Source organism: Telopea speciosissima, chromosome 11 (assembly GCF_018873765.1).
Source record: "Telopea speciosissima isolate NSW1024214 ecotype Mountain lineage chromosome 11, Tspe_v1, whole genome shotgun sequence".
In the NCBI taxonomy this organism is placed as follows: Eukaryota; Viridiplantae; Streptophyta; class Magnoliopsida; order Proteales; family Proteaceae; genus Telopea; species Telopea speciosissima.
Window position 1 is genome coordinate 35,077,924 of NC_057926.1, and position 72,089 is coordinate 35,150,012.

Consider the following 72,089-nt stretch of genomic DNA (forward strand, 5'->3'; position numbering starts at 1 on the left):
AAGATGCTAGGAATGTGAGTCAACTTACTCTTAGGGTCACCAACTGAAGTAGAAGCTCTGGAGGCCTTACGACCCCTACTAGGGGCGAAACCTCCAGAAACCTCCTCCTCCCCATCACTAGCAACTGGGGAAGGCAAAGAAGAAGAAGTATCTGCGGGGGATGATGACCCCGAAGAAGACTCCTCAGCGGATCCAACCACGACCGTAGTTAGATCAGAGTCGTCCGATGATGACATGGATAAACAATGAAGCAGATGGGCTACTTACTTAGCACAACGGTCTCCCAAAGCCAAGTAACCCATGCGGAGAGAGGGAGGCCAACCTGTGTCCATCAATGCAGATCCAAAAAAAAAAAAAAAAAAGAAGAAGAAGGAAGAACAGCACGTACCAAGCACAGCCCAAGACATGGTCAGGGGCGCCGATCGAGTACAGGCGTGGACGCAGACCATGGACAGACACAGGCTCAGATTGAGGACGCCAATTGAAGCAGGGGCACGAACCCAAGTCAAGTGCGGATCGTCGTAGGGGCGCCGATCGAAGTCACATGGGTGCGAACCCCAAGTCTAGCGTGGATCACCTCAGGGGCACCGATCGAAGTCACAGGGGCACGGACCCAAAGTCGGGTGCGGCTCGCTAGTAGGGCGCCAATCGAAGTCGCAGGCACGGACCGCCTAGGTGCGAATTGGCTAGACACGGACTGCCTGGGCGCAGACTATAGATGAACACTGATCAAACGTCGATCGAACTAGACATAAGTCGGGCACGTCGATTTTGAACAACAGGTGAGCATAGACCAAGGCAAACTAGGCACACGAATGCAAGTACAAGGCAAAGACATAGCACAATGAGCAAGACACAGGTCGAGCACCAAGCCACGCACGCCAAAGCAAGCCAAGTTCCAAGGCAAGGGTAGTAGCCAAGAGGTGCCAAGCAAGCAAATGAAGGACACTACTCCTCCTTGTGACCCAAGAACAAACACATGGGGGGCACAATGAATAGTGACCAAACTCAAAGTCCAAGTAAAAGTAGAAGAAGTAAAAAGCAAAATGTGGAAAAGCAAGACAGAGAAGAAGAGAAAAATGAAGAGGAAAAAGTGAAAAGAGAAGAAAGGACTAAGAGTATATATATCTACAACAAGGAGAAGAGAAAAAGACAAAGAAGATGGGAGAGGAGAGGTTTGAACCCACAACCTCTCTCTCACCAAGCAATTCACAAGCACATCCTCAGAGAAGAGATTATTCATAGGGAACCCCCTAATCGGTACGAGAATGCAGAGGATACTCTCTTGAGCACTCCGTTCCAAGAGAGTGGGGGGCAAATGATGAACCCAAATTCACACCAGCCAATCAGAGGTCGCCACGTGTCATGGCCCAAAGAAGGGGGCCAAGACAGAGCCAGCGAAGAACCAACCGCAGGCGCCGATCACAAGCACCCACGGGCGCGAACCCCCTTGGGTGCGCCACCCTTGGGCGCCAATCCCATCGGGCGTGGTCTCCTTCGAACACGGCGATCACCACCATCAACAAGACACAGACCGACATCACCAAGGACTCTAGGCCACTGCCTATCAAGTCACGTAGTTTGAATGGGCTCATATACTAAGAACCTCCTCTACCACGAAGGTAGGACTATCCACCACGGATACTAAGTCTATCATGACACTACGTCTCTCAGGAAGACAAATACCAAGTCTATCGTGACACCACGTTTCACGGGAAGATAACCAGTCAAGGAGGAGCCCTGCTACTCAGGGACTCTATCACCTACAACGGACACTCTATAACAACTGGGACTCTCCACACTGCCATACTCTACTATAAAAGGCAAGGTACTCAGCCCCATCAAGGGACATCTTAACTCATCTTGAATACTACTATTCATCTATTTGCTCAGAGAGATCTAACTTAGGCATCGGAGAGTCCTAGGCCAGAACCACACCGGTTCTCTTTTGTCACCCAGGGTCTTTTGCAGGTTACGGCACTCGAAGGACCACTGAGTGATTTCTTGACACAACAATGACTAAAGAGTTCACCTTGGTAATAGGAAAATTTTCTCCAAATAGGGTAGAGTTTTCCTTCATATACGGTGAAAAGAGAATCTCTTAATCCATAGGTTTGGGTGGTTAGATGGGACTTTTGGAAAAGTGTCAAAGGCATTTTGGACTTCATACAATAGAGGTTGAGAGATTAATCAACGGTGTCAAATGAGACGGTTCTGGGTATTTAGGGCGGTTCCTTATCGGTTCCAATCTCAAAGGGGTCAATCCCAGAACCATCATGTATAACGATCTCAAAACTAGTATTTAGTCCCCTTTAGTAATGAGATGTTCCAATTTTGGCTCGTTAACGGGTCTAGACACTCAGTCTCAAACACTCAAATATAAGTATTTCTTTATAATTACAACATAACCCGGTTCTGTTCCTTAACAAATTATGGCCCTCAAAATCTCAAACACTCAAATATAAGTGTTTCTTTGACACACAATCCTATTCTTTGTAATAACAACATAATTTTTTTATTAATTATGACTATTAAGTATTAGCTAACCTTAAATAAGTAAAGGGAAAAAGATCTCTGTCCGGGAGTGTGGCCTACGCCAGCACTCCCATGAGTCTATCTCTCTCCTCCCTATGTGAAAAGACACCTCAACCACCTTGTTTTAAGGAGGAGAGAGATAGACTCATGGGAGTGCTGGCGTAGACCACACTCCCGTACAGAAAACTGCTTCCCATAAGTAAATAAGCATCTTAAACAAGTTCTTGTGGTTCCGGTTCCGGCTCAAGATGGTTCCTTATTGATCTTTTGGTTCTAGACATATTGGGCACCTGTCCTAGAACCATCCTGTCCCATTTAAGAATCAGTCCCAAAATTAGTTCCCAAAATCATCTCATTTAATAATGGGGCGGGTCGGTGTACTTGGACGGTTCCCGACTTCAATCCCAAATTGACACCATTTTAGTACCAGGTTTTTTTGAAAGACGAGTCAAGTAAAAAAGCTAGTTTTCCAAGAGACTTGGACCAAAAAAATAAAACTATGATTTTATGAAAGGGGGAGAAAGATGTGAACCAAGAGACTTGGACCCACATGGGCTTTAACACTCCACACTCTACAAAATGCACTAAGTCTTTTTTGTTTTATATATGGGCACTAGGCCCATTTGTTACTTAAGCCTTTGTTGGTAGTAGAATGATTTATTTTTTTTATTTTTTTTTTTTAATTATTTTTTTTGGTGGGGGGGGGGGGGGGTGGGGGGCGGGTATGAAAATAATAGAATGAGAATGCTTTATCTAGAATGTGTTGTAAGGTCTTATCAAGCTATCAACCGCTAGCTGAGAATCCAACAACACCAATACGTTGAAGACGAAGATAGGGAGGGAGTCATATTTTTAGCGAAAGAATGTGTTGGATGAAGAAGAAGAACATTGATGACAAAAGCCTTGTGAACATGGTTCGTAATCTCGGATCAAATCGGTCGGTATCAGTCGGATCAGATCGGTATCGATTGTGACCGATCCCGAGATATGACTGATCCTGTTAAGGTATTGTGAATCGGTATCATAACAGGATAACCATTTCGGATTGGGTGATCCGATCCAATACGTATGACTTAAAACCCTTTTTTCCTTCGTTCTTTGAGTCTTTAAATCGCGATTCACAGATTTGGCAGCCTAAAATCCGGGAGAAAAAATGGAAATCTTACCATTTTGACTAGGGAATTGATTAAAGAAATATTTAATTCCATTTAAACATTTACCTTCTTAAGGTAATTAGGGTTTAAAACCCAGATTTTCTAATTTTTCTTCTTCCTAAGTTTTTCACACTATGATTTAGATTATTGGGAGCCTTAAATCTGCACGATAGAAGGGAGGGATCTTATCATGTTTTTTCACTAAGAATTAAAACGTGGAGTTTTTTTAGCTAATGGCGGTAGTAGATGAGGTTAAGGAGAGAAATCCGTGAACTAAAAGGGAGCGATCTTATCATGTTTTTCACTAGGAATTAAACGTGGAGCTTTTTTAGCTAATGGCGGTAGTGGATGAGGTTGAGGAGGCAGACAAGGTAAGCTCAACATAAAAATAGGGATTAGATAAGTTCAAATTAGGGATTAAACATGATTAGCATGTTTTCACTTTTCTTTTTTTTTTTTCTTAATATTTTTCTGGCCGATTTTAGGACCTTTCCAACAAAACCGAGTTTTTTGCAAATTTTGAATGACCCTGACCAATTTTAATCAATCCGAATCGGTATCAGATCGATTTTGGCCTTGACCGATCTAGGGATTAAGAACCTTGCTTGTGAAGGCTTTCTTCACTGTTAAAGTTGGAAGGTTGCTTTGTTGGTAAGTCTATGAAAATCATACCATCCATTCCTAGGATCAAATCCCACCATTAACACAGTTTCTAATATCTAGTGCCTCACTCACTGAGCTAACGTTTTTTTCTGTTATAAAATCTCTAATATCTAACAACTAATCTAAAAATTGGGAAAAGGGAAAAATAAATGAAACTAAATTTTAAATCCTTGTGAGTTCTCACTATAGCTTGTAAGGTACAAGTGAGGAGAGAGGGTTAAAAGTTCTCTTGTAGGAGTGACCACCTAGATGAGGGTCTAGGATCCGAAATGATTTTGTATGTAGCATATATAGTTGAGCATCATGTATGTAAAATTGCAAATCTAGTCGACTAGTCATGATTTAGGTATCTAGGCCAAAAAGCAATAAAGCATGCATGGAATTAATATAGACATGATGTACATTATTTTAATGAAGCTAGAAAGGATGAATTGTCACGCCCCCAGAAAGCCTAGACCTAGTGGGGCCCATGACACCGGATCTAGTTGGAGTCGGTGCAAGTTAATTTAACATTCACCATAAAACATGTAATATGTATGGATCATAAACATTCTTAGAGCCTAAAGCTTTGCTACCATCATAGGTAATCTATCAAAAGATCCATAACGTACATAATATCCATTAGAGTTCAGCGGAAACATTCATGGGTTAGGGGCATCAAAATTGAAAAAATTAAACCATTCAACCATTCATAAATCCCCAATACTCACCTATCAGGTAGTAACATTGTTGACATATATCCTCAATATTTATAGACATCCTTTAAAATATAACATAAGACATTGTTCAAAACAAAAGTCTAAACATCTATAACATTGACCTTAACTAAACTTCAATTCAAATAATAGAAAGGTCTTCTTCAGTCTAAGTGATCCTGTTCGATCACAATTCCCTTCCCTTTATCCTTAACTCCTTACTCTGTAAAAATATTTAACAATAATGGGATGAGCTTTACAGCCCAGTGAGCAAGATAAACAATTATGCAGAACTATACATATACATAATCCATAACCATTCTTAGGACAACATACATCATGCATCATTTTCATCTTTTTTTAAATCATTCATATGTTACCCAATTCCATTCTCAACCTTAGTCTCAACTTCTTTTGGGTGTGGTATCCTTTCATACTGAATCATGTCTTAGCTAAAATCTTAATGCCTCTCATAGCATTTGAGTCAAGTCATGTCTTGGCCTTAGCCTCAACTTCTCACATAACATTTGTGTTGAGTCATGTCTTGGCCTTAGCCTCAATGCCTCTTATGATACCATTTATACCATCCCGAGTCGTCAATTGACTTACGGCTTCAAATGACTTTCTTTCCTTTACGCTTAGACATTTATTGTGTACTAAAAGTACCATTTTATAAACCATTCTTAACATCTTGAACATGTACATGATACATAGGAAGCCTATCATAATTGCATGTACAATAAGAATACATAACATTTATTCCATTCCTTTGTCCATTTATAATCCCATGTAATCATGCATTCATTCATCCATTCACATTATAGACATGGAAAAAATAAACATTATATCATCATCAATCATATCTTTGCATTTAGATTCTCACTCATGGTCCATCAATCATACATTCTTGTCATTGTAACCAATCACTATACACATAATACATAATTATAATATCTTTTCATATTGAGCCTTCATACTCACATTCTAACAAGCATCCTTTATATCTATCATGTGTGCATAGTTCATAATTAGCATAAACATTAGTTAACATTCATTCCAATCACCATTCATACATGCATAGCCTATTAGCTACATGTCCTAACATAATTAAGTATCGTTACTCACCTTTCAAACGTTTTTCAATCTTCTAACTTTTAGTTAACTTCGAATGGCCCTACGGGTCACCCAAATACCGAGTTATTACGTGATTTTTAGTGCCCAAAGACTGACCAATGGGGACAACTAAATCATATAAAAACATCTTAATAATATCCATTTTTTACCCCTAACGGTCGACCGGTGGTTCCAAAAGCGCATTCGGTCAATGCCCGATAGACCACTAGACAGACCAGCAGGCTTTGGTTGACTTGTAGATCATACCGATCGATCGGTTCCTGAAAAACCTGCTCGCAAAGGTCGAGAAACCATGGGAAATTATCCAAAGCTTGTGGATTTTATCCCCAAACCTCCATGCACAAATTTTAATAAATAAACCCATGAAAACATGCATCCTAAGCAACCTAGAATGCTCAAATTAACTCATGTATGATCAATTAAAGAAACCAATTCAAATTATACCGTCTTCCTCAATGAAAACCTCAAAACCTAGGGTTCTTTACTTGAATCCTCAATCAAAACATGAAATCTCCTTAATCCATTACAGTTCTAGCTTCAACACAACCTAAATAAGATATTCAAACCATTAATAGAATGAATCCTCGCGTGGTTGCAAAATCAAATCACTTCCATAACCTTTATCTTAAGAAATACCTTAAAAACCTCCCAAAAATGGGATTAACTCTTCTTGGATTGCAATACCTATCAAATACAACAAATAACCCTCTTAATTAAGTTATTCTAACAACAATCTAAGAAACCAAATCATACTTTAGCTACCATGGTAAAACCAAAGAAAATTAAGGTTCTATTAACTCAAAATCCCTTGAATGAGTTCACCTCCTCAATCGTTTGCTCTAATCCTTCATTAATCACATACATCTTCAATCATAAGTCTTCATTCCATCATCTTCAAGCCATTTTCTTACTCTTCTCACTCTCTAACCCTAATTTAGTAAAGTGGAGAAGAAACCTTGTTATGAGAATAAGCTTCTCCATAAAGAAATACTTATAATCAGTGACGAACTTGTAAATACTTGGGTTTCTTAAGAGAATACCCATAAAACCAATCCAATAATCCTTACCGTAAATCCCTCAACCAATAGTGAATCACTATGGGATATATACTTAGGGTCTTTCCTACTATGCCCTTAGTTCTCTAGCCTAATAATGAATTAGACCAAAATCACTTAAAATAAACCAAGACAGAGCCATGATGAATCAACATCAAACCATAATCATAAGTGAACCCAAAATTAGGGCTGTAAATGGAGCCAAAAATCCGAATCCGATCCAAGTTCAAATCCGTTTAGGAGGTTCCGAATTCGGAATTTTGGTTTCCGAAAATATCTGAATCCGTCCAAAAGCTAATCAGATTCAGAGTCGGATAGTTTTATTTCGGATCGGATAATAATCGGATAATTTGTTAGGCGATTGTAAAATATGATTATTTAATATTTTTTATAAAAACATATGAATATTACTATATTACCCCTATTATTAGTACTTTTATAGGGTTATTTTGGTAATATGAATCCTAACTCTTAACCTAAAACGGCCTAAACCCTAATCAACTAATTCTTATTCCCTTATTCCCCCTTTCACTCTCAACTCTCAAGTCTCAACGCCTCAAGCCCTCAGCGGCGCTGACACTTTGCACTCAAGCCTCAAGCTTCAAGGTTGCTCAAGGCCTCAACTCTCACTCTCGATTCTTGACTATCAGCGGCACTGGCAACGACACGCGCATAACCCTCTCGACTCTTGACTCTCACCGGCAACAACAGGTTCTATCTTTTGAGCGTGTTAAATTAGTTCTTCGCCTCATTTGCTGGTACAGTTGGGTCTGATTAGTTCTCTGAGCTTGTGAACCTTTAAGCCGAGTAAGAACGAGACACATTTCAATCACTGAATTCAGGTATTTACATTCTTAAAAACTTTCTTCCACTAAAAAATTGCATGGAAATTTTTGAATTTTCTTACATGAGGGCCCAGAAGGAGACGAAGAGCACCCATCATCTCTCTCTCTCTCATCATTTATGTCTTTACATAAAGAACATCACATCAGAGGCTGTCAGAACTCCTCATTTCCTCCTCCTCCTTTGTCATGGCAAAAGCAGAAGAAGAAGAGAGTGAAACTGTTTCCCACATGATGCTAACCATCCACCTACCTTTTCTTAATAGTTAGGAAACCACTACCCACTCTTTTATCCTAAACTCACTCATAGCCAGTTCACTCCTACTATTATCTCCAAAATCCTACATGGCCAATCCCACCAAACACTGTATCTTCATTTATCTCAAATACTTCTTTCTATTATTCCCCACTTAATTGCCCTGAATCTTCAAAACTCAACCTCCCACAATTACGCAAACCCCATATGCATGAATATCACCAACCCAACCCGACCCGGCTTCACCAATTTAGATTTGAGAGGGACAACTGTGAAAAAGCTCCTGAATCCTGATAATGTCCAATGTAGTTAATGGAGGTTTTTTTATTTATTAGGTTTGTAATACTATTTGTTTATGGTCTTTATTTCTGTGCTCACTAATAAATCTTTACTATTGCACGGGTAATTCTTCTGATGCAGAAATGTTTCTTGCCTTTTGCTCATTGTATTGGATTTGTGTTGTTCGAGGTCTATTTCATTTTTTACTGACCACCATGGAATCACCCTATCTTGTGATCTCCATGCAATTGAATAGATTATATAGCGGATTGTGTACTGCAAAAAAACCGTTTGAAAATTTTAGCCATTCTGTATGGCTAAGCTCTGATCAGTATGGAATCTATGTTGTTATCTTTTGCTTACTGATGCTATTAATTGCTATTTTAATCCTAATCTCAACACATGTATCATTCTTTCTTGATTACTTGTTATGATGCTCATTTCAATTACAGGCGAATCCTACTTTTTTTTATTGAAAGTTGAAACTCTGTGGGGTTGTTCTTCTCCCCTAAGTACTTTACTAGTACAAAGAATTAGAATTGCTTAGGTGAACAATCTTGATTCAAGCTGACATACCTACTATTTGTCCTTAATTTTTTTGATTCTCCTGTTAAAGTTGCATGCATTCTGTTTCATTCTGTTTTAACTTTTTCCTTTTCCTAGGAATTTTGACATACATATCATGTTTTATATAGGCTTATGATATCTATTGGTGCCATTCAATTTTGGTTGTCTTCTCTTTTTCCTATTGTAGAAAGTTGTGATATTGAGATGCTAATCAACTGCTTTTAGTCTCGATTTTTAAAGCTATGAAGATAATTTCTTGTATCTTGAAAAGTTTGTTAGTTCTCTTTCTCCCCCCCCCCCTCTCTCTTTTCTTTTAGTTTGGTGTTTTGGTCTCGTATTTCTTCAACGTGATGGTTGCCTTTTTCCTTTGTTATAAGTATAAATCCATGTGAGAGACATGAATTTCCTCTATAGATCCTAAGTGTATCCTGATTAATTTTTCTCTCTTCCCTCATTTGTTTTTAGATTGAACAATCTTGATTCAAGACTGATTTTTTGGAAGACTTGAGCTAGGAGCAAGGATTGGAAGGGCCCAAGAAAGTGGGAGTGGGTTTCTCTAAGAGGTAAGTTACCTTCCTTATCAAATTTCTAATCAAATTTCTAAAATTAATTTTGTGGGTTAATGTTGGTTTTGAACATATATTTGGTTGAATATTTCTATTTTAGGGTTTTAGTTTTGTAATTATGTTCTAATATGTATATTTGTAGTAGATACTTGACAATGCTACTATTTTTTTTAAATGTTTGTTGACACTTGATAATTGTCTAACTGTAGAGATTAGAAATGAATGATCTTCGTTGTAGTATTGCATCAGTTACTACACTTGGTAGTGGTGTCGCTCCATCTAATACTAATGATAAGAGGAGTGAGGATGTCCTTTTAAATGAGGAGACGAGTCCAAATAAAGAGAATGAGAAATGGGGGGGAAAGTAATCGTGTGGATGTAGCACAAACACAAAGCTCACAACCCAAACGTAGAAAAACTACATCAGTAGCTTGGAATGACTTTGATAGGGTTGTTCATGATAGAAACAAGGTGAAGGCTACATGTAAGCATTATGGAAGAGTCTTTAATGGTTTGAGTATTTTGGGGACATCTCACTCAAGTAGCCATAAAAAAACTTGTAGTAAAAAGACCCATAAAGATGTTGGTCAACAACTTTTTTCACTAACAAATAGTACTACAAGTGAGTCTTTTAAGTTGGGAAATTATAAGTATGATCCTGAGCTCATCCGAAAGCATTTTACTAAGATGATTGCTAAGCATGCTTATCTATTCAGCATGGTTGAGCGTGAATATTTTCAGATATTTGTAAAAAGTTTAAATCCCATGTTCAAGTTTTATTCAAGGAATACAGTGAAAAAAGATGTTATGGGGTCTTTGAAGAAAAGAAGGGAAAATTATATAAGGAGTTTGACAAGTTGTCTTCTATTGTTAGTTTCACTATAGATTTATGGACAGCAGAACACCAAAATCTTGGTTATTGTGTTTTGACGTGTCACTATATTGATGACAAATGAAACTTACATAAGAAGATCCTTTCTTATAAGAAGCTTCCAACAACCCCTTATACTAGAGAGGCTATTAGTGAGCACATAAAGGCTCAACTGTTAAGTTGAAATCTTGACAAGAAGGTTTGCTCCATTGCAGTGGATAATGCATCCACAAATGATATTATGATAAAATATCTGAAGGAGTGGATTAGTCGAAAAGGAGCATTGATAAGGAATGGAGAGTTGTTTCATGTGCGATGTTGTGCACATATTATAAATCTTATTGTTCAAGATGGATTGGTAGATATTAGAGATGCACTGATAAAGATTCGACACATGGTTAAAAGAATAAATGCATCACCATCAAGATTTGAGAAATGGAATAATACTTTGTCTCAATGCAGATTATCTGATAAAAAAGTCTCTTTGGATCTTCAAACTCGATGGAATTCCACTTATGAAATGCTTCATAATGCTTTAGAGATGAAAATAGCATTTGAACGTCTGGCAAAATTGGATAACAATTTCAATACTTTGCCAACAGAAGAGAAATGTGAGAAGTGCCAAAAAATTGAACAGTGTTTAGAAGTATTTTATGATGCCACCGTGCACATGTTGGGCTGCAAGTATCTTATTGCAAACCTCTACTTTAAAGATGTGTGTGATATTCTTTCAAATATACGTGGATAGGAAAAGAGCAAAGATGATTGTATTAGTTCTATGGCCATCACCATGAGATTAAAATATGAGAAGTATTGGAAGGGTTTTAATTTGTTTATGGCGCTCGGGGCTATTCTTGATCCTCGCTACAAGATGACACTCATTAGATTTTGCATGCGTAAGATTTGGGGCAATTATGATGCTGGACATTATATTTCACAGATCAAATTTGATGTGACAGACCTCTATGCTAAGTATGTAAATAAGTATGGTAGTTCTTGTATCCAATATGTTGGAGATATCTTTGAAAATGTTGATAATTGTAAAGAATTTTGTGACGGAATTTCTAAGAGAAAAAAAATATATAATGATGATTTCAAGAAATATGTAGCTGGAGAGTGCAGTAGTTTAATGCAACCCCCAAAGTCTGAATTGGATCAATACCTAGAAGAAAGTTTATTTCTCGATGTGGACAATGATTCTTACTTTGATATTTTACATTAGTGGACAACTAATGGCCCCAAGTTTCCAATCCTTTCTAGAATGGCTCGTGATATCTTGGTAGTTCCAGCTTCATCAGTTGTTTCAGAATCTGTCTTTAGTGTTGGAGGTAGATATATTACTGAATCCCGCTCATCGTTACTTTCGGAAGTTGATGAAGTTTTTATTGCTTAAGAGACTGGTTGCCATCATTTAAAGCTGGTAAGTATTTACAAAGTTAATAATTTTATCTATTCTGATATTTATAATGTACATAGTAAAAACTTATTGTTTTCTTACTAATTTGGGTAATTTCTATTATGTTTAATGAATCAGATTTCACTGTGGATGTATGAGCATGACTACCAGTAGGGGTGTCAATTCTAGGCCCGGCCCGCCAAGCCCGACCGAGTTTGCCCGGTTAAAGCCTGGCTCGCCCTAGCCCGATTACTAAACGTGTCGTCCCGGTGTGGGGTCCTAGCCCGTCGGGCGTCCGACCAGACCGATCTATTCTAGGACCGACCTATAACCCCCTGGTTACAGCCCAACCCAACCCGACCCTTTAACTTATAAACTTCCCCTCCCCTTCCCTCCAAGCTTCCTTTTTTATTGTTTGTTTCTTTGGTGGTCTTTGACATTTATTAGTTAGATGTGCTTCTATTTTAGTTGGGATAACCTTTATTTGATTTTGAGTTGAGGTGTACCGTGACTGTCCAATGATGTGATGGTTTGAACTTAAAATTCTAGTTGCATGTCAATTAGTAAGCACACACCGTTTAGAGACCGTTTAGAGTTAAATGGGTCATTAGCCCGTTTTAGACCCGATTTAGGCCCGTTTAGCCCGAATAAGGCTGTCCCAATTAAAGACCGAACATCGACCGACCGAAATGAAACCGTACCATGCCTGCCCAAAGCAAGCCCGAATGCCTAAACGGTCAAACACAGTGCAGCCTGTAAAATTGGTGAGGCCCGGCTAGGCCGACCGAGACCGACCGAGCCCAACCAGTTGACACCCCTAACTACCAGGTGTTAGTTGTTGGAGTTATTTCTACTACTGGTAAGTGGTAACCTTTGATCTTATTTATAGAAAATAACTTATTATGGTGATGGGTTGCTACTAAGAATCAATGGGATCAATTCTCGAAGTAACTTATAGATATTGCTCCTACCATTTAATAAAAGTTTATTAATAGATTGTGAATCAAATAGATAAGATCATTTGCTAAGGCTTGTCATATTTCTATTGCAGGCAGATGGTTTCCAATTTTCACATTGGTAGGAGTTGTTATCAATGGAGCTTCGTTGTTTGAAGCACAGACTAATGACGCTTGCAGAGTATTTAAATGTGAAATCCTATTTTCAAGGGTACTAGTGTAATCGTTTATCTCTGGTAGTTTAGTTCAGAATTGCAAAATAGTATGGTGTTTGTCTCTGAGCAAGGATTTGCTAATTTTTTACTTTGAACTCAAACTCAAGGATTTGTTGAATCTGATGGGTTGCTACTAAGAATCAATTGGATTATCATTGTCAGTGGCATTTTTAATGCTCTCTGTTCTATTAAGTATATGGCCTTTGTAAAACACATGAAGAGCTTCATTTTGGGGTTTGATTTGAAAATCATAGGTTCAATCTATGGCGGTCATTTTGAGCTTTATTACCTACATTTGGTGAAGAGTATTACTATTTACCATGGAATTGAATAGTTTTCAAATGACAATGGTGTAAAAAGCTTCATTTTGGGGTTTGATTTGAAGATCACAGGTTCAATCTATCCATTAATCCACCATCTAATTAATGATAATCCAATTTAAAGAACAAAATGACACCTTTCTAAGAATATGCAGCAGTTTATTTTCAATAAAACAGGTAATCGGAGTCGGAAATCCGTAATTGTAATGCCAGATTTGTTCACTAATCGGAGAGTTTATCGGATCGGAATATCCGGATATCCGATAAACTCCTATATTCGGATATGATAATACTTTGTAAATTTCCGTCGGATATCGGATCGGATTCAAACATGGTATTCGTTAAACGGATTTGGATTCAGATAGCAGTAAATCTGAACCGAAACCAAACCGTTTATAGCCCTACCCAAAATATTTCACATACACTTAGGTCACATAAATACATATCTCCATAAAAAACCATAGACTTTAAAAATAGAACCATAGTGTATAAAATCACATCATAGTCTATAAAATAGAATCATGGGCTATAAACCAACAAAAAAGTCCATATAGGACCATCAATCAAACATATGCCCAAAAATCATCATAAATCATGTAAAATTATAAATACATGAATATCTTACCAATCAAGCAACATCACACAATAGGATCGGTCCCCTTCCATCTAGTCCAATCATTCTATAAATTCAGTCATAAACAATTATTAAATCGACTGTTCTAGGATCGGGGTATTACATCCTCCCCTACTTATAAAAATTTCGTCCTCGAAATTGACGTACCTTGATCATCAAACAACTAGGGATACTTTGCTCGTATGTTGAACTTAAGCTCCCATGACGCTTCTTGGCTTGTATGGTTCCTCCATAGGACTTTCACCAATGGGACAGCTCTTAGGCAACATTTGGTATGTATTCTTGGAATGCATTCTAGGTCAATTTTGCATTCCCATATGAAAAAAATCGACCTAAAATGCATTCCAATAATGTATACCAAACACAACTTTAATTTGTCAGTCTATAGTTGGGCTAGACCATGTTCAAATAGCTAGATTAGTTCTGTTGTCCATTGACAAACATGGTTTCAAAAATCGGAATTGGATCAGTTGAATTGGTTAATTCGGATGAAATCAGCCAGACCGATCCAACCGATTTCCATCAATTCGATCTATTCCATTTTTGTCTGATTCCAGCCTATCCAAATGATCAAGGTCTTGACATGAAATGATTCGATTCCAGATTCTACTTTTCAAAAACCTTGATTGACAAGCTTATAACATTCAATTCTTGGAATCCGATATATCACATAAAGGCATAAATGTGTCATTCAATGTCATTTCTAATAAACTTATAGTGTGAGTTAAAACTTCACCATTTTTTTGAGTTTCAGACAAAATCAAAGAGGTGGTTGAAACCCCGAGAATTCTCATTATTGTTCTTTCTTTTTTGGAAATGCCTTGAAGAAGCAACAATATAGGAATTCGAAGGTCTCATTCCCACCTTCTTCTTCCTTCTCCTCCACTTACTCCTCTCTCTTCCTTTCTTTCTCGAAGCTAATGAACAATTCCTATCGTGTTATACCCCTCACCGAGTACCACCGTGTGTCCTTCTCATATACGGTGGCATGCGTTTCCTTTAACCATCCACCGACCTCCTGTTCAAGTGGTACATACTAGCTTCACCCAGGAGCTCTGTGGAGTCTCTAGATGGTTGAAGTTCATCCATGAAGAGTATGGGGACCGGCTCAACATTTTAGATATTGGATTAGACATCCATTGGTCCCTAGATAAAGGATTTGGAGTAATTAGTCCAGTTGCAGTCCTTGTTCTTTGCAGAGAGTCTTACTGTTTAATATATAGAGTGAAAGGATACACTATAGAAGAAGATTTGGGTATGGAGGATTCTCTCTTCAGGTTTTTAAGAAACCATAATTTCACCTTCGTCGAAACGGGAATAAGGGGGAGATATAGGGAAACTTTTCATGGATTTATGTATAACGATTCATACTACACTGGATATTGGGCTTCTGGCAACCAGGAAGGCATTGAGGAGTTATCTTACGAAGGACCAATTTAAAATTAGGCAGGATTATCTCAGGCATTGCAGTATGGAAGAGCTTGCTATGGAGGTTCTACAAATGTTTGTCGATGGAATACCACAAAACATCGTGCGGAGCAATTGGGATGGTGAAGTTCTAACAGCTGAGCAGATACACTATGTAGCTGTTGAAGCTTATCTAGTTGCCGCCATTGCAATTAAACTCTTTGAAGTTGATTCTCTTGAAATGTAGTTGTTGATTGCCTTATATTCTCCCTGCTAGTTTTGATTCTCACTGAAATGTAGTTTTGATTATGCAAAGAAAGACTAAAATAGACTTTGAATCTGAAAAAAAAAAGAGGTGGTTGAAACTGTGTTATCTTATATAAGATAAGGGGAAAAGAACTTTGTCAGAAGTGAGGAGTAAAATTCTATTTTGGCAAAGCTGCGCAAATAGGAAGAGTTTATGTGGTGGCCTCCCTAGGCTGCTCCCATCGTTTATTGTATGGGAACTATGGAAAGAAAGAAATTATTAATAGAAGGCATGGAGAGAAGGCCCGGTCGGCAAGACACATTGTGGAAGTTGTTCAGAATTGGATCCATGAGGTTCCTATGTTTATCAAATTTGTAAGGGCACCTTCTATGTAGGAACCTCTCGTCCTTCAATTCTTTGGTCTATCACATCATCCTCCAATTTAGAAACCTCCTACACCTGTGTATTGGTGCCCTCCCATCAACTTGGTAAAGCTTAATGTAGATGGCGCATGTAGGGGGAATCCGGGTGTAGGTGGAGGGGGAGGCATCATTTGGGACAAAGACGGTGGTGTCGTTGCGGCTTTTGCAAAGTATTACGAGGAATGCACGAACACTTTGGCGGAGATTAGAGCATTGCAAGATGGTCTAATTTTATGCCATGATCTGGGGTTAATGAGTGCCTATGTGAATTCAAATTCGGTAACAACTATTCTGTGCATTTCCAATAGTAGGTGCAGATCCTGGAGGGGTTTGTATTGGTTTCAGGAAACTTTGAAACTGGTTGAGTTGAGTTGGCCCATGCTTTCCTTCACTTATAGAGCAGGTAGTAGGGCGGTTGACTGGCTTGCAAATTATGCGTGCAACACTCTTATGAACACTAAATTTGTGGTCGAATCCACTATTCCTTTAGAACTACAACGGATCACGCATGAGGATGCAATGGGTATTCCAGTGTTAAGAAAATGATTGAAATTCATGTACGGGTTGGGGTTAGAGGGTCTCCAGAGTGGAGTGATGTTTTATTGTATAGCTCGGGCTTGGGGTTAAACGGGTGTGTCCCCCCCCCCCATTGTAATTTTTATTCCTTAGAATTAATTATTAAAATTTTAGGGGCTGGCCCGGGTCCCAGAGAATAGTCGGGCTAAAAAAAATTAAAAAAGAAAAGAAGTCCCCTTTGTTTTGAGGAGGAGAGAGATAGACACTACCCAACACTCCCGGATAGAAACTACTTCCCACAAGAAAACTGATGTAGACACTAACACTTCGATCAGAATTAGCAGAATGCATGCAATCATCATTAACAAATTAACTCATGTTGCTTTGTAATTTGTCGAAACTTATCCCTCTTACTAAAACTATGGTAAGATGTTTCATGGTCTATTTAAAATATGGGCAAGAGATCGATGCCTGATTACGTGACCTTTGTATCAATGAGGGGAGGGGAACGAAAGCACGCCTAAGAGCATTAATATAGATAAAAATTTTCATTTAATAGGGGTTGGGCAGTAATTTGGCATGCTCCTGTGTTTGAGCACAGGGGTCACATGACCAGGCAACATTCTTTCTCCCATTTTAAAAAAAGCACTTAATTTTGTAAAGACTAATTGTGCCATATAATCACTGATTTAAAACAATGATCAAGGCTATAGAATTCCAAATGGATACAATAACTTGCATTGACACCCCGTATGATCTTTGTACAGTTGATATTTACAAATGTGTGATACTATATATTTTAAGGTTTAACTTGTACAGGCAAAATGTTTCGTGCACAGTCGTGCATGGTACATAACCCTGTCAATAATCGTTAGATAGGGATGGGGGATCGTGTACTATACACGATCATGCCCATCCAATAGTGTTAACTTTGGAATTCAAAGTTAATTGAATTGATCTGATTTGCATATTACAATTGGGTAATATATGTACAGTATATCTTTCCTAAACAATCTCCTACTAATATAGAAGGTACAACTAAGGGTGGTGTACAGGATAAGAATGAGAATGTGGAGATACAATTGTAAGATTAAGAATGAAGACGTGGAGATACAATCGTAAGACTCCCCCTCAAGTTGGAGCATGAAGATTGAGAATGCCCAACTTGGATAGCAAGAAGGTAAACTGCTCATGTCATAGTACCTTGGTAAATATATCAGCCAGTTGATAACCGGAGGCAATCTTAGTGGGAACGATGAGACCTTGCTGTTGTCGTTCACGAACGAGATGGCAATCAATTTCGATGTGCTTGGTGCGTTCATGAAAGAAGGGATTGACAGTGATGTGGAGAGCTGCCTGATGATCACAATACCATGGAATGGAAGGGCGATGTGGCAGCCCAATGTCCCACAATAGATATGTGAGCCATATTAATTCGCAGGTGGCAACAGCCATTGCTCGATACTCAGCTTTGACAGAGGATCGAGAAATTATGTGTTGATTCTTAGTCTTCTAAGAAATAAGGCTGGAACCCAACAATACACAGTAGCTAGTGGTCGAACAATGAGTCATGGAACAGCTGACCCAATCTGAATCACAATAGATGCGAAGATCAAGTGTACTATCAGAGCGGTAATGGAGCCCTTATCCTGGAGTCTTTTTGAGATATCGTAACAAACGGTGAGCAGCATCAAGGTGAGGCTGCCGGGGTTGATGTATGAATTGACTCAAAATATTAGCAGTATGAACGATATCAGGATGAGTAACTGTTACATATATCAGTCGGCCAACCAAACGATAATAAGAAGACGGATCCGCAAGGAGATCACCTGTATCATTGGACAACTTCAAATTTTGCTCCATGAGTATGTCAACGGGTCGGACACCAGTGTAGCCACAATCGTCCAAAATGTCAAGGACATATTTGTGTTGACAAAGATATAAACCAGTGCTTGAACGAGCCACCTCTATACCCAAAAGATATTTAAGTTGTCCAAGATCTTTACTGTGAAATTGCTGGTGAAGCATATGTTGAACATCTTGAATTAAAGAAGCATCTAACCCAATAATAACCAAATCATTAACATATAAGAGAATAAATACGGTGGTGGTGCACTTGCGGAGAATAAAAAGAGAATGGTTGGCAGTGGAGTGTTGAAAACCATATTGACAAAAGGCTGTAGAAAATTTCGAATACCATTATCGGGATGCCTGTTTGAGACCATATAGAGATTTCTGAACGCGACAGACAAGTTGCTCCCCCTTCCGCCGATAACCAGGAGGAGCGAGTATATAAACTTCCTCATTGAGATCGCCATGTAAGAAGGTGTTATTCACATCCATTTGATGTAGAGGCCAGTCCTGAGTGGCCGCAATAGCGAGGAGGACTTGCATAGTGGCAAGCTTAGCTACGGGAGCATAAGTATCATGAAAATTGGCACCCTAAACCTGGGTGTAACCTTTGGCAACAAGGTGGGGCCTTGTAACGCTCAATATTGCCATCAGAGCATCGTTTGATCTTCTATACCCATTTGCATCCAATGGGTTTCTTCCCTGGAGGAAGGGGTATAACGGACCATGTTTGATTTTGCGTCAAAGCGTGAATTTCAGCATGCATTGCATCCCTCCACTCCTTATGTTTCATAGCTTCTATAAATGTAGATGGCTTATGCTCAAGGGTAACAAATGTTAGAAAGGAATTTATGAAAAGTGGTAAAACGATCATAACTGAGAAAATTTTGTAATGGGTAAGAAGGAGATGATCCTGCCTACAAGGAAGAAGAATGCAGCGGGCTGCTCATACATTGGTAATCTTGTAGGTAGCGGGGTTGCTGACGGTTCCTTTGTGGGCGTGTAGGGACTGGCATGGGTGATGGGGAAGGTATGGGAGGTGGGGAAGGTATGGGGGAAGTAGTAGGGGCAGCGTCAGAGGGTGGGGTAGGGAAAAGGGTGGGGTCATGGATAAGGAAATAGGGTCAAGAAAGGGGGCATCCGTGTGGGAGGGTGGTAAAGGAAGGATAGGTGAGCCAAGGGGCGCAGGGGTGGGCAAAATTGCATAAGGAAAAATATGCTCATGGAATACAATGTCCCTGGTTACATAAATCTTTTTGGATTGGAGGTCAAGTACGCGGTATCTTTTTTGGCCATGAGGATAACCAATAAATACCCCGAGTGAGGCACGTTGATCAAACTTGTGAAGGGCATGATGATTGCGCCTAAAACAAAGACACCCAAATACTCGTAAATGGGAGAGAGATGGGGCTTGGTAATGGAGGACCTCATAAGGGGAACGACCCTTTCACAAAGAAGTAGGGAGCCAATTTATTAAATAAGCGGCAGGTAAAACACATTCTCCCCAAAATTCAATTGGAATACTGGATTGAAAACGAAGGGCTCAGGTAACATTGAGAAGGTGACGGTGCTTGCGTTCCGCAACTCCATTCTGTTGGGGGGTTACAACATAGCTTAATTGTTGTAAGATCCCCACTCGCGGAGATAAGTAGAAGTAGAATGGTTAAAAAATTCAGTGCCATTATCATACCAAATACATTTAATGGTGAGCTTAAATTGAGTATAAATCATGGCAAAAAATTTGAGGAATTAAATAATTAACCTCAGATTTAGAAGACATAAGAAATAACCAAGTGCTACGTGAGTAATCATCCACAATAGTCAAAAAATAACGTGCACCGAATAAAAAACTAGTCCGGTATGGTCCCCAAATATCAAAATGTACCAAGTCAAAACAAGAAGTGGAGAATAAACTAGAGGGAAATGAGAGACGAGTTTGTTTTGCTAAAGGACTGTAGAAAACCTAGGACCTGTAACCAGTAACTTGAGAGAGAAGAGAAGATGGAAGAAGAATTGATTGTAATGCTTGAGTTATTTAATTGATAAGTAAGCCCCGGGAAAATTACAAAGGGACTGAAATAGGCGATGTGGAACTAAAACCCACATAGACAACTTAAATTGGATTATATATTCCAACACTCCCCCTTAAGCTGGATTATACAAATAAGTAAAGAAAGAATATCTAACTTGAACTAAAGAAAAAAAAAACTCCTAATAATGCTAGCACTGCCCCTCAAGTTGGCGCATACAAGGTACTAATCCCCAACTTGAACAAAATGGAAAAAAAACTAAGTTGTAGCAGAATCCAGCTTGACATATGAATGCAGCTCCCAAATAAACCTTCAAGATCTTAAAATTATTGCTCTTCAAAACCTGGATAGACATGATCAGCAAATCGGGACTGGAATGTCTTCCAAAAAAGGCAACTTTTAACGATCTTCAATAGCTATCCAGTGATGAATCTCAGATTGTCATAGTGACATAAAATCTTGAAGTTAAATAACTAGAGTAGCAAGCAACGAAAACAAACTGAATTAGGCAGCGGAAAAAAAAACTATATCAACCCAACTGAAAGTCCTCAAATAGGCAACAACCAAATATCTTCAATACTCTTCAATACTTCAATCTCCCCCTTACAGCAAACTCAATCCAATAATGAAGGATACCCAACGGCTACAATGGTGGAGAACACGAATCTTCTATGTTTTGCACTAATGTTCCTGCAAGTTTTGTGTTCTACAATGTCTGCAGGTGTATTGTACATAATCCCCCCTTCACGTGTAGTAGTACACGTGGACAAATAACGGAGATGATGTAAGAGATAGTGCAAAAGTATAAATTTCCAGAATTTTTCAAAGGTGCTATGGGTATGAAAAAAAGAAGGAATGGCAAGTTAGAGTATACCATAAACTTTCAAAGGGGTTATGGGTAAATGCCAAATGTATGGGATATGAAGGGAATTAGAATTATTGAAATGGAATGGAGTTGGAAAAAGGATGGCATGACTCTAATTTGGTTGAAATCCATTTTTACATACAAACCAAGCCAAAGGGCAAATTGGTAATAAATCAGAATTTTCAAAGGTCAATTGGGTAGTCAGATAAGGGAATGTATTAAAAAATAATGACAGTCCCATAAATAACCAGAATTTTGCAAGGGGTTTTTGATAAACAAAAAGCAATAGGATGTAATAAGTAAAATAATGGATATGGAGAATGGCAATTTGGTAAATAACCAGAATTTTCAAGGAGTTATTGGAAAATAATGAAGCAAGGGGACATGAAGAGAATTAACATTTATTGGTTGGGGAATGGCAGAATTGCAATTAAATTGAAATCCAATTAGAAACCCAACTACGCAAAAGGGTAAAGCTAGAATGGGTTATAAAATAAGGACAAGGGAGACTTAGTGGTAATGCGAGGGGTAAATATGGAAAAAATTAAATAGAGTAATGATGACAAAAGGCTACTAATAGAGTAGTCTTCACGTGAAACTAAGGGGTATTAATGGAAAACTAACTTAAAAAGGGATATTCACCATGATTTAAGGAAAACAACCCACTAAAGACAGGAAAGGCAGAAAGGTTTACATCCTTAGGAAACCAGCACGTAAAGGACTTCCACCAGAAGGCCTACAACTAACGAAAGCAGCGGGATATGGTGGATTGAGATGCAATGTAATCCAAAACCACAACAAGATGAACTCGATTTTGTATTGTATCGTTGAGACGAAGAACAATCCGGAAGAAGATGAACATGATCTGTTGGGCAAACCTGGAAAGAGTGGAAGCCTTCTTCCTCATGATACCAGGGGGCGGTGATTACAAAACCACAGGAAACCAGAATGGATCGTGACTGCCTTCCTTTTGATAGTCCATCGTCTTGAAGTTAATTTAGGCACCAAAAGATTGACACCATCAAAATATCTGGCTTACCAGCAAAATCACGATCAACAAATCAGGTTATGAAACCCATGGACTACAGAGCCAAAATCTAATCAGAATGCCTTTTTCTGGTTTTCAATACTCTTCTACTTCGATTGGTTTTGCTTGCAATCGAGAACCAAGAATATTCAGCAACAATCGCAAGGTGGAAATACAAGCAAATCGCAACCTTAACATGGGGCGGTAACCTGAGATGCTTGCACTGATAAGAGTAACCGATAGCAGATTGATAAATCTAAAGTTTGATTTATCTCAGCACATCTGCAAATAAATTATGAACCCCTTTGCAACATAATCAACTTCAGAGACCCAAATCAACAAACGAAAAGCAGGAACAGTAAACGATAAAATAAAGCAGTAGGGGAATAAATCCTAGAAATTCAGAAATCGTCATAAGTAATAGATGCAAATACAAAAAGCGTTCGAAACCCTAGTTCCTCTTCTTCTTCTATTAACTAGGGTTTCTCCATAAATCAGAGAACCTTGAAACGACTCTCAAATCGGCAATCTTGGAGAGAATTAGTCACTGGTAACCTGGCTTTGATACCATGTAGAAAACCTAGGACCTGTAACCAGTAACTTGAGAGAGAAGAGAAGATGGAAGAAGAATTGATTGTAATGCTTGGTTTATTTAATTGATAGGTAAGCCCCTCTATTTATAATAGAGGAAAAAGTTATAAAGGGACTGAAATAGGCGATATAAAACTAAAGCCCACATAGCCAACTTAAACTTAATAACATAAAAATAAAATTATCCCAAAAGGACCAGAATACCCCCACGGTATTATGGATTACATATTCCAACAAGGACAAATAGTGCATGTGCACTTATTAGAAATAGAAATAGTAGGATCAATACGATGCAAAGAGGACATTGGCGAGGAACCCGGGTGACCTAACCTCCAATGCCAAAGATCAAAATGGTTGCTAGGGACAGTCGCTGAAGCAAAGGGAATCATGGAATCAAGGAGGTAAAGACCACCATGCTTGCTACCCGTTGCAATGGTCTTCCTCGAAAGTGGGTCTTGAAATAGACAAGAATTATTAGTAAAGGAAATAAGGAATTTAGTGGAAGCAGTGAGCTGACTACTAGAAAGAAAAATTGAACTTAAAAGAATGAACAAGCAATACACGATCAAGGGTAAATCTAGACAGAAAAGTAATGGAGCCAAAATGTGTGACAGATGCAAAAGACCCATTTGGTGAGGAGATGGGTAATGAAGAAATGCAGGGTTCAAGAGAATTAAAAAGAGATGCATCAAAGGAAATGCGTACGGTGGCGCCTGAATCGATAACCCAAGAAGAGGTTTGATGAGGTAAGTTACTTGCCATGTGAACCATTGGAGCATTAGTAGGAGGGATTAAAGCGAGTAGGTGTTGAAGCTGTTCGGGTGTGAGTGAAGGAACAAACGCTGGAGCAGAAGAAGATTCTGTAGCAGCGACAACAAATCATGGTGTGGAACCACGAGTAGGGGTAACATCAACACGTTTGGTCTCTATCCGTTTGATCCACCATTCAGGATATCCATGTTTCTTAAAACATCTACTTTCAGAATGTCCAATGGTAAGAAGGCTTGGAAGAAGACTGTGCCGATCATGGAACATGGGAAGCAGTCTCGATCACGCGGCTAACGGCCATTGCAGCCTAATCAGGAATGATAGACCACTGAACGTGAATAGAATGTTGGCTCTAATACCAAATTATATTGATTTGATTTGTATATTACAATTGGGTAATATATGTACAGTATATCTTTCCTAAACAATCTCCTACTAAGAATGAGGACGTGGAGATATAATCGTAAGAAATAGTTAAATGCACGATCGTATGTAAAAACTCTCCCCATATATATATATATATATCATAGGATCCATACACTACCGGTGTGAGTTAGAATCTTTCATGCCAAACCAATGGGACCATGGGCAAGGACACTACAATACCACATGTTCATATATAGAGGGATCCCCGATCCGCATGTCAAAGAAGAGAAGAAGAGAGAGAGTTTGAGAGGCCACATGACACCTGCAATTTTTTCTATTGTTGTATATCTCTTAATACCATAATTAGTTCACGTGATTCTTACAACCACTGGGTCCCAAAACGAAATTAGGTTAGTGGTTATCTGTTTTCTTATGACCGAAACACACTGAAGAAAGGTACATTGGTCATTGCACATATGACAAATCAAAAGAATTAAAGAATATGTTATATCGTTGAATTTATTACCCAAAAAAAAACAAAAAAGATATTGTGAATTGGCCCCAGTAAGATTCAATATAACGAGAACATCCACGTCATCATCCTTATCTAAAAAGCCATCAGATTGGAATCTCTTCCATTTCGCTAATGTGGAAGTTGGGTAACTAGATTCTAATCTAACGGATGAGATTTTAGGAGGAGTAGCGATAAATACTTTTCAACCACGTCATTGCCCAGGTCACTATTTTTATACAGTAAAGCAACAATGTACGATATACGATATACGATATACGGTATACGACTACGAATCAGTACGTTGAGAGCAGTAAAAAACAACGAAGGCAGACAGAAGGGTTTCTCTCCCTCTCTGGGAAGTGAAATACTCTCAACAACGACGACGATGGAAGCTGCGCCATAAGAAGAAAACCCTCATCGGTTGATTTGCAGGAACGATTCAGTTTTTCGGATTCTCATCCTGATTGTTAGCTGATTTGTCGTAGCTGGATCAATTTATACTTGATTTTGTGTTTCTGAGGAGGAATTGTATTGTTACTGATGTAAGTTTCAGTCTCTTCGCTTGAGTTGATTCCGATTGAATGAGTTCATTGGTTTTATAGCAGCAAAAAACTCTTAAATTGGAGTATTCATTGATCAATGTGGACTAGCGGGTTTAAAGTTGAAATTTTGGTTCATCTTCTATTTTGGATTCTTATCCATTTCGCATTTGATGAATCTTAGATAGTTTGCGTTCGGTGAGATCGATATTTTAGCTCCTATTTTGTTATGAATCAAAGAGAAAAAAGTTATTGTAATCGAAATCCGGGGTGCGTAGGAAGTGAATCAGAAGCTTTGTTCTAAAACAAGAGTTTGTACTGCAGGATGGTTTGAGAAAATTTTCTGGATAGGAGTTGTTTTCGACTCTTGAGTCATGGGTAGTAGTGAGATGGATACACCGCCAAAGGCGTCGAAGTCCTCGACTTCAACTTCCACACCGGCAACTCAGGTCTAGTTTTGTCCTACTGTCGCTCTTATACTGTTTAAGTGAGGTTTGAAGTTCCCATCTCGTGACTGTTTATTCTCATTGTTTTTCTATCTTTGTTTTGTTCAGGAGCAGCCTCCTACAACGAGTGCTGCAGCTGTTTATGATTGGTCTGGATTTCAGGTGCTTATGGTGAAAAGTTCCTCCTCAGTTTGATATATTTTTTAGTTTAATATTGTATTCAACCCTTCCTCAACCATCTGCATAACAGGCATATTCCCCTATTCCTCCGCCTGGTTTCTTTCACTCTCCAGTAGCTTCAAGTCCCCAACCACACCCGTATATGTGGGGAGCTCAGGTATAAGTTCTCCTTTTTAATGTTCTTTTAGTGGGTTCTTATGCAACTGATGCATGTGATAGGTGGTTGTGATTTAGGTTATCTAGGTCTTGGGATAGCTTAAATAGGGAAGGAAATGGATACAACTTGAAATGGTGAAACACATTTTCAAACTAATACCAGTTCCTGCCTGTACATAGTAACTCTCTGGATGTCAGGTTTATGTGATTTGGTTTGAATTGTTATAGGAGGATTGATGCGGTAATAACTAGATGACCTTCTTTACGAGACCAAGAACAGTTGGAGAATCATAGTTTATAAGTGTTAAGCTGGCTTGTTTAGTTGGGAAGGCCAATTTTTGTTGGTAACATTGATGTGATATTTCTTCTAACATGCTAATCACAATTAACTGTCCACCAAACAAGTGATGGAGAATTTAATTTAATTTAGGGGAAAGGTAACTTGGTAGCTCCACCTAACTCTGGCCTTATTCACACTGATGAAGAGGCCTTTTTCGTCTCCCTTGTTTGCATTACCTTCCATATTTAAACAGACTGAATAATCAAAATCATTAGCTTTGGTAATTTATAGAATTTGTGTCTGTTTTTTAGCAGGGGGAAAATGTTTAAATTAATAGCAACTCCTCTAAACATGCAAGAAAGGTGAATTATAAATGGAAAAAGATTCCCAATAAACAACCATGAAAATTTATTCTGATGGGATACCCTCTGTAATCATATGCTGTTCTATCACCTGGTGCAATCTTTTGCTTCTCTATATGGAAAGTGTGATTCACAGGATTTAGAGGGCAATCTCCCTTGAAGTTCTCTCTGAAAAATCAGGAGGTGCTGATCAGTATTATTAATTCCTGTTCGATGGGAATCCCATCTAATTACCTATATACTTTCCATTGCCTTGCTCTCTTTCATTTCGGCTGTGTTTGGTATGCATTATTGGAATGCATTCTAGGTCGATTTCGCATTCTAGGTCGATTTCGCATTCTCATCCAAACACAGCTTTCATCTTGCTTCTGTAAATATATTCTCTCTCTCACACACACACACACACACCATTGGTTACAAATAGCTGCCCATGAAGACAGCCAATTTGTTACAAATTAAAAGCTTTTCTTTGAATTGCAACACCTAAACCATATAGCAATTTTAAGTTGAGTTTTAAAAATCTTCCTTTTTTTGGGGGGGGATGGAGGGGGCGAGTGGGTTGAACCTTGAAATGACTGAAGACTATATTTATAATTGATAATAAGTTCTGTTGTCTGGAAACCAAAATACTAGTTTTTAATATGATCAAGCTTGTGATAAAATCTAATTCTTATTACAAATCTTTCCCCATCATACATGTATAAATACATGAACACGCTCCAGGTATGGTTGAAACATTCAGTGCTTTTACGGTGCTGTGCTGCACCAATGCTTCAACCCTGCTTCATTCCACTCTCTGGTTACTTAAGGAATCCCACCTTTATAGAATCACCCTCAAACTGAGCTCTGATGGTTGTTTTGGAAGTGTTTGGTTGTGTACTTGTGTTCTAGGGAAGATGTATGGGAAGGGAAAGGGCAAATGAGGAAAAGGGTTTTATTCATCCAAAAAATGTGATGTGTGGGAAGGGAAAGGAAAAATGACAAAAAATGGTTCTATTTGTTACTTGGTTGCACTTGGAAAGACAAGGGAAAACTAAGGGGTTTCCTTCATAATGTTTCTTGCCTTTTTGTGGGATGAATTTTGTGGAAGTACCTTTACAAAATCTATATTGGGATGCCATTTCTTCCTTGGGAAGGCAACCAAACTCGGTTTTGAAAATTTATGTGATAGGCTTTCCCTCTCTTCTATTCCTAGGAAGCAACCAAGTGCAGAATAAGGGTTCTACAATTCAGATTTATTATGGAGCTGAAGGAAAACTATTACAAAGAGATCATGCCAGGATTCTGTTCAAACAACACCTCTAGAGACATATTTAGTCCAGCCACTTTAATTCCTTCACATGTACTTCAATCTCTTATGAATTATCAAACCAACTAAGCAAACATGTCTCCTATTGTGTTTCTTACTATCTTGTCTTAATTATTTCCTTATTTTCACTTTATTTGTACTTACATTGGATGGCATATATTGTCTTAGTTTGGCTGGTCAAAATCTTTTTGTTCTAAAGCATTCCACTGTGGTTGCATTTATCTAAGAAAATAATCTTGTAGTCTTACCAAGCAATTCCTTGCCTGGGTGGCTGCTTGGTCAGTTGCTTTAAACCCAGTTGAACACTGCCTCATTTCCATGAATTTGAAGTCATATTTCTCCAGCCCTCACTGGATCTCGTAGTTGTCTAGACAAATGCCTTAAAAACGATGCATGTGGTTGGCAGAGGTAACTGGCTGCATGGCCACGCATATTCTTTTTCCCTATTTTAACACTTAAATAATGTGGGTTCTATCATGCCTTTCTTTTGTCTGTGTCAGGGATGGCTGTGCCTCCTTTCATATACGTTATCATTTGCTGACGATGATGGAGGAATTGGAAATAGTTAGAAGTAGGAAAAAAGCAATTCTTTTCCCTAGGATATTGTTGGAATCATGGCATTCTGAAACAAAATTATCATGTGTGAGTAGGAACAATTTTAATTTTACATTGTATTCTACATGATTTATGCTTTTATTGGTGTTGGCCTGTGTGGGATAAGGGAAGCATGTGTTATGTGTGTGCATGTGCGTAGTCCTGGTTTGGAATAAGGATAGCATGTTGTCGTGGGGGCTTGTGTGCCTGCATGCATGCTTGTGTCTTCTATCTTCTCTGATGTAGACAAATCACATAAATAGGATTATTCTAGTGGAGAAAAACATTGGTTCGAGTTACATACTTGTTGGGCCTTTGGTCCAATTGGTTTTCATTGTAATGGGCCACTTTAATGGGGCCTAAACTAAGGGTAGGAGTTACAACTATGAGATTAGTCAAGTAAGATTAGTTTAGTCCAAATTTGTGAGTCCTTTTATGTTAAAGTTAGCTAAGTCCAGTTCAAGAAACATTAGGTATTTGAGTCCAGATTTCATTCTAATTTCTAAGTCAAGTTTTGTTTTTAGAGTCCTAGTTTTAGTAGGAGCATCACAATTCACATACTAGTCTGTTTTGACTATTCCAAGTAGTAGTTTGGATCCCAAGTCAGTTTAGGAATTAGGAGTGTTAGAAAGTAAGTTTATGAGTTTTTTATATAGATGTAGTACCTTGTGGCTTTACTGATGAATTTAAGAATTAAAACTTTCAGTTTCCTGAAGTTTCTATTGTGGATTTAGTACTGTGCTCGAGTGTATTTTCTGATGTGTGGATTCCTGGTCTTTGTTATCTTAATCTTTCTATCTCTTTTCTTCAAGTATCACAGGTAAGTTCTACTAGTTCTTGACTTCCTGTGGCACCCTCTTTCACTTTACTCTAATTTTCTGTTAAGATCTCATCTCTCTCTAGTTACAGTACTATTAAGCTCTAAACTGAGACTTAAGTTTCTGTTATCTTACTCTCTGAAACTTGTTACTGGTCGATTACCTCAGTTCTAAATCTGGTACTGTCACTCCTAGTAGCACTCGGATTTCTCTGAAACTTCATATTTTGTGATCAGAAGTCTACCAAATTCTGCATGTCTGTTCCTTCATTGGAATCGACGACTCAACTTGATTTCTAGCCTGATCTAATTATTCTGTTGTAAATTGTAATCTTTCTCCATATTCTAGTTTATATTCTCTGTTTTTGTGATCCTGTTAAGTACTAGTCTCTTCCTGGATTTTTTTGGTTTGGTATTAGTCCACATTATTCACTCTTTATGCTTTTGTTGGTGTTCTGTCCTGCTTAGAAATAAGGGTAACATGTTGTCCCAATTGCGAGAGGAGCATCTTTCAGGATTGTGTGTGTCTTATATTAGCATGCTTGCTTTATGTTTTAATTGTTCTTGTTCTTGTTGGAAAGTAGATGTAATATTGTCTCGGGTGTAAAGTAGGTAGCATCTAACAAGATTGGGGTCTTGGTGGTGGGTTGAATATTAGTTCAGGATGGAAGGGCATGTTGTACTTATTCTCCATGTACTGCAGTCTTCTGCATCATTTCTGGTGTGATTTATTCTGATATATTTATTTTTTCTTATCCCCCCCCCCCCAAAAAAAAGCATCTTATGCCTCCATATGGGACTCCACCACCTCCATATGTTGCAATGTACCCGCATGGTGGGATATACACGCACCCAACTATTCCTCCGGTATTTTCTAATCAATCATGTCAATTAGTTTGTAGTGCTTAATTTTTCATCTCTCTTTCATCAGAGTTTGGATGCTGATGCTACTATCTTTTCTGGTCACATGTTTTTGCTGGACAGGGTTCTCACCCATTCAGTCCTTATGCTATGCCTTCTCCGAATGGAAATGCTGAGGCTTCCGTGAGTTTCCTAATCCACATTATTACTGAGTGCTGCAGATATGAGTATGTCTTTGTCATATGGACTACATGGGGCATAACACATTAGGTCTTTGTTAGGGAACTGTTCCTGGTGGTGCGGAAGTGAATGGCAAGTCATCAGATGGTAAGGAAAGAAGTCCCCTCAAGAGGTCAAAAGAAAGTTTAGGCAGTTTGAATATGCTCACAGGCAAGAATAATGAGGTGGGTAAAACATCTGGAGCATCTGCCAATGGAGTTTTCTCCCAAAGGTATGATGTTTTTATTTAGCAGTTTTAGGCATGAAGAAGCTTTGGACTTCTGAAGTTTGTTCAGATTGTCTTCCCAACATTTGCAGTGCTGAGAGTGGAAGTGAAGGCTCAAGTGAAGGAAGTGATGCCAATTCTCAGAATGTAAGTATCTCAACTGAAGCCAGCTCATTTGTTCTATATATGATTTTGTGTGAAAAGCTTTCAATTTGCTTGGAGAAGGGTGGGAGAATGATAATAGCATTGACATTTGGATCTCTTAAAAAATTGAGTTCTAGATTCACTACACAGCTTCTAGAACTACAACTTTTTCCTGTACACTATCTTCATGTACCTGATTGACTATTTTTGTTCTCTCTCTCTTGATTGATCTGAAAGTTTTAATCTGGTATTATGCCTTAATATATCTACCCATGTGTAACTCAGACTTATATTGTTGGTGCTAAAAATACTAGTAATGTTAATGATGTTTTGCTTTGGTTTGAGTGTGGTAGGAAACTGTCTACTGAATTTTACCATCGAATTAGAACTGGTTTTCCATTAACATACCTAAAAATATACAAAAAAAATGTGTTTGCCTTTTCCATCCTCTTGGACAAATAGTATGTTCAGTTGGGGTTAGCCTAGTTGAAGTAATGTGCCACACTAGGGCAGATCAGGTTGAAAAATTTTCACCCAAAGTGTATGAAGGCGCAACATACTCTGAAGTCCTGTACGAGGGCATATGATTAATTTTTAAGGTGGTTCCTGGTTCTTTGCTACTAGTATATGAAACAGCCAGCCAAACCCTAAATCTCTATTTAAGAATTTAGGTTTTGATTGGTGCAGCACAGGCCTAGATTAAAAGAATTCTGATAAAACACTGGCTGAAAAGCTTGTGGGTTACATTTTTCCAGCAGCCTGCTTCAGTAAGGAAGAATCAGAGAAAAGAAGAAGCGATGGGGGATTGGGTGAGAGAAAAGAGAAAGAAACAGGAGCAAGAGAGATGGGATCTATGGCAAGGTACTAAAACTCGGAACTCGCTACCAACTCGGTCCCTTGAAAAACCGAGTCGAGTCGAGTCGGCGAGATCTCGCCGAGTTGGTGCATTTTTTTTTTCCGACTCGAAGCCTCAACTCGGTGGGTTTTAGACCTAGTTTGGGTCTGAAACTTGGTATTCAGCCTATTTTAGGCCATTTAAACACAATGGTACTATCAGATTTTGCAAAAACAAAGTCCAAATAAGAGTTATGTACCGGGCAAACTTGATTTGGTGTGCACGAATGCTGTCAAAATTGTTCTGAATGAAAATATTTTCTTGGACATCAAAACAAATGAATATTTTACCGCACTTTTGGTTTTTAGCAATGTTTTACCATATTAAGATTTATGGAATTTTTAGATTTGAGAAAAACCTCAGCATTAGAAAGTTGAAAATTGCACCTACCGTAGAAAATCCAATTTTTGTTCTTGAACTGGGGGATTGACTTTTTTCCCTTTTGGAATTTGATTTTTTAACTATTTTTATTGGATTCAAATATGGGGGTATTTGCTTATTTATGAATAATATCTTAAGTAAAACATTTACTTAAATGATATTAGGCATAAATAAGTGTCTGTCTTAGTTTCTGGCCTAAATAAGTGTCTGTGTACCAAGGTTTGCATAGATAGGTGTTTGTATACCAAGATTTTCCATCATGATCTCGAGATCTGGCACTCATATAAAGGAGTGTGGGTCGAGATTCTCGAGAACTCGGCGAGATCTCGAGATCTCGGTCGAGTTGTTGCACTTTTGCAACTCGTATGCCAACTCGTCTCGGTTTCTCAAAAAACCGAGAAACTCGCCGAGATCTCGGCAAGTTCTCGAACTATGATCTATGGGAGGAGGAGTAGGAGTAGAGAGAATGTCGTGCTGTCCAAAGGGAGAGAAGAAAGAGACAGCTCCAAGAGGAAAAGAGAGAGAGATCCGATCAGATTAGGGGGAAGTGGAATTGCACACACATAGACTTCACTCAGCTAAATATTCACACTGAAAACTCTTTCATTTATCTCCATCAAACAAACAGGAGTAGATCTGTATTCATAAAAAAAATCAATAAAATAGAAAGTAGGACTCTTTTTTCCTAAATTTACTATCCTAAGATTGGAAACTAGAATAGGACTCTTTTAACTACTTAGTACCCAAGACATCTAAGAAGTATTTAGAACACTAATCTGCAACAACTAAGAGGAGCCCACAAGAAACCCCATGATAATATTTTAATTAAACTAAACTCCCCTAACACGGCCACCAATGGACCCCACTGATAAAACTAATGACACTTAAAGAAAAGACTTAAGTATCCTAGCTACTGACCTAAATTATTACAATATATCCAAAACTGATTTGGGACCCCGTTTGCAAGATCAAGCCACATCCAAAGGTGGACATCATGCTTTCTGCATTAGTATATCTTAAATTCTCAATGCTTATGCTGGTGATTATTATCTTGTCCATTGATTGAATAGGGTTCTTTAGGGTTGGGAGGGAGGGAGAGGACCACACAGCTAACCAACGCAAGCCGACATTGATGCAGCACCAAGTAGGAAGAAGAAGAAGAAGTCCTGACATTAGGGCTTAAATAGGGAGCCATAGTTTAGGTTTACATTCTAGTATTTCTATTCCATACTTAGTTAATTTTCTGCTATTGAAATTGAACTAGTTTAAAATTGGTTGCATCCAATTGGTTCAATTGGGTCAATTTAAGTTATTTAGCTAAGTGTTTTTTAACTTAAGTTAATAGGGGTAGTTAGGACATTTTACTGCTTTAAGTTAATAGCTTTAGATTATAACCACACCCTTCCACGATTTGTGAGGGAGGAGTGATTAGATTGTACTAGGATTTGGCGTTAGCTTCTATTACAAAATTAGAAATCGTGGGAGGCTCCCCCACAGATTATTTGAATTAAAATTTCGTGTGTTGGCTGCCATTGCTGCTGCTCCATTGCTCCCTTGTGAGTGTGTGCATCCTTATGGATATCAAGGTGGAAAGGGACTGGTGGAATCCGGTTGACTCCTTACGCCGTGATGGTTGGGAGGATCTTCTTCAGCTGGGAGGTGGTTTTATCCTCCTATTACATTGCTGCTGCCTCCATTGAAGATCACCTTCAACAAGTAAGTTAGTTACTTAATTTCATTCATTCCATTCTTCTTCTCCTCCTCCAACCCTAGCCTCCATTATCCCATCGATTCCTTTAAACTCTAGATTATCTAAGTTACATTAAACCTTCATCCATTATCAGAATTCAATCAGATTCAGACCACAGCCCCTTCATACCACTACCTATACTCAACCCCAAGCTGCTGCCTTAGTTGTCTCTCAAACCCTAAAATCCCCCAACTCCATTAAACCCCAAAAACCCTAAAATTCCAGAATCAGTACTTCCAACCATCAGAAACCTCTCATACTTGGATTGAACCTTCCCCTCCCTACCTGGAAAATTCGATCCTTACCCTAGCCCTAAACTCCCATTAAAACCCTAATTTCAACCTAAGTTCTAAATCCTAAAACCCGAAACCCTAACCCTTGAATTTCAGAATTTTAATTTTTGTTTAAACCTATTCAAATCCTATACCATTAGCTTCCTTTAGACCTGCCCATCATTATCATATATCACATTCACTCATTCCTCTTACCTAACCCTAATTTTGAGTCAAATCAGCCTACTTTGCCCCCAATCGGCTGATCAATTTCAGAACCATTGTTCACCTGGCCTCTAATAGGACTGCCTCCTATTTAGAGCTACATTAGACATTCATTGGAGTATCAAACAAACATGGGCAATGCCTCTCGGCAAGACTGACACATTGGTCGCGCAGATCAAATAATCTCTTTTCTGGTAGGACCGATGGAGGGGGCTCCCCACATCTCGTATCTGTAATTAGTCTTCTTTTAAATTAATATATAACGGGATAAACTCAATTCAAAAGAAAAAACTTTACGGGACGGTTGGCCTTTTCATCCCTACCTGAAATCATCTTATGATGAAACGTGGGAATGCATCGTAGAAGTCTGGAACGTGTCACACGGGAAACGGAAGGGGACAATGGCGATCAAAAGGCCCATTGTAGTATCTCATAAGACATACGGCAGACTTAAATAAAGTGAAACATTGAACCACCCAGCGCACTGAAGAGGCATAATTGGGCATTTGGGAGAGAGAGAGAGAGAGAGAGAGAGAGAGAGAGAGAGAGAGAGGAATAACAACACACATTGTTCAAAACAAAGTAAATAACTTACAGATTTAGAATCAAAATCTGCCTCTTCTATTCATTTGGCAAAGTGATATTTCAGAAATAACCCCCCCACCACCTCAAAAAAAAAAAAAGAGAAACCTGTCATGTCTCATGTCTGTCATCCTTCAATTTTAATTGACGATCAAAACATTTGTTTTATTTCTTGTTCTCTTAATTCCCCTCTTCCCTGGGGCATGCTGGCTGCCTTTTACGTGTGCTCTGTCTTCCCTATATATATATATATATATATATATATATATATATACACACACACACATATATAGGGAGAAAGAATGCTGCTTGGTCACGCCCCCTACGCCTCACATGGGCACGCGAAAAGACCATCCCACCCTTGTTGGTCGGTGCCCATGCACGTGTTGCCATTGGCCCAGCTACTGGTGTAGTGGCCACACGACCAAGCAGCGTTCATTTCCCATGTATAAAAGAATGCTGCCTGGTCACGTGGATCCTGCGCCCAGACACAAGAGTGCGTGAAATTACTGCCCCACCCACATGAAATAAAAAATCCCATCCATGATACCCCTGTGCATGCTCTCATTGTCCCCCCTGTTGGTGCAGGGGCCACACGACTAGGCAGCGATCTTTTGTCCCATATATATATATATACATATGTATATATCTGTGTGTGTGTTACTTAGAAGCAATTAAGTAAGAAGATTTGAAAAAGAGAAAACTATTTTAGGATACTTGCTTAAAGCAACAAGCAAGCAATATGTAAGTATATGCATACTATTTAGTATTAAGTAACTTACATTAAATATATACACATTAACCACGCTACACTCTACTAATAACATACTAAACAAACCTGAAGTAGTAGATAACTATTTTAGGATACTTGCTTAAAGCAACAAGCAAGCAATATGTAAGTATATGCATACTATTTAGTATTAAGTAACTTACATTAAATATATACACATTAACCACGCTACACTCTACTAATAACATACTAAACAAACCTGAAGTAGTAGATAACTATTTATAGTAAGTACTTCACAAAAAATGTAATAATACATTATAGATCACAAATCATTCAAGATGATCCAAATCTAGGTTAGTTTTCCAATTTAGATGTGATATTCGGCCCAAAAAAAAAGTTAGAAATTTTTTGATGTCCAATCTCCAATTTGAATATCTGTAATGCAAAATTTTGCTTATTTAATCAGCTCTCTGATGTTGTTTTTGAATGTAGATGGGTCCCACTTAGGTTTTGGCCAAAAAATCAGAGTAGGAAGAAGTTTTATTTCAAAAATAGGTTTTTTTTTTGGGTTTTGGTAACTTGTGTATCAAGCCAATTGGCCTGTGTTGATACCATATTGGCCCGTACTGATACAATATCAGTCCGTATCTGTTCTTTACGTACTGGTTCTGTATTTTATCGACATGGCCAATCTTGATATGTACTGCCCGTATTGGTCTGTATCATATCAATACTTGATAACATGATTAATATTAGGTCTTATTTGTAAATTTGTATGATTTCTAGAATGAAAAAATCATGATAGTTATTAATCGTAGGTCTTTGTATGATTTATAATTATTGCTAATGCAAGAGTAGTCCATTTGAACCGGATCAAGTGATAGGTGCATCATTTGTTCCATAAATAATGATTGATACTTGCCTTTCATATCCTTTTCAGTTACCATCTTATCACTGAGGTATAACATATTCATAATCTATTTATTTTTGTGCAGGATTCACAACAGAAAACAGGCGTTGGTCAAGATTCTTGGGGAGGTAGGCGTATAGATAAAACACACTTTCCTTTGATCTAAGTAGTTGTCAAGGTGTCGCCTAAGTGCCACCTAGGCGCCTTGTTGGTGTCACCTTAGTTTTGAATCCCTCTCCCAACGCCTTGGGTCGCCTAGCGCTTTGACAACTATGGATCGAACCATACAAATCTCACCATTTTTAACAATATTAATTATGTAACTGTAATAATGTACGGGTTTACAGCTGAAGCATCCCAGAATGGTAATGCTGTGCGTGGTCCTCAGAATGGAGCATCTCGTACTCCACCAAATACAATTTTAAACCAGACAGTGGCGATCATGCCAATGCAAGCAGCTGCTGTTCCTGGAGGTGTTGCTGGTCCAACTACAAACTTAAATATTGGGATGGAATATTGGGGTGCACCTGCTGCATCATCTATCCCTGCCCTGCGTGGGAAGGTACCTTCTACTCCAGTTCCAGGAACAATGGTCCCTACCGGTGCAGTTGGATCTCGTGAGGGCGTGCCGACGGAGCTTTGGATACAGGTTCTCCTAAGCCCTTAAATTCTTGAATTTTGATATTTAAATTGGTAGCACTTTGCAAAATATTATTTGCATTTTCTCAAATGTAAATGAGATTTACTTCAATTTATGTAGCGCTGGGCATATACAGATTTTTAGTTATTCTGTATGATTATTCAATGAGATATACTTCATTTCATTTGCTTACAAGGCTAATATATTAAAGAAATGGTGTTCCCTTCTGCACATTATCAAGTAGATTCATGGGCTAGAATGCTACACCGTATCTAAAATATATTAAACCAACATAATTTAAAAAAGATATCTAGGATGCTCTGAACATCAGGAATCACAGTAGTAAAGAATATATTTGCAATCTGTAGAATTCTTTAGTGTTGCTATTACCTATTGCTTCACCAGATCTGTTTTATTCTCGAAGGCAAATAGAATTCTACATTATGCCATGGACTTATAGGTGGGTTGGAATCTCTGGATCATTTGTTTTTCGACATGCATTTGTAAAAATATTGATAAAAATTGCATACTTTGGTTACTTCTGTAGAGGGGTGGATGGTCATTTTTTTTTTTAATGAAATGGAAATAAATTAAACTTTAAACATAATGGGTACAGTATCAGAAAGACAATTTAAGGATTGTTTGTTAATTCTAGCATACCGTGCTAAGTTGTGTGCAGGTTGGATACGAAGTCTAGGCTGTTTTAATGCAGAAACCAAATTAAACAATCTAAAAGAACTTTTGATATCATAGAGTAAATAGAAAAGATCCCACGGCCATAGTAGTTCACTGTCCTCCGTCAGCCATTGCTTAATCTCCTCTGAGTTAGTCCAAGTGTTTATGATAGACTTGGAATAGGTCAGTTCAAAGAAATGGGCTAAGAAAGGAAAAGGTTGAGGCTGGTTTTCAAACATGGGTATGTAGGCTCAGTTGGAGAGTTATTGATGCAAAAATCCAGATTATGGATCTCAGATGCAAGCATGCCCAATGATCAAATCTGTGATTAGATCTGAGATAAAGGAAGCAATTACGTTGTTTAGGGAAGAAATCAGATCCATGGAAGAGAAGGGAAAAGAGATGAGATCGATCTGTTTGGGAGAGAAAAGAGAGAAGAAATCATGTATGGGATACCAATCCCTTATGCACTGTTCAACAACACCAAAACTTCAAAAAAAACTAATGTTCTTTACTCAAGTCATCTCCAATTGATGGGGGTTATTACATATATAAATACCTTCTAAAATTCCTAAATTGACTCATAACAACAACAAACAACAACAACAACCATAACCTTATCCCAACTAAATGGGGTCGGCTACATGGAACCGAAGAGGCCATGACAGTAATAGAAATAAAAGCAGTTGAAGGATCGAGCCTTACCATATGCATATCCTTTCTTACCAATTCTTCAATAGTCATTTTAGGTTTGCCCCTACCTCTTTTAGCTCCTTCAAATCAAATCTGATCACTCTTCCTTACTGGTGCATCCATGGGTCTCCTTTGGACATGACCAAACTACCTCAAGCGACTCTCACGAAGCTTGTCCTGCATTGGTGCAACTCCCAATTCGGTTCTAATACAAATATTCCATACTCTATCTTTCCTGGTCTTGCCGCACATCCTCCTCAACATCCTCATCTCCGCCACACTCATCTCATCTATATTACTCTTCTTAATTGCCCAACATTCCGCTCCATATGTCATCGCTGGTCTTATTACAGTCCTGTAGAATTTTCCCTTGAGCTTAATAGGCATGCATTTGTCACATAAAACTCTTGATGCTTCTCTCCACTTCATCCATCCTACTTTAATTCTGTGGGAAACATCATCCTCTATATCACCCTCTTTGTTAATGGTTGACCCTATAATGTAGTCCTAGATAGGTAGGAGACCTACTAGGAGCCAGACAACAGGATCAATCGCAAAAGGGGTTGCTGGTTCGAATGGACAGCATTAGGATTTAGGTTAATTCTAGGGTTTAGGATGGGAATTTGGGAATGGGTCTTATATGGCTTTAATATGCAGGTCTAGGGGGTTATTATGGGATAAAAATAATTGGATTTGGTTAAGTTTGAAAAATCTGCAGAATCAGGGTTAGGGTTTCGGGTTTTAGGAATTAGGAAATAGGCTGAATTTAGGGTTTTCTAATGGGAATTTAGGGCAGGGTTTTGGATCGAGTATAGGTAGGGCAGTGAGGGTACTGTGGTTGAAATTTGATGATAAACTAATGGGGAAATTGATCTGAATTGGGAAATTAGGGTTTAATGGAGATAGGATTAATGGAGGTCGATTGGAGAATGATTAGGGTAGACTATAAGGAATTAGGAGAAGAAGATAGTTGCAGAAAATTAAATAACTCACTGGTTTTGAAGATCAACAGCAGTAGGAGCTTGAGAATTGATTGAAGAGGACCTCCCGATCATAAACAGATGTAAGGAGTTGCAGGAGTCCACCCACCCTATCCACCTTGAGATCCATAAGGATATACACTCACAAAGAGCAGCAGCAATGGCAGCAAGCATAAAGCTAATTTTTATAAATCAAATTCGTATTCAATGCTGGCCTCCCTTACAAACTTATATAGAAGACTCAAAAATAGACTTAGACACTCAAAAAGGAAAGGCCTAACCCTATCCCTAACCTATTAGGTAACTTAAACTGACTAGGAAACCAGAATACTAAAGGAAATAGACTCAAAACATGGACGGACTTATAGAGTCCTAATCCAGCCCAACTTACATCACATGACCACTTAAGTTGTCACATGACCACTTAACCAAGTCACATGATCACTTAAATTGAATCAATTGGATGCAACCAATTCGAACCGGTTCAATTAAAAAACATAAAAATAAACTAAGTATTGGGCTAATCCCGTATGCAACCTATATACCCCTAGTTTAGGCTCATTAAAGTGGCCTAATACATAGAAAACCCTTGGGAACAAAGGCCCAACATGTAAATAACCCAACCCTAGGCCTATTTCTAAAGAAATAAGCCAATATCTATGATGAACTTGCATCACCCTAGGTATCTAAAGCATTCACTTTGTGGTAGCTCTCGCTCCTCAAGTTTCACCACTTCATCACCTCTCCTGGTTTGACTGAAGTTACACATCATATATTCTGTCTTTGTTCTGCTTAACTTAGAACCTCTTGATTCCAAGTTTGATATCCATAACTCCAACTTTGCATTAATCCCTTCCATTGTCTCATCTCCATAACTCCAAATTCGCATTAATCCCTTTCACTGTCTCATCTATCAAAACAATATCATCAGTGAATAGCATACACCAAGGGACCTCATCTTGAATATGTCTAGTTATATCATCCATGATGAGTGCAAACTAATAGGTGCTTAAAGCTGATCCTTGGTGTAACCCAATTGTAATTGGGAATTCATTACTTTGTCCTTGTGCAGTTTTGACACTTGTCACCACGCCCTCATACATGTCCTTAATTATATCCACATAGTTACTTGAGCTCATTCTTTTCCCTATGACATGCCAAATGAGCTCCCTAGGAACTCTATCATAGGCCTTTTCTAGGTCGATAAAGACCATATAGAGATTCCTTTTGTAAGCTCTAAAGATTTCCATAAGCCTCCTTAGAAGGTAAATAGCTTCTATCGTGGATCTCCCTAGCCTAAAACCAAATTGGTTCTTTGATATATCAGTTTCTCTTCTGTTAACAAAACAGAAATAATGGAATTGCTTGAATGAACAATGTGATCAGCCAAGCCATATATTTATAATCTGAAAATTTACATCATAGTGACAATAATGACCCTACCATAGCCGACTTAGCTAGGTAGTACACAATAATAAAAATAAAACATTAAAATGACCAGAATATCCCCACGATATTCTGGTGTACATTATTCAACACTCCCCCTCAAGTTGGAGCAAATATGTCTATCATGCCCAACTTGACAAGATTAGGATGAAATAACTTTCCAGACAATCCCTTGGTAAAGATATCAGCAAATTGATCAGCAGATTGCACAAAGGGAACACAAATCAGTCATTCTTCTAATTTCTCCTTGATGAAATGCCTATCTTCCGCAACATGCTTGGTATGATCATGCTGTACTGGGTTATGTGCTATGCTGATTACAGCCTTGTTGTCACAGTATAACATCATAGGAAGGCGAATAGGAACACCAAGATCATGTAGCAAACCCTTGAGCCAGAGTAACTCACAAATGCTTTGTGCCATAGCTCGAAATTCTGCTTCGGCACTAGAACGAGCAACTACATTTTGCTTATTCCTACGCCAAGTGACGAGATTCCCACCTACAAAAAGGAACAATACCTAGAGATAGACTTGCAATCTGCAGAACCAGCCTAATCTACATCAGTATATGCCTCTATCCGTAGGTGATTATGTGTAGACAGAAGAATGCCTTTTCCAGGAGCTGACTTCAGGTAGTGAAGAATACGAAGAACAGCCTCCATATGAGAAGAGTAGATCATGCATAAACTGGCTCACAGTACTCACGGCAACAACAATGTCAGGACGAGTGTGTGAGAGATAAATCAGCTTCCCTACAAGTCTTTGGTGCCGGCCTTTGTCAACAGGCTCACCCTCTTTTTCCTTTAGACGAACAGTAGGATCCATAGGAGTATCTGAAGGGTGACAACCTAATAATCCGGTTTCAGCCAATAAGTCTAGGACATACTTCCTTTGGGAGAGAAAGATGCCGTTGGAGGATCTGGCAACTTCAATCCCAAGAAAGTATCGTAGTTTCCCTACATCTTTAATCTCAAATTCCTGACCAAGGAAGGTCTTCAACTGGCTTATCTCATCACCATCATTGCTAGTAACCACTATGTCATCAACATAGACTATAAGAACAGTGAGTTTGTCACCAACCCTCTTTATAAAGAGTGTGTGATTAGCATTATTCTGCTTATAGCCCATAGAAATCATGGCCTTGTGGAACCGGCCAAACCACGCTCGAGGTGATTGCTTCAGCCCATAGAGTGCACGCTTCAGTTTACATACTTTACCTTGGTTTTTGTCACAAGAGAACCCTGGTGGAATGTCCATATACACCTCCTCATCCAATTCTCCATTTAGGAAAGCATTTTGCACATCTAGTTGCTGCAAATCCCACCTAAAGTTGACCACACAGGATAGTAACACACGAACAGTATTTATCTTTGCAACAGGTGCAAAGGTTTCCTGGTAATCAATGCCGTATGTCTAAGTGAACCCCTTTGCCACAAGTCGTGCCTTATACCTATCCATAGTGCCATCCACCTTCTGTTTCACTACAAACACCCACTTACATCCAACAATTCTCTTCGCAGGTGGAAGAACCACAACCTCCCATGTGTTATTTTTCTTCAAGGCCTCCATTTCTTCCATCATTGCTACCTTCCACTTTCCATCTGATAGAGCTTCTTGCCAATTGTTAGGAATACGAACGGAAGAAAGAGAAGAAACAAAAGCGCGAAAGGATGGGGAAAGGGAGTCATAAGATACAACATGGGATATGGGATGCTGAGTGCAAGCCCTGACACCTTTGCGAAGAGCAATAGGTAACTCAGGAGAAGGAACATTACCAGGTGGAGAGGCAGGTTCTGGAACCAGGTTCGGCATTTGGATGGGTACTGGAGCAACAGTTGATTGAACCTGCTTATGCTTCCTTGTGTAGATCTGCACATTACTGTCATCAATCCTCCTCTGAAATTCACTAATGGTTTTCTGGACAAGAGTCTGAACTGGAGTAGTTGGCTCCCCCTGAATAGGAATGTCAGCAACATCAGGGATGGTCTCTCCCTGTATAGGGACCTCTCCCCCTGACTCAGAAGGAGGACTAGGAGTAGACCGAACAGGAACAAACTCATTGTAAACAGACTGGAGTGGAGGTGGAGATTCTATGGTCAGCACATCTTCATTAACACCCTCCCCCTGAAGAGGTGGGGACACATAATAGGAAACAGTCTCATGGAAGACAATATCCATACTGACCAGAGTACGTCTGGCAGGAGGATAATAACACTTATACCCCTTTTGAGTAGGAGAGTAAGCTAAGAAAATGCAGCGGAGACTACGAGGTTCAAGTTTACCAAGGGACCTTGTATCCCTGGCATAACAGATGCAGCTAAACACTTTAGGGGGAACAACAAAGGAAGAAGAGCCAAGTAAGAGCTCAATAGGGGGCTTGGAATCAAGAACCCTACTGGGCAGCCTATTAATTAAATAGGCTGCAGTGAGGACAGCATCTCCCCAATAAAAGGAAGGAACATTGCGAGCAAACATAAGTGCTCTAGCCACCTCTAAGAGGTGGTGGTTTTTCCTCTCAGCCACACCATTTTGGGTTGGAGTGTCAACACAGCTGGTCTGATGTAAAATCCCATGGGCAACAAGGTATTGTTGGAACTGACCTTCCATATACTCTGTCCCATTGTCATTCCTCAAAATTTGAAGAGTGGTATGGAACTGGGTCTGAACCAACTTGTGAAAATGCTGAAAACAAGAAAAGACTTCATTTTTTGTGTGCATGAGGTAGACCCAAGTGAATCTAGAGTAGCAATCAATAAAAGTGACATACCACCGATGACCGGAAAGAGAAACTTTTCTACTAGGACCCCACACATCAGTATGAACAATATGAAATAAGAAAGAAGACTTTGTATTAGAAATTGGATAATGGGAACGTGTCTGTTTGGCCAAGACACAAGGCTCACAAAAAATATCTTCCTTATCACAATCTTTAACTAATACTGGAAATAAAAGGGATAAGGTCCCTAAAGGGGGATGTCCTAGTCTAGAATGCCATTTGTGTAATTCAGAGGAGAAAGATGCCGAGTGACAGAGTTGAGAAGGTGATGCCTTGGTAGATGTAGGTTCGCCATCAAGCAGGTACAATCCGCCATGCACTTTACCCGATCCAATCGTCTTCCCTGAGTCCAGTTCCTGAAAAACACAATGGGTAGGAAAAAAAGTCACTTTACAATTCAGATTTTTAGTAATACTGCTGTTTGGTAGTGCTAGTAAGATGACCAGTAAGTCCCCTACCAGCTACGCTCAAGGAGAGAGATCTGGCCCATATTAAATGGTTCGTACCATCAAGTTTAATGGCAGCAGCATATGGAAGAAGGTCAGTCCTAGTCTGACCATTGCCGTCAGAAGTAGCCGTGGTGACATCAGAGTCCGGCATAATGATGATAAATATAGGGCAGAAATACCAGAAGAAGAAGCTGAATATGGGGTATTAAGACCCTCTTGGTAGCAGCAACACAAACAACCCTAACCCCAAAAATCGATAAGGTGCAGGGTTTTGAAAAAAACCTGAAAGTGGTGATCGATTAGGGTTAGGGGTCTTCAAAAAATTCTGAAAAGGGGCTGAGAATACTGTCGAGTGCTCTTTGTGGTTGGAGAAACACACCCTCCAAAAATCAGCAAGATCTGAAACCTGAAACCCCAAAATTGATAATAGTCAGGTTTTGAAAAACCCTGAAATAGAGATCGATTGAGGGAAGATGGCTTCAATGGTGGATGTAGGGCTGCAGTAGGTGCTGTCCAATGTTGCAAGAGAGGAACCTCCAAAGGTGAACAATCAAACTCCAGGAATAAGTAGATCTGATCTTCAAGGGGAAGGCTTCCAAAAAATCGCAGAAGAGAACAGGACAGTAGCTATCGCAGATGAAAACCAAACTTGTATGTCATTAATTGAGGTATGTAGAGGGCAGTAGTTTTGATACCTGTTAACAAAACATAAATAATGGAATTGTTTGAATGATCAATGTGATCAGCCAAGCCATATATTTATAATCTGAAAATTTACATCATAGTGACAATAATGACCCTACCATAGCCGACTTAGGCAGTACACAATAATAAAAATAAAACATAAAAATGACCAGAATAGGGTATTCTGGTGTACATTATTCAACATCTTCAAAGGTGGGCTTCATTGATTTTCTCCCAGAGTTTCATGGTATGACTCATTAGTTTAATGCCTCTATAGTGATTATAGTTCTGGATATCACCTTTGTTCTTATAAATTGGAAGTACAGTGCTTCTCCTCCAATCATCTAGAATTTTCTTTGTATTCAGATCATGTTAAGATTGTTAACTGGATTGACAACATGACGTTTTTCCTTATTCACCCATACCCATTTTGCCCTCTGGTGAATGTATATATATTCAGTTAATCTTTTCTTCATTAGAACCAAACAAATCCTGAGGTAATTTTTTGGCACACCTTGCAAACTCTAGAGGCTTATGAAGCTATGGTTGGACACTGGGTCTTGAAAGTAGATTTAGGGAAGTTGCAGCATATAAAAAAAAATTAAATAAAAAATATTTAGAAGGATTGAGCTTCACATGCACGAGTCTTCTAGGAGCCACACCTAATAGGGGTAGTGACACCAGCTCTGGTAAGAGATTTTTCAGCTTTGTTTGAAGAGGAATGGAGTAGTTAGTTTTGTAGTCTCTTAATTAATTTATGATTCCTTTACCACCCACTCTTTTTTGGGGTGGACTATACCCTATTCATAATTTGGCCTGAACTCTCCCAAACAACTTCACATCGTGAGATGTTGGGTTGAAAAAAAAAAACCTCTGTAATGACACATTTAGACTCTGCCTCTTTTGCAGCGCTGACTTGACTGGAGTTCTTTTCTTTTGCACAACATTGGTACTTTTAGTTGTTGATGGTTAGGTGGTTAGTAGTTATACTGTTCAGAGGACCTAGGGAGAAAAGAACTGAATGAAGACCAAGATATCTATTTTAAAAAAAAAAGGACAAGCTGAAACAATTTCGTAAAACTGAAGTGTGTTTGACACAAGGCATCTTGAGGTTGGAGTTTTAAGTTTATAAGTAAGGGGTTTTTAGTTATTAAATTAAGGGGAAAGTTTTATTGGTCGGCAACCCACAAGCAGAATCTGTGGGCGGGCACACCTTTTTCTACCATGTGGAACAGTGATGTGGTAATTCCGATCATTGAATATCTAGGCAATGGTCTAAATTGACCATGTGCCAAATTTTGTCTCGATTTCAATCATTTACCCTCCCAATGAATTTAATTGCATGTGCATGTCTGGACCGTCATGACTCGATTTGGAAATCCAGACTCAGACGAATCAAATCCAAACCATGGGGATTCTGGTCTAATAGGGGTGGGTATGGATCTGTTATTTACTTGGGGTTATTTTTTGTACTTTGCATTTTTTTTTTATATGGGGGTTAGGTAGCATTGGTTGAGTAGAAGATTGAGACCATTTTGCTTTCCAATTCTGTTTTAGATACGTATAGAGTGGTTCTGTTAGTCTCTATTTATACGCTACTGTACCGATCGATTATTTAGAGATTGATATTGAATCTTCGTTTGAGTTGTTGCCTGCGTGGCCTGTCTACAAGAGCTGATCGGTGCTCCTGGTTTCCCTCTCCTTCTCCAACCTCTTCGTACTTCAGGGCAGTCCCTCCTTCCTTTATTTCTCCTATTGTCTTCCCTCTTCCTGTCATATTCTGCTTTCATATTTCTTTCCTTGCTGGGTGCGGTGTTCTTGAGTTAAGCAAAAGCTGTTAGAACTCCTTGGATTCTAAACCTTTGGGCCTGAAATTCTGGGGAGTAGTACCTTACCTCTGGGCGACTCGAACACTAAATTGTTGTCCCTGAGATTCAACCTGTTGGAAGATTTCAACCTGAAATTTGGTTCTGCTATGAGTCAGTATCAGTCCTTAAATCTCATTGAATCACTTGCTGTGCTGAAGTGTGTGTTGGTTGAAAACGGAAGGTCTTCAAGTTTTACGGATCTCCATCCCAAGTTTCAACTTGATAGGTCTACGATTGGATGGGATTTCTCGTTTGCAACCAGATTAGTATACTGCTGGGATACTGCTCATATTGTGAAGAAGAAGAAGAAGAAATCTTCTTCTTATTTGCTATTAAAGATATATCGTTTGTTATTTCCATAAAATCTCTTCATATCTTTGGTGTCCATATATTTTATCCCCCATTTCACATTAATTGACAGAAAGCCCTCTTTTTCAAATTCCATTTTACTGTGAACTGTTTCAAATTATGAAATTGCCACTCATTCTTCTATTTGATAATTTCATCACTGGGGCCCATAGTGACCCGAAAGCAGGGTTTGTGACCTGGGGTTACTGGTTGCATTAATGTATGTCCATGCACCCCCTTGGTAGTCATATCCATCCTCTTGCTAGTCCCAGATTTTTCAATGCTTTATTTTGCGACTTGGCCAACTCCGATTCTGCTTAAACTTGATATGTGAGCAAGGAACCTTGGGGTTTAGTTGTCCATAAACTTTCAGCCCCATGTAGGCTGCCACGCGGCAAAACTAGGTGCTTGTCCACCAATTTTACTTGGGAGTTGTTGACCATAAAACTGCCTCCATTACATTAATACATAAAAAAAGGATAAATTCTATGAAAGGGAAATGAATACTTGTTTCAAAAAATGTATTCATCAAAAAGGAGAGAGAGAGATGATAGTGAATAAAAAAAGTGAATGCTGACTGACATGATAGTTATAAAAAAAAAGTGAATGCTGAAGTGATAAAAAACAGTGAATGCATGACTGAAGCCCACTGTCACCTGTGGCATGGGATAATAGCATTGAGGAATTTCCTTAACACTTGCTTTAAGCTGTGCCTCGAGGTGTAAACTACACAAGTCTTCACTTAATCTGAACTAAAAGTGTGAGCCACATTGGCACTCTGGTGCAATCCGGGTCGGGTTAACCCTTATTAGATCGCTTGTGAGTCCACCCATTACAAGCAAACAATCAAGTCCAAAGTTAAGTGGCAAAACAGTAAATAAATCAATGTCTACCAATGGGGTCAATTCTGTAAATAAGTTGGAGTTCACAAGGGACTGGCAGGATCATAATTTAATGTAATCAACTAGATAAAAAAAGAAACAAGTGAATGGACTATAACGTGTTAATGGGAGGGGTATGCTTGGAATGGGATACAAAATAGGGGTAGGAAGTAATAATGAAACAAAGGAAGGCTAATAATGGAAAAACCAGATTAAGGGTTTTAAAAACAAAAGCAATCGGTCATCTCCTACCTCCAGCTTTTGAACCAGCGCCAACGAGAGAGGAAAACCTCGATTGGAGCTCTGGGTATGGCCTTAGATGGCTTCGAATCTCCCAACTGAGGTATCATAAGACGGTTATGTCGTATTTACTCACTATCGAGTTGAACAGTTGAACCAGCGACCAAGAAGCTGAACTAATTCCTCTGAAAGCAAGCCAATTTAAGGTTGCAGGCTCAGGTATGATTGCTGGTACATATCGGTCGATCAGAACAGAGTTTCGAAACTGAACCCATTGGTTTAGTGTTGCCTGGAGTAGGATAAACCACTCCAAAGAGGTAAAGGAAAACATAGAAAGAGATGGGAGGGTTCAAATCTGATTTGGGAAAACTATGGTACTGCTGGAACAGGGTACTCTGCGTGACCAAGGGACTCAATGAAAATTAGGAGAAGGATGGGTCGCATATAAGAGAAGAACAAAGGAGGAAGAGAGAAGAAGAGAGACGGAATAATGGAAGGGAAGAGGGGAGAAGATGTACGCCAACAGCAACTCTGCTAAAACCTTCAATCAACCCAAAATTTCATTTTCAAGTCTAATCTCTTCAATCCTATTACATGCCAATATAAAGAGAAAGCAAAACATATTAATGGAAATCAACTGAAATAGAAACTAATGATCCCAAGGAAAATCCCTAAGTATCTACCCAACCTCCTAAAATAAAGAGAATAAAATAAACTAAATATTTCATTTTATGTAGTCTACCAACCCTTGCCAGACCAGAAAGCTGGTTTAGGACCAATCCATGGTTTGGGACTCCAAAGTGAGTCATGTTTGTCTAGCCAGGCTAGATCAACTGCATCACAATCATTTAGACAAGCTTCATGTTTGAAGTCTGCTACATTTTGCTGAAATTTCATGTTTTTCTATTTGCTTCACAGATTTTTTTATTCACCAATTACAAAAAGTCAAGACATAATCATTCAGTATCATGGGTGTATGTGGAGTTCTCTTAATTCAGGGTTATTATTATTATTATTATTATTATTTTGCTATAATAGATGAGCATTGCCTTTGGGGTTTTAAACTCCCCCATTCATTGTAGAAGTTTTGGAAAAGCTTACCTAATGGATTGTATGAGCCTGAGCCTCACGAAAGTTACAGGCTTACAGCCAATCAGCTGTTGGAAAAATAAATTTTCATTTTCCATTCCCCTTATTCACGGCCTCATTGGGTTCCTGATGGCAAATGATCAGGTCTGATGTGTTCGTATGGGTTTGGAGTGACCTGCCTCATATTCTGTGAGGTTAGCAAAGCCCTAGAAGTTTCACATGATTTATCTCTTATTTGTTTTCTAGTCTCCATTGAGGTATTTGTGATTGTGGGGCTGTATTTCTTGATATTGTACTCTGATTGGCATATTCTTTGTTGCAATTATTTTTTTCTTCCCTATGTTGGCTGATGCAACTTGTATCCTGAATTCAGGATGAGAGAGAAATAAAAAGGCAGAGAAGAAAACAGTCAAACAGGGAATCTGCCCGTCGATCCAGGTTGCGCAAGCAGGTGCATTGTCCCTTACAATGTGTAGTTTTGACAAGGAAATCTGTTGGGTATGTGTACATGTTTTGATTATTCATTGTTGCTTGTGAGTTTTAGGCTGAATGTGAGGAGCTGGCCCAACGTGTTGAAATTTTGAAAGAAGAGAACACCACTCTCAGATCTGAAGTCGGTCGTATCCGCAGCGAGTATGAGCAGCTTCTCTCACAGAATATTTCCCTGAAGGTGATAATTGCAAACCAAATAGATTAGCTTCTGCTTCTTCTCTTCTTCCTCCACTTCTTCTGGAAGGTCAAATCTATGGTGTGAGACTATTTACAATCTCTAAACAGAATCTCAGAACATGTGGTACACACACAGGACCTGGCTGCCGTAGGACCCAGTGTGTTTGATCTTTGACTGGTCCCCCTTAGGAGATCATACTAATCTGATTAGGTGATTGCACTTTCTGATCTGTAATATATTAGTCAACTGAGTGGGTGAATCCCAAAGCAAGAAGTCTATCAGCAATTCGGCATATGTTAGGGATCAGGTGATGAGGTTTGATTTTGCTTACAGGATCTTCTAGGTGGCTGCATTTATTCTAACAAGTTTTCTATAACACAAACATCACTCATGTAGGATCCCTTATGCTGGTGCATCAGTAATTGAGGTCGGTGGACTTGGAGTTAATTAACAAATAATTGAATACAGAATAATAAAAAATTCTTATGCCTAAAGCTGATTAAGCATTCAATCCAATGTTCTATTAACTCAAGTAATGAATCAAACCCTAGTTATCCAAATTGGGGTGCAGAATTGGCTATTCGTGAGCAGAAAGTCTAATCTCCAAGTTCACGTAACGATTTCTGAACCAGTTGTGGTTCCAGCTGCCTGTGTGTCCACATGATATAGCTGTACCACCTCTAACACTCAAAACTGCATGTATTCTTTTTCTGAAGAAATATATTGTTTGATACCTTTGCAAACTGGGATTGTGCAGGAGAGACTCGGGGAAATCCCTGGAGATCATGAAGATCCAATAACTGGCAGGAATGAACAACAATCTGGCAATGATGATCAACATGCTGAGCAAACAGAACTTGTGCAGAGTGGTCAATAAGACCAGCAGCACTGCTTCCAACCCATTTTCCTGGAGCATAACCTAACCCATTAGCAGAAACTTGTCATTTACGTTTTATTGTTTTCAAAAATTCATCATAGCTGACCTTTCCAAACTTGGGGATCTGTTTATACCAGAATTGTATAATCCCTCATTGTCGTTTGAAAGTATCTTTAATAGTTGAAGCCCTAGTAGGACACGTAGAGGGTGGGAACCGGGAACCTTATATTACATTTCTATGTTAGAGGAAGGGTAGCAGCTAGATCATCTTACCTACCTGTATTATTAAAGTCTATGCAATGTGTAACCAAAGAGACTGATTTAATAAATAACAAATATGATGTACTCTTTATGGAGCAGTATATGTTCCAAGGGCTTGGAACCTTGTATTACACTTTCTGTTTAAGGAAGGGTAGCAGCTAGATCATCTTACCTACCTTTGTGTATTATTATAGTCGACGCAATGTGTATCCAATGAGACTGATTTAATAAACAACAAATATGATGTACTCTTTGTGGGGTATTATAGTTAAATATGTGCCAAGGACTTTTTTCTATTCCATCAATATATTTGACAAATGAGAGAAATCTAGAGAATTTGAGAAAGAGCCCTGTAGATCTGGCAGTGGATGTTATTTTGTAGATCTTATGAATGTGCATTGGGAACCTTCAAGACTTTAAATATACATCTGTTGTATTGATTGAGCATAAAAAGATCAAATGCTTCAAATTGAAAAGAACTGTTTGGGTGTTTAGAATTGCTGCCATGTATTCATGTTACCAAAATGGAAGTGAGACCAGGAAATATCTTTATATTTTACTGTTTGCCTCATGCATATTTCTCCTGGTCTAAATCTAGGCTGTTACAAGCTTTCTGCACAATAAATTCAAATAGACAAACTGGTTGATGTTTGCTGGTGAGTTTGACTCAGTTCGATGGTTAGGTACGTTATCTGATCATTGGCCACATGAGGGATTCCCATTACTTTCATATGGTTACAAGTAAAAAAATTTCCTATGTACTGAACACTATATTTGAAAATCCACCAGCCACCAATGATAGTATCATGCAGGTTGTTATCAAGTGGAGGAATGCTCCAGAAGGCAAGGGACAACCAGAGCCTGATTTCTGTTCACCATCGCCCAAACCAGTAGGTGATGTGGCCTCTGTTAGAGTTGTTGGATTTCCTGGAGCTGGAGGCGGCGATGCCCTTGAGGGAGTTGCAGGTGTAACTTCAAGCTGAGGAGTTGCAGAAGAGCAGGTAGGTGAAGGCGGCGTGGAGTTGTGCTGCGATTCTGTTACTGAAAATACCCCATTAATGCCATGGCATCTGATTGAAGACCCTGTTGTGCAGATATTTGGGCTAATGAGCTGTACATCATTGAGGTAAAAGCTTCTTCTTCCATTGTTGGAGACTTTGAGCATGAAATCTGGCTCGGAGGTTGGAATAGTGGACCCACTTGGGAAATGTTTCATATCATCAAAGAGTAGGGGAGAAGGGATCGAATGCCTCAACAGGAATTCGGCAACCGCATGCTCCGGCAGCATAATCTTTGATAGCATCCGGTCATTGGGCATCAGGAAGGTGATGTTCCCTGGTATTGTATCTGGTGGGGACATGTTAATGAGCATGACAAAAGTGAAGTAGTTGGCCTTCTGCATCTCTTGAATTGCAACAAGGAGGTTCTCATTTCGGGGATTTCCATCTGCAGCACTGGCAGGTAAAATCAGATCAATTAGCAGGATCAACAGGACCAGGTAAGTTGCCATGAGTGGGTGCTAATGCTATTGTACTGTCTCTGGCTTATTATGCTTTTCAACTATAGGGTTGGTGCTTTGTAGGGCAGCTTCAGCTTGGGCATGCTTCTCTGCTGCTTCAACTACTGGGTTTCATGCCTTCTGCATGGTGTAGATTTCTATTGGTAATATATAAATGCAAGTATGCTGATTTCTACAGTGTCACACTATGATTTCTTTCAATAATTAATTAATTATACAGTAAAAAAGTTAGTGGGTGAGCCTTGGCACAATGGTTTAGTTGTGCTATTGCAACAAACAAGTTGCGGGATTGAAAAACAAGGACAGTTCTGATTTTTGTTTTTTTTGCAGCATCATTGCGAACAGCAATGGTATTAGACATGCTTGGGATCGTAGCCCCACCTCTTCCACCACCTGTAGAAATTGGGAAAAAGGGGGGGGGGGGTTGGAACACTCGCAAGGCCCAACTTGAAGAAACTCCACTTTGCATGGTGAGATTTGAGTAGAGATTTTGGGATGGATGATTAACATGTTGAGATTTAACTCAGGTTAGATGACATTTTTGGATTCCAATTACAGAACGCAACTTATGTCTAATAAGGGAAGTGCAGGCTTCCAAGTCTTACGGTTCAGGGTGTGTGTGTAAGTGTTTTTGGGAGGGGGGGGGGTGTGGGTGTTGGGTTTGGAGAGTTAATTCTGAAATTCCCATCATACTAAGCCACTTCTCATGAATCAATTTAAAACTGATTAAGACATGGTTGATTTATTATATTCTTAAGAAAGGAGCTGGCAATGTTTTTTAATCTATGCAGTTATTTGATGGGTCTATAATTTACTGTTTCGATGGGCTGATCCATTTATAAATCACCCAGTGCAGACATCAGCAAGAGAGGTTGATCCAAGCCATTTGTTCAGGCGACAAATAAGTAAAATTTGCATATAATTCATGAATAATCTGGAGTGTGAAGAGATCTGTGAGCAGTAGAGCAATTGTTCATCTGCCCGGGACGGTGTAATGTCCTAATTCCATATTAGTAGCCATCAAATCCTGGTGATATTATATAGGGGGGAGCGTAGGGGCTATTTGCGTGTGACAGCCAATGAGAGTGTATACGTTGGCATCTTGTGGGTGGGATTTCTGCCTTTCATGGGGGGTTAGGGTGGTCATTTTGTCCTCCACTGTGTCTGGGCGTGGCCTCCTCAACATAGAATATTTTTTCTATTATATTTAAGCCATTTATTTTTGTTCTTCTGGAGAAGAGGTCGCATGAAATGTAGAGGATACGCTAGAGAAAAATAGAGAAGGGAAAATGTTATGCCTACAATGACACCTGGAGCCCACATGAATCCTCTAGCAGAAGACGTGGCAGCAAGCATGGAGGAGGCTGGAGAAACTCTACGTCAAATGGATGGTGCTCCACGATGAACGGCTAGAATGAGGAAACGTCCCATCCATTTGGATGATTTTGTATGAGGAGTAGAGTGTAAGGGGGAATTAAGGTACTCAGGGAATTCTGTTAGTTATCAGGAATGAGGGAGCGTAGGTGTCAAGTATGGATAGGGAGAGTAACATGAGGTACTGTCAGGAATCATGACCATTGGGTCAGTCTATAAATAACTGCAACTCAGTCTTATGAAAGATATGAAAAGTTAATTCTCAATCCTTTCTCTCTTTCTCTCTCTCTCTTTCTCTTTTTCTTCTTCTTCTACCTCTTGACTCTCTTTCTCACAGTGACGTATCATCTGGTCTGACCTGCCGGATATGGCTGACGGCACGCGACTAAGACAAATCGATGAATCGATCAGACAACTGGGAACAACTTCGACGGAGCAAGGCGAAGGTCTGAATGCTCTACATGAATCAATCAACGACCAGAGGTAGGCTCTATCCGACTTGGTTGCCAGATAACCGCGATGGATGGCAGACTGGAACAAGTGCTAAGGTTTACACCACCAACTCCGGAGCAACGTCCCGGAAACGATGGTGGCCAACTGGGAATACTGGGACCTCCACCCAACAATCCACCGCCACCCAACAACCCGATCCAGACAAGGACGATCTGTTTGGAGTTTCCCCGGTTTGACGGTGTCGATCCCGTGGGTTGGATCTTCAAGGCGGAGAGATTTTTTGATTTCCACGCCACCCCCAACGAGTAGCGCCTGCTAGTCTCATCGTTCCATATGGATGGATAAGCCCTTCAGTGGTTCTAGTGGATGCACCGGACCGGGGAGTTCACCACATGGGATACCTTCACTAGAGCATTGGAAATTTGCTTCGGACCCTCAGAGTATGATGACCCTCAAGCGTCTCTGGCCAAGCTGACGCAAAGCTCCACAGTAGCAGACTATCAATCCAAGTTTGAATCATTAGCAAACCACATCAATGACCTTTCATCTACCTTCCTTGTGAGTTGTTTTATTTCAGGGCTTCGCCCAAAAAATAAAAAACGAGGTCATGGCCTTTAAGCCGACAACCATGGCACACACGGTTGGTTTGGCTCGTCTCCAAGAGACCAAATTAGTAGAAATGCGTCGATCTTATTCCAGGTCTTTCTACCCTCCAGCAAAATCCGCGCCATCATTTACAAGGCCATCCAATTCGCCTACTCCCATATCTCAGTTCTCACTGGCAACCAAACCTTCCACGACAATACCCATTAAGAGACTTACACCTGTGGAGATGCAGCAGAGTTGAGAACGCGACCTCTGTTACAACTGCAAGGAGAGGTTTACGCCAGGCCACCGTTGCAAAACTCGACAGCTGTTCTTGTTGGAATACGATGAGGAAGAAGCCCATGAAGCTGAGCCAACTGAGGATCTCACACTACTTGAGCTTGCAGAGCCGGTTTTAGAAACCATGATGGTAACAATTGAGCTGTCGTACCACTCCATGACCGGTATGATCTCTCCAACAACTCTTAGGTTTACTGGTTACATAACTGGAAACCCAATAAAAGTCTTAATTGATGGAGGAAGTACACACAACTTCATACAGAGCAGGGTGGCTCAACATTTGGGTTTAACTGTAGAGGCAACACCTAATATTACCGTAATGGTAGGGAGTGGAAGTCGATTGGTCTGTGAGGGAGGGACTCATCAAATAAATTCCATTGAAATTACAAAACTATACTGTATCAGTCGATGCCTATGTGTTACCCCTCTTTGGGGCAGATTTAATTTTGGGGGTACAATGGCTGGCTCGATTGGGCCCTGTAGTGTTTGATTATGGCCAACTAACAGTTGAATTCCAGGTTGAAGGTACATCGGCCAAGTTGATAGGTGAGTTTCGCAGGTGCCAGCCCAGCTACAGTACCATAACCTATGTAGACTTGTGGAAACTTATGTGACATTGTTCAGGCTTGAGATACAGCCAGTTGTTGCCTCACCACCCAGTTGTGACCAAGCAGAATTGCAAACACTTTTTGAGGCCTATTCGACAGTTTTTGAAGAACCCAAGCAGCTGCCTCCTGAATGGGAACAAGATCATGCTATTCATCTGCAGCCAGGAGCCCAGCCCGTTAATGTTCGGCCCTGTTGGTATCCCCACTTCCAGAAGGGGGAAATTGAGAACCAGGTGGCCGAGATGCTCTCCATCGGCATCATACGCCCTAGTACCAGCCCCTTCTCATCACTGGTCCTATTGGTGAAAAAAAGAGATGGTACATGGCGATTTTGTGTCGATTACCGGGCCTTGAATGCCATCACAATCAAGGATCGGTTCCCCATACCCACCATAGATGAGCTGTTTGACGAGCTACATGGAGCATGCTATTATTCCAAGTTGGATTTGCGGTCCGGGTATCATCAAATACGTGTCCGATGCGAAGATATTCACAAGACCGCTTTCCGGACTCATGAGGGGCATTATGAGTTCGTGGTGATGCCCTTTGGGCTTACCAATGCCCCATCGACATTTCAAGCTATGATGAATTCTATTTTTCGTCTGTTCCTACGGAAATTCGTTTTAGCATTCTTTGATGATTTACTAATTTACAGTCGCACTTGGCAGGCCCATATGCAGTATCTCCAGTTAGTGCTACAAACACTTAGGGACCATACATTATTTGCTAAACGGTCCAAATGTGTGTTTAGGTAGCAGAGCATTGACTATTTGGGCTATGTGGTCTCGGCTCAGAGGCTGGCAGTAGATCCCAACAAAATTGAGGCCATAGTCTCCTGGACCATACCTCGCAACATTAGAGATCTTCGAGGATTCTTGGGCTTCACGGGGTACTACAGGAGGTTTATCCGAGGATATGCACACCTCGCAACACCTCTAACTGAGCTACTAAAGAAGGGCGCTTATCAGTGATCTATTGCAGACCAACATGCTTTCTCCACACTCTAGACAGCCATGACACAGGCTCCAGTGCTCACCTTGTCGGATTTCTCCTTGCCCTTTACCATCGAAATTGATGCCTCTGGAGTGGGGATAGGGGTGGTATTGTCTCAAAAGGGGCACCCATTGGCCTATTTCAGCAAGAAATTGTCACCAAAGATGCAGGGTTCTTCAACTTATATCCACGAAATGTTCGCTATCACCCAGGCAGTAGCACGTTGGCGGCAATACCTATTGGGTCGAAAGTTCCTTATCAAAACCGATCAAAAGAGCCTTTGTGAGCTCACCAACCAGGTCATCCAGACTCCTGAGCAACAACAATGGCTTTCCAAGTTGTTAGGCTACATCTTTGAGATCACGTATAAACTAGGCCGCGAGAACAGAGCTGCTGATTCCTTGTCACGCATGCTAGATGTTGACCTTACTCTATTTTCCATTTCAGTCCCTACCTTTGATTTCCTTCAGGAATTGCAATCGGCTATAGCCTCTTCACCTGAAGTTCAGCGTATACGTGAAGGATTGGGTACTGCCCCATGGTTATTTCCTGAATATACCTTTCGTGATGGGCTTCTATATTACTGGCATCGTCTGATAATTCCTTCTGTCTCCAGTCTTCGTGGGAAATTCCTACATGAATTCCACTCTTCCCCACAAGGACATGCTGGTTATTTACGAACGTATAAACGAATGGCCAACAACTTATATTGGAAGGGATTGAGGACGGATGTTAAACGTTTTGTATCAGAATGCGCCATCTGCCAGCAAATGAAAACTTCTAATTGCTCACCGGCTAGACTCCTACAGCCACTACCCATTTCGGAGCTGGTGTGGGAGGATGTTTCGATGGATTTTATTACTGGCTTACCTCCATCAACGGGGAAGACGGCCATTATGGTTGTGGTCGATAGGTTGATGAAGTATGCGCACTTTTGCCCCCTACCTCCCAATTTTACAAGTCACAAAGTAGCCGAGGTGTTCACGATAGAGGTTATCAAACTTCATGGCCTCCCCCGTTCCATCGTAAGTGATCGGGAACCCCTCTTCCTCAGTTCTTTTTGGCATGATCTCTTCAAGCTCCAGGGGACAACATTGTCTATGAGTACGTCTTACCATCCACAAACCGACGGCCAAACTGAAGTTCTCAATCGCTGCCTGGAGATGTACTTGCGCAACTTCATTTTTGACGACCCAAAATAGTGGGCGAAGCACCTTCCATGGGCGGAATTTTGGTACAACATGGCTTATCACTCTGCTATGGGCACTACCCCTTTCCATGCCCTTTATGGTCGCTCACCCCCCACACTGCTCCGCTATATACCGGATAGCTCGAGTAACTTGGCCGTCGACCAGGAAATGCAGACACGAGATCAAATCCTTCGTGAACTCAAATCCAATTTGGTTCGTGCCCAGGCTAGGATGAAAGCCTGATAGGAAACACACTGATCAGGAGTTCTCTATAGGAGATTGGGTTTTTGTTTGCTTGCGCCCTTACCGACAATAATTTGTGGCTTTTTGCTCCAACCAAAAGCTCTCATGGCGTTTCTTTGGCCCCTTTTAAGTCCTGGAGCTTATTGGCAAGGTGGCGTACAAATTGAACCTCCCATCTTCTACCCAAATACACCCTGTGTTTCACGTTTCGGTTCTTAAACCTTGTGTTGGGGACGCTGCAACTCAACTTCAAGCTCTCCCACCACTCTCTGCAGTAGAAACATCCACCCCTACTCCTGTAGCCATTTTACAAGTTGGCAATATTATTCGTGGTAGCTCAATCGTCAAGCAGGCTTTGATGCAATGGCAGGGGTTTCCTCTGGAGCCTCTTGGGTGGATCTCTCTGTTCTTCAGGACACGTTCCCTAATATCAACCTCGAGGATAAAGTTTCTAGTGGTGGGTAATGTTACGCCTACAATGACACCTGGAGCCCACATGAATCCTCTGGCAGAAGATGTGGCAGCAAGCATGGAGGAGGCTGGAGAAACTCCACGTCAAATGGATGGTGCTCCACGATAAACGGCTAGAATGAGGAAACGTCCCACCCATTTGGATGATTTTGTATGAGTAGAGTGTAAGGGGCAATTACGTAGGGGTATCAATTACAGACCCGCACCGGCTGGGCCGATCGAAGTCGACCAATCAAAAATCGAGACTGACACGATCGACTATAATTGTGCCGGGCTTAAGGGCCGACCGATTTATAATCGGTCGTTCCCAGTGTAGCATGAGACACCGACCGACCCGACCAAATATCAATAAATAGTTTTTTTAATGAATGTGATTTAACCATTAAATTATTAAACACCGTTGGACGTTGGAACTTGGCAATTGGCATGGTAATTATAATATATTAATGCACAAGAATGACAAAATACAGATTGTGACATATATTGATGTGATTATATTTATGTTATATTATATCCACTGACAGAAGTCTGAAGTCCACAATTATTACAGTACTAAAATGTGCTCCATCCTATCTCGTCTCCATCTCTCCTCCTACTTCTTCTTTTCTCTCTCTCTGCATACCAGCTTTTCACCAACTCCGTGAGGCACCGAGGCGAGATCTGAAAAACTTTCCATGGTAACTCTTTGTGGCTAGACAAGAAACTTGAAAAACCACTGAAACCGCTAAAGCCTAAGCAGTGAGCACCACATCGTCGGCAACCTCTGGTTTTAGATTTAGAATTTACCTCTTTTTCCTTCCCATGAAAGATGCAGACAAACTTGCCCCATATAGATTTGAAATTGAAATTTGCAGCAATCTCTTCCTATCCCTCGTTCAGCCTTTCAGAGTTGCTTTGGGCTTTGTTTCAACAGGGATCGAGAATTAGCGGTAGACATAATAATGGAATGAATTCTGCAATTTCGTAACCATGTTTTCACCCTCAAAGAGCTGGGGGTTGTTCCCCATCTGTTTCAGGCTAAAGGGATAATCCACCTGCAACTCTTGGTATTCCTCTTTTAGGTCTCATCTTCTAGGCAGAGACCAATTGTACGTGTTGGCATAGAATCGGGCAACCAACCTACTATTTACCTTTGGTCACGGTGGAAAGATTTTGAGACCGATTCTTTAATCGGGTGGTCACAGGCTGGGGTCTCAATTTTGTAAGACCGATGAAGGCCCGACCGAAACTGGCTGAGACCGACTGGTTGACACCCCTGGAATTAGGGTACTCAGGTAATTCTACTAGTTGTCAGGAATGAGGGAGCATAGGTGTCAAGTATGGATAAGGAGAGTAATATGAGGTACTATAAGGAATTATGACCGTTGGATCAGTCTATAAATAACTGTAGCTCAGCTTTATGAAAGATATGAAAAGTTAATTCTCAACCCTCTCTCTCTCTCTCTTTTTCTTCTTCTTCTTCTTCTTCTTCTTTTTCTTTCTTTGTCTTCTTCTTCTACCTCTTGACTCTCTTTTTCACAGTGATGTATCAGAAAAGGGCTCGACGAAAAACACCATGGATACTTCTAAGTTTAACTGTTAAATTGAAGCATATAAAACCAAACTTTTCCTGATGGTGACCACCGCCATTGCCACCAACTCTTTGCCACCACAACTCCGCCACCTCCGGCATCACCCTCTTCCCACCTTGGCCCCACCTTTGCACCCCCGCCTCCCCCCACCACCAATCTCTCCTAAAGAAATAAAAGAGAATTTATTGTCAGAATTAAACTATCAAATGGATTTCTTATTTTTTAAATATTTCAGATTGATGCAGCCAGAATAATTTCAATTTCTTGATCAAAAATCTATTTGTTGACTACTTCATTAAATCAATCCAAAATTGAAATAGAAAACGTACCAAATCTGGCCTTAATGATGTAAATAACACAAACTGAAGACAGGTGGGAGTGGATTTACCTCTTAATAGGATCGTAATCTTGCCATGCTGTCCAACGTTACTCTGGCATCTTGCTGTCTCTATTTGCTACTTTGGTATCTCACCTTCTAATAGATCCTCTCTCTCTCTCTCTCTAGATGCTGAAAATTGCCAGCCGTTGCAACCTCACTTATGCTGATGTATTAATTGGGTCACATCAACCAATATTCTCCTACTTAGTCCATATTGCCCCATGTCAAGAAGATACTTTAACAACTAGTTAATCCTAAGGACTACTCAATTTTCAAAATAAAAATTTTAGCCATGAATTAAGGTGGTACATGTCTAATTTCAAAAACACTCCTTCCTTCCATTACAATGAGCTATCCATTTTCAAAATCAACCCTTATGTCATATGTTTCAACTTTATAGAATCAATCTCATGGTCAATTCTAGATCCAACTTTTATTGTCTTTTTGTCCTTATGGGTACTGCCATTTCAAAACTATATTTGTGCAAATCAAATAAATAACATAAATACTTCATTTGCATATGCCATACTTAATCTTCAAATTTCTTTAGTGGACGTCTTTTTGTGAAAGAGTCAACAATAATATATGTTGAACCATAGGAGTCCATACCTCATGTTTTGGTGATGAAACAACATTTTGGATGATGATAGTTGGGATTACTAATATGTATATACATGTGAAAGGTCTAAACAATCCCTTGAATTTAAAGAAGCATCAAAGAGATATATCATCAAGTGAGAAACATCAAAAGGGGCAAAATTCAAGGAAGTCTTCTAGATCAGATGGAAAAACTTTTTCAAGACTCAAGCTCAGCAAAGAATGAACATATAATGTCTTACAAGCATCAATACAGAATAAGACATCTATAGCAGAGGATTTCATATTTGATTTGTAATATCTTATAATTCTATATTCTATCTTTAGAACAACTTTTGAGCTAACAACACCAATATTCTTTATGTTTTAATTGAGAACCTTTTCTTTAGGATTTAAAGGTTGTGAGAGTTCTTAACCTATTTATCTACATTCTTAGAGGTGTTTTTTTTTTTTTTTTTTTTTTTTTTTTTGTTTCTCTTACAATTTAAGAGTGTTGTTATTTTGTGTAAGACACAAGAAGAGTCACTTGGTGACGGACTATTGGGAGAACACTTGGTTTGGTGTTGAACCATTAAAAAACACCTAAAGGTTTGTAGTGAGCTAAGGAAAGCTACTGTAAGGGTATCCATTGAGAGTGAAAAGCCAAAATGTGAGGAGCACTTGAGTGTGGATGTAGGCCGAGTTCCTGAATCAGTGTAACTCTCTCTCTCTCTCTCTCTTTCTCATTTTATTAATTCCCTCTTTTTTTTTTTTGTAAAATCTAAAGGGGAAAGTTTTCATACATGGTTGTGTAAGCCGTGTATGTGAGAGGGTGGGAGTTTCAAGATATTAATTAATGGGTAGGGGTTTATGACTTTTAAAACTCTTTGTGAGAGGGGACACGACCATGCATGCTTACACGGCCGTGTATGAAAATTTCCCCCAAATCTTAATATCTTCTACAATCATTTTGTTAAAAGTTTTTGAACTTTAACTTTTAGATTCTATTTTTTAGAAACCCAATTCACCCCCTCTTGGGATGCCCAATGAGAGCTTAGTTCTCTTTACTAGGATATAAACAACTTGAAGAGTGAGATGACATCCTAGATGTATTTTGAAAATATGAAAGCCATTTTGCATCTCGTTCACCAACATTCAACAAAAATCAACTTCAATTTTTGGAAAACAAAAACTGATGGTTTTCTTTCAATCATTGATTAAAATTGTTGGCAAATCGTTAAAAATAGGTTCAAAGAACCTACAACGTACTAAAGTTGGAGAAGTTTCATTACCAAATCTTTAGGTGAAATAATCTGCTAAAGACTTGTTCCAGCTTTCCAGTTCCACTTCAAGAGTATCATCCTTTGTTCTCTTTGTTTTTCCCCCATCCCATCTTCTTGATGGAAACTTCTTGTTTTTCATGTTGTATTGAGTGTGTTGTATTTTGTGGGTTCACATAATTATAATCGGATTTGTATTTGTAATGGGGACGGCTTTTGGGTATTTAAGAGTTGGAATTTGAAGGAATGACTCGCACACTTGTGTGGAGTTTTTGTTGTATATTTATAACCACTTAGTATTGGGTACAAAAGATAAATTCAAAATATAAGTGATAAGGTGTAAACAGAATTTACAGGAGATAAAATAGGGAGGAGATAGAGACAGTTAGGAGGGTTGGACATGGTCCTGCTCTATCTCTTTGAGTCGTGTGGACTCTTGTGTTGGACGTGGTTTATCACACCCCCGCAAGCGAAGCCGTGGTGGAAGTACGGTGAGCTTAGACCGTATAGAATGAAAATGCGCGATAGCAAGGGGCTTGGTCATTACATCAGCAGTTTGTTCTTGGGTAGGAACATATCGAACATCCAACTGCTTCTTGGTGACTTGATCGCGCACAAAATGATAGTCAATCTCAACGTGTTTGGTGCGAGCTTGAAACACCGGATTCGCTGCGAGGTAGGTTGCACCAATGTTGTCACACAAAATTACAGGGGAACATGAAAGATTGCACCCTAGATCGCGAAGTAGATATTGCAACCATAGTAATTCAGAAGCCGAGTTTGCAATTCCTTTATACTCAGCCTGGTGCTGGAGCGTGCCACTGTTGGTTGCTTCTTAGAGCTCAAAGAAACCACATTTGGTCCAAGATACATGTAGTACCCACTCGTGGATTTGCAATCATCTGGGCAGCCAACCCAATTAGCATCAGTGAAGGTAGTACGAGTAACTCGAGTCATTGGTGTGAGGTGAATCCCAAAATGAAGAGTAGCCTTTACATAACGCAATATGCGTTTGACGGCCATCCAATGTTCAGTCGTGGGACTATGCAGAAATTGGCACACCTTGTTGATTGAATAAGAGAGATCAGGCCGAGTCAAAGTAAGATATTACAAAGCACCCACTGTGCTGCGATAAGTGGTTACATCCGAAAATGGGAGACCAGTGATCTTGGATAGTTTGGAGGATGAGGAAGCCATTGAAGTGGAACATGGCTTGGCATCCATCATGGCGATCTTATGAAGAAGATTGGAGGCATAATTGGTTTGAGTTAGGTGAAGACCAGTTGTAGACCGCTGAGCCTCAATACCCAAAAAATAATTCAGGGATCCAAGATCTTTGAGTGCAAACTCCTTACTAAGCCTTATAATAAGTATTGAAATATCAATAGGACTGGCTCCTGTTATAGTATGTCATCGACATAAATGACAAGAAGCAACATGCTATTAGTCGTGCGATGCACAAATAACGATGTATCAGCCTAGGAGGCTATAAACCCAATCCAAATGAGATAAGAGCTAAGGCGATGGTACCATGCACGTGGGGCTTGCTTCAAGCCATACAGTGCCTTTCGAAGGCGACACACATGATTAGGATACCGTGAATCAATGTAACCTTGGGGCTGGCACATGTACACTTGTTCAGTAAGCGTGCCATGCAAAAAGACATTTTGCACATCAAGTTGTCGAATTTGCCAATCGTAAGTAATCGCTAGAGTGAGTACAACACTTATTGTAGCAGGCTTAATTACAGGACTAAATGTTTCATCATAGTTCAGGCAGGCTTGTTGAGTGAATCCTTTGGCGACAAGCCACCCCTTGTACCTATCGATTGTGCCTTCAACCTTGGTTTTAATTCTGTAAATCCATTTACAATTGACTACATTCATGGAAAGATTATGAGGTACTAGTTCCCAAGTTTCATTCCGAATTAGAGCATTGAACTCATCCGCCATGGCAAGATGTCAGTTTGGGTCTTTATTGGCATTAGTGAAACAGGTGGGTTTCGATTGGGTTATGAGGGCAGTGAAGCAAGAGCATATAGGATACTTGGTGACATTAAGAGCTCTGGGTTTGTGGATATTATTTTTGGATCTGGTTATCATTGGGTGAGTGGGAGCCATAGGTTGTTGGGTGACCACTTGTTGGGTTAATTCTATTGGAGCCCCAAAGGAAGGTGATGTGGGTACACTAGGTAATGGTAATGGGGATGAGGGTACACTAGGTAACATTAATGGGTAGGGTTCCCTTGGTAATGGGGACTGTGGAGGCGGTAGTGGAGCAGAAATTGCTACTCTAGTGGAGGGAGGGTGAAGGATGCTATGCCCAATAATAACTGGTGATTGTGTGGGTGAGGCTGAAGTGGAACTTGGGATTTTATTTGCAAAAGGAAAACTAGTTTCATTAAAAACCACATGACGGGAAATGTGTACCTTGCCAGTAGCCCGGTTTAGACATTTGTAGCCACGGTGTTGGTTTGAATAGGCAATAAAAACACATGGATGGGAACGATCATCCAGCTTGTGATCACTGTAAGGTCTAAGCCACGGGTAGCATGCACAACCGAATACATGCATTTGAAGAGAGTCAAGGAGATGCCCAAACAGAACCTCATATGGAGATCGATTATTCAAAGTGGTTGTAGACATCCGGTTGATAAGAAACATAACTGGGAGAAAAGCGTCATCCCAATAGTTCTTTGGTATAAAGGCTAGGGAAAGTAGAGTGATACCCATTTCAACTATATGTCGATGTTTGCATTTGACACACCCATTCTGCGCCTGAGTATGAGGACATGAAAAGTGATGTAAAATGCCTTCCTGTGCCAAGAAATGGTGAAACACATAAAACTCTTTACCCCCATCAGTTTGGATACTCTTAATCTTCTTCCCAAAATATTTTTCAACTTGAGTCCTGAATTTAATAAACTGTGTAAGAGCCTCAGATTTGAGATTTAGTGGAAAAAGCCAAGTGTATCGTGTAAATGCATCAACAAAGCTTATGTAATATCAAAATCCATTAACAGATGGCAATGATGATGGTCCCCACAGATCTGAATAAATAAGCTCTAATGGAGCAGTACATAAACTTGAAGATTTGAAAAAAGGTAGGCGATGAGACTTGCCTAGCTGACACGATTCACAAAATTCAGTAGTATGGAAAGAAGATAATGGTAAGTTGTGGGCTGCAACAATGGAAGAGACAATGCGCCGTGTAGGAAGTCCCAAGCGCTCATGCCAAACTGAGGAAGAAACACGTTCCCCAATATGTACGGATGGTGAAGCCGAAGAAGATGTAGTGGATGGACAGTGACCTGCAATAGAGGGAGGGGCAGATACCCACTTATTTTGGACCGATGCATTTGGAAAACAATATAGACCGCCCTTACTCTGGCCGCGCAGTAGGAGGTTCCCATAGAATCGATTCTTTACACAACAGAAAGTTGGGTGAAACTCAAACACCACATCATTATCTCTAGTAAACTTTAATACAGATAGAAGATTCTTCTGAATATTTAGAACATGATAAATATTACGAAGATTAAATGATGTAGTTGGGGTATGCAATATGAATGACCCAACATGTGATATAGGCAAACCTGTCCCGTTGGCGACACGAACATGATCAGAACCATTGTAGTTTGACCGGATATTCAAATTTGCCATATCAGAAGTAAGATGATGAGTTGCGCTTGAGTTAGGGTACCAGTACTAGTCTGCCTGAGAAGCAGACGATGGAGCATACAGAGCAGCATGTGGAGCAGTAGAGTTGGAGCCATGATAATACTGCTGTTGAGGAGCAGAAGGTGCATGTTGGGAGGGTGGTTTGTAGGTCGGGTTGAAGCTCTGGTAACACTGAAGGGCTCTATGACCAATATGATTGCAAATTTGGCAAGTAACACGTGGTCGAGAGTCTGATGAGCCATTAGTGTGGCATCCATGAACTCTGCCACGGTTATTGCCGCGACCACGAGTGCAACTAGAACCTTTTGTGGTCTTCATTACAACATTAGCAGCAGGTTGAGATTCAGCCATGGTGTCCAGAGTTTGACTTTGAACAATGATTTCCTAATTGAAGAGAAGTCCAATGAGATCATCCAAGGGAATGGGCTTGAGATGTGAAGTAATCGAAGCAACAAAGGTATCATAGTCAGAACCCAAACCACCAAGGACGCTAAGGACGAGCTGGTTGTCAGAGACGGGCTAAGCAGCGACGACGAGATGGTCAGCGAGGGTTTTGGCATTTTGAACAAAGTCAGCCATAGAGAGACCTCCTTTTTTGAGAGATCGAAGTTGGAACTCAAGCTGCATAATGCAAGCTTGTGATTGGGGTGAAAATAATTTCTCGAGCATGTGCCAAACGGCATGAGAAGTATCGAGTCCAACAATATGAGCAAAGATAGATTCTGTTAATGAAGATAGAAGATAACATAGAATGAGTTGATCCTGGTATTGCCAGGTAGAATAATCTGGGTTGGCAACAACGATGTTTTCAGCAGTGGAGATGGTGGGTGCAGGGCATTTATATGAACCGTCGATGAATCAAAGGTAGCCATGAAGACGAAAGAGCGGAAGAAACTGTGCACACCATAGAAGATAATTCCCACGATCTAGTTTGATTTGTAGGATATGGGAAATATTGCCAAGGGTAAAAGGCGTGGAAGATTGATGGGTAGTGCCGACTGGTGTTAGAGAAGTAAGAGACGTTTCAATGGAGAGTGAAGGAGAAGTCGCAATTAGTAATTAAAGAGGAGTGATAAGGCAGCGAAAAAAAAAATTCAAGCAGCTCTCGATACCATGTAAGAGTTGGAATTTGAAGGAATGACTCGCATATTTGTGTAGAGTTTTTGTTGTATATTTATAACCACTTAGTATTGGGTACAAAAGATAAATTCAAAATACAAGTGATAAGGTGTAAACAGAATTTACAGGAGATAAAATAGGGAGGAGATAGAGACGGTTAGGAGGGTTGGACGTGGTTTATTAGGGTCCATTAGATGTATTGGAGTAAAATTGTAATTGTATAAGGATTAGGGTTTTAGGATTCCCTATATATTGTCTGTGTGCAAAATCCTAGTCACAAGCACAGAGGAACACTTTGTGAGGTGGAGAGTGGCATAGAGAGTTTGTTCAAGAAATAGTGAAAAATCTCTAGTTCTCCCGAGTTGGTGTAGGCAATCTTGTCGAACCATGGTAAATTCTTTGTGTTGTGTGATTGTTTACTTGAGTTCTTCCTTATAGTTGCGTATTTGTCCCCAACAAGTGGATTCAGAGCGAGGTTCGATAGATCATTGTAGGGTGTGCACAGGGATTTGAAAAAAAAGATGGTGCACAAAGAGAGAAGAATAGCTTTTCCTTTTCTTCTTAATCTGTACGGGACACCACGGGTGGGGGTGTGGGCCATGCCAAGTTGGGTATGGCAGACAGGCAAGGATACTTAGGCGGGGGTGTAGGCCATTTCAATTTGGTTATGGTAGATAGTCAGAGACTAGCAAGTTTGTAGAGTCGATAACAACATCGGTCTCTTCAGCGTACCTTGCAGAATCCAAGCCAAGGTGGAGATTGTTGGGGTTGAGTGTATCTTGTATTCTATAGGTTCACATAATTATGATTGACTTTGTATTTGTAACTGTGACGGGTTTTGGTGGGTCCATTACATGTACGTGGGTAAAATTATAATTGTGTGGCGATTAGGGTTTTGAGGTTCCCTAAATATTGTTTCTGTGTGAAAAATCTTAGTCACAAGCAAAAGGGAACACTTTGTAAGGTGGAGAGTGGTCTAGGGAGTTTTTTAAAAAAATAGTGAAAAATCTTTGGTTTCCTTGTGGTTACTCATTTGTCCCCCAACATTTTAGAATTTCAATTCTCATACACAGGGCATGGGAGCATGAGCGCAAGCATCAAGGGGGGGGGGATTTTAGCCTTTCCATGGGGGTAGGGTGGTCATTTTGTGTTTCCCGTGTGAAGTGCAAGGACTACACTGACCAGGTAGTGTTCTTTTTCTCATAAATAAATACATTTTTTTGTGATGTGTAAAGATCAAGATCATGAACACAAACAAATAAACCATCTCTCATGCACTTTTAGTCCACTTGAGAATCCTCCCCCTTCCCCCCCTCCCCCACACACACACAAAAAAAATAATAAAAAAAATTCAACTTTTTTCAAACTTTTAAATGAATAGATATTTTGAGTTCAATTCAAGTATTCGAATTCAATAGCTATCCTACAAATCTATCAACTAACAATTACGTATCAGGTGTGGAAACCTAATTCAATTATGAGCTTGACAACTGTGTTCGTTGCCATGCAATTCCAAGAATCCTTCCTAATCAAGCTTATTAGGTAGCACTATAATATCTTTACAGAGCCAGTAGCTGGCATTGAATTCTATGAAATAATCTCAAAATACCACCTAATCACGAGCCTTATCGAGCACCCCAAAAAAAATAATTAAAAATTTAACCCCCAAAAATAAATAAATAAATAAATAAAACCCTTATCCACAATACATCACAAATATTCCTTTTGTACCCAACACATGGGTGATAGGTGAATCACTGTAACCAGTTTACTTGACCAGCCACGTGTCATCATACTTTGCACCCTTTTCCAAATTATAGATAGCTCTCCACGTCATCATCATCAATAGACGGCGGCTAAAAAGCAAAACCTTCCAAACATTGCCGGAAGGTAATATAGATTCTTCGGAGTATGGGACCCACCAAGGCAATAGGAATAAACAAAATCTTGAAAATAGAAAAGGGCATATTTTAATATATTTTTTTTTTGTCATGTTTTTCATGTGGACCCCACGTGGGGCGTTCTTATGTTGAAGGTTGATGTGCTTAGGTATAACCATTCTTCCAACCCAAAATAACTAACCACTATTTTATAATTAAATTATTAAACACCAATTTTTTAATCATTAAATTAAAATTAGAAGAATAATCAAATAATTACCGATACCTATCCTATGCAGCTGTCTTGAATGGCTCACCCAACCAAATCCTTTATTAGTGATTTGTAACTTCACATGCACGTAAACGGAGCTGTCAACCTGTCATCCTCAAGCTTCTATGTGGGCAAGAGTAGTAATGGTGTTAAAATCAAATCCAAACCGTTTATCGAAATTGAACCGAGCTGTTTACATCGAACCGTGAAATTATCTAATAAATGGTTTGATTTTGATTTTAAAAATTAAGACCGTTTAGTTAAATAATTTAAATTGAACGAATCATTTAAACCATAGATAAATCGTTTAAAAAATCGTTTAAATTGAAACAAATATTAGTAATATATAATGAGAATAATTAACCATCAGTGTCTTCAAATAAAATAATTGGATTCGATTCATTTAAATACATTAGTATGATAGTATTCAATATTTCTATGAATATTTTGGTTTTTCTATGATTAGAATCACATTTTTTTTCAATGTGACTTGTTGAGTACATCCAACAAGCTTTAAATTTGGTGTAAAACAAACAAACCGTTTAAAAACCAAGTATCTAAAACCATGGTCGAAACTGTTTAAAAACCAAGAAACTAAAAATGTTTACTAAATGAATTTTATTTCAACAATTGAAACTTTTTAATAAAATATTTGGTTTTGGTTTCACCTAAAAATCCTTGAATTTAGCTTGTCTTGAGGGAGGCGTGTACCCAGGATGCTGTCAAGGGGCATCCAACGGTTGAGCTATACCGCATAGATCTCGACGTACGCCTAGGAATGTGTGCGACACAACCCAATAGCTGGCAGCGCCCTGGGCGTTCCCTGTTCCTTGCTCCCTGAAGACAATCCTAATCCAAAATCCTAACACCGAACCATTTTACATTCTTAAAGAGAAGTGAAAACTGATGACAACTCCAACGGTCTTACGTTACTTAATGTTACACGTGGCAAAAATACAGTTCACAATGTACTGTACTTGTTACTCTCAATAGCCAACTCGGCATCTATCTGACGCCAACGTTAATTTCTCACTGCCACGTGTCAGTTAGGAGTCTTGCTGTTATTATAGCCAACCTGGCATGTATGTGAAGCCAACAGTAATTTCGCGCCAAAATTGAAGAAATTTTCAACTTTTAAACCGTCTATCTTACGCAGTAAAGAATCGGTAGTAGGTACAAATAACCTCCATCTCTGAACAAAACCGTCTTTCATATATCAAATGACAATAATACCCTTTACCTGCCAATGCCTCAAAGCATCACACTCTTATTGACGTTGAGGATATTCCAGTCAACAAAGTACGCGTCAAAATGTCAAAAATTTTGACACGAAACCCACTAGAAGTCTAGAACTCCCATACACCTATCGCCATCAAAGACGCAATCAACCTTAACACGGATCCATGGTCATGAAATGACGAAATTGCCCATGACAATAGCCTCACCGTGTTCTCTCTGTGTGCTATATCTATCAATCAAAGAATTTCTCCAGAGAGAGAAGAGAAGAGAAGCACAAAAAAAGAGAGATGGGTTTACGTTGTTCTATCTCAATCCTTCTATCCCTTGCTTTCACTTCCATCGCTACAGCAGCTTTCAACGTTACTACTATTCCATTCCAAGAAGGTTACAGTCCTCTTTTTGGTGATTTCAATCTCCACCTTTCGCCGGACGGCAAGAACGTCGACCTACACCTCAACCGATACAGCGGTATTTTACAATTTCCGGTAGTGTTTCCGATAAGTTTTACAGTTATTTAGACCGTTAAAACCGTTACCTTTTTTTTTTCCCTTCAGGGTCGGGTTTTATTTCCTCAAATCTCTACAACCATGGATTCTTCAGTGCCAATATCAAACTTCCGGCTGATTACACCGCCGGCGTTGTTGTCGCTTTCTATGTAAGTAATTAAACACCGTTATCTCTATTTTGTGTTGACGGAATTATTTCTGATTTCGTCACCGTCTGGTGATTTTGAATGGACGTAGACATCGAACGGAGACGTGTTTGCGAAGACACATGATGAGCTAGATATTGAGTTCTTGGGGAACATAGATGGGAAAGAGTGGAGGTTTCAAACGAACGTGTATGGAAATGGAAGCACCAACAGAGGACGGGAAGAACGGTACTACCTATGGTTCGACCCAACAAAGGATTACCACCGTTACAGCATTCTCTGGACCAATCAAAACATCATGTATGTACGCAACCCTCTCTTTCTCTCTCCTCTAAAATTGAAACAGAAACCGTGTTTCCATTAGTTCGGCAAATTGGACTTTACACCTTGAGCCGTTATTCTTCTTTATCACTCCTTGAAATTACCAAATTGCCATTCTCCATGCAATCATCACACATCGATTCTATAATGGCATTTGGTAATTTCAATCATGAAATAGCTTTGTAGCT

General features: G+C 39.6%; 4 protein-coding genes across 6 annotated transcripts in view; 3 read left to right on the top strand and 1 right to left on the bottom strand.

Annotated features, from left to right (window-relative positions):
* The first annotated feature begins 4,024 nt into the window (after positions 1-4,024).
* On the top strand, positions 4,025-12,010 carry LOC122645012 (zinc finger BED domain-containing protein RICESLEEPER 4-like). The gene is made up of 5 exons (XM_043838367.1): positions 4,025-4,060; positions 9,956-10,110; positions 11,080-11,263; positions 11,366-11,722; positions 11,840-12,010. The coding sequence occupies exons 1-5, from the start codon at positions 4,025-4,027 to the stop codon at positions 12,008-12,010; spliced, it is 903 nt and encodes a 300-aa protein (XP_043694302.1).
* A 13,153-nt stretch (positions 12,011-25,163) lies between these two features.
* Positions 25,164-51,281, top strand: LOC122645859 (bZIP transcription factor 16-like). 3 transcript variants are annotated; one of them, XM_043839252.1, is made up of 13 exons: positions 25,164-25,395; positions 25,606-25,730; positions 25,836-25,889; positions 25,978-26,064; positions 30,203-30,292; positions 30,410-30,469; positions 30,568-30,737; positions 30,824-30,878; positions 36,706-36,748; positions 36,968-37,269; positions 49,763-49,840; positions 49,934-50,059; positions 50,817-51,281. In XM_043839252.1, exons 2-13 carry the CDS (start codon positions 25,656-25,658, stop codon positions 50,934-50,936), a joined length of 1,260 nt encoding a protein of 419 aa, XP_043695187.1. In that variant the 5' UTR covers positions 25,164-25,395; positions 25,606-25,655; the 3' UTR covers positions 50,937-51,281. The 3 variants fall into 3 exon arrangements, with proteins under 3 accessions (XP_043695187.1, XP_043695188.1, XP_043695186.1); XM_043839253.1 differs by having other exon boundaries at positions 25,169-25,284; positions 25,842-25,889; XM_043839251.1 differs by having other exon boundaries at positions 25,170-25,284.
* A 334-nt stretch (positions 51,282-51,615) lies between these two features.
* On the bottom strand, positions 51,616-52,786 carry LOC122645860 (FAS1 domain-containing protein SELMODRAFT_448915-like). The gene has a single exon (XM_043839254.1). It carries the CDS (start codon positions 52,705-52,707, stop codon positions 51,952-51,954), a length of 756 nt encoding a protein of 251 aa, XP_043695189.1. The 5' UTR covers positions 52,708-52,786; the 3' UTR covers positions 51,616-51,951.
* Positions 52,787-71,187: 18,401 nt separating this feature from the next.
* The window catches only part of LOC122645013 (probable xyloglucan endotransglucosylase/hydrolase protein 30), a 3,024-nt gene continuing 2,122 nt past the window's right edge, over positions 71,188-72,089 (top strand). The window contains exons 1-3 of the mRNA XM_043838368.1: positions 71,188-71,396; positions 71,483-71,583; positions 71,672-71,880. Of these exons, the coding sequence (XP_043694303.1) occupies positions 71,216-71,396; positions 71,483-71,583; positions 71,672-71,880 (491 nt within the window). The 5' untranslated portion in view covers positions 71,188-71,215. The remainder of the gene's footprint in view (positions 71,397-71,482; positions 71,584-71,671; positions 71,881-72,089) is intronic.

Bases quoted from the DNA above. Each gene is read 5' to 3' on its own strand.
- LOC122645012 (XM_043838367.1), top strand. From the start codon at position 4,025: ATGGCGGTAGTGGATGAGGTTGAGGAGGCAGACAAG. The intron at 4,061-9,955 runs GTAAGCTCAACA...GTCTAACTGTAG, and splicing joins AGGTTGAGGAGGCAGACAAG to AGATTAGAAATGAATGATCT. The intron at 11,723-11,839 runs GTAGCTGGAGAG...ATTTTACATTAG, and splicing joins ATGATGATTTCAAGAAATAT to TGGACAACTAATGGCCCCAA.
- LOC122645859 (XM_043839252.1), top strand. From the start codon at position 25,656: ATGGGTAGTAGTGAGATGGATACACCGCCAAAGGCGTCGAAGTCCTCG. The intron at 30,879-36,705 runs GTAAGTATCTCA...ATTTTTGTGCAG, and splicing joins GTGATGCCAATTCTCAGAAT to GATTCACAACAGAAAACAGG. The intron at 37,270-49,762 runs GTTCTCCTAAGC...TCCTGAATTCAG, and splicing joins CGACGGAGCTTTGGATACAG to GATGAGAGAGAAATAAAAAG.
- LOC122645860 (XM_043839254.1), bottom strand. From the start codon at position 52,707: ATGGCAACTTACCTGGTCCTGTTGATCCTGCTAATTGATCTGATTTTA.